The sequence below is a fragment of the Cupressus sempervirens genome, chromosome 2 (assembly GCF_028749045.1).
Source record: "Cupressus sempervirens isolate cs-2001-9-10 chromosome 2, ASM2874904v1, whole genome shotgun sequence".
NCBI lineage: Eukaryota > Viridiplantae > Streptophyta > Pinopsida > Cupressales > Cupressaceae > Cupressus > Cupressus sempervirens.
The window spans coordinates 614,074,498-614,146,586 of record NC_143119.1 but is presented as its reverse complement, the minus strand read 5'-3'; the positions used below and the strand labels follow the sequence as shown (position 1 = coordinate 614,146,586).

Here is a 72,089-nt window from a genome sequence, read left to right as displayed (position 1 = left end):
GTTTTTGCTGTACTTTCTTCTTCGTTCGGCCCTCTTTTATTTTCTTGGGTCGTTTGATATGTGAAGCATATGTCGTCATAGCAGCATACTGTAAGCCCTTATTTTGCATTGGATTGGGTGTGCGTGATCCCCAGTTTAATGCATTTCCATGAGGCAATCGATGCCATGAACACATTAATGCATTTTGGGGGCCAACAAGGGGAAAAAATTGAGTCGCATGCCTAGAACATCTATAATTATCATTTCTGTTACTTGACGAGATCATCCGCCATTGAAACAGATTGGCGGGACAATTGCTATGGAAGAATAGCTTAAAACACTTCTGCTCGACAAACAACAATGCACCCCTCATTTTTCCCCCTTCCCAATCAGTGGGATTAATCCTCACTCTGCATCTTATGAAGTACGAAGGCTAAAATTTCTCTGAGGTCAGAGCAGAGAAGTACATATATCAGATAACTTGGCATTTTTTTTAACCTCTGTGGAAGTATAAACTAGGGTTTAAGCGTTGTTTGAAGAGCATTGCATTTCACTGATCTGAAATGCTGGACGAGACTTCTTATTGAAGAAAATAAGCAAAATTAAAGAGATTGATATCGGTTAAGGCTGTGAAATGAGAGATCGTACGTACCCGCTTGGCCCGAATCGGGAACCCATATTGATCTCATGGCAACTGCTCATCCGTGGCTCTGCCCCCCGCTAAATCACCCTGGCTCCATACAGAGACCCGTCAAAAAAACATCCGCCAGTAAAAACGTCGAGAAAAACAATTAGCAATATAAACAAATATGAGTACATATTAACTTAGAGGACTAATGTAAGCCTATATTAAAAATAAAATCTTAGTTAAATATGTTGAAGTTTGGAAAAAGTTAATATTTATAAATAAATAATAATAAAAAGTTTCATTATAACTAAAAATAAATAAATAAATTCATGTTTGTTTTTTTTTTATCAGTAATAGGCTGGAGTCAAGGTTAATTATTATGTATTATTATTAATTATTATTTTATTAAGTACGGGTAGATTCGAATCCAAGACCTCTTCGATAAGAGGCTCATTGTGTTGTAGGCTCTTGCCTAAAAAATAACTCATTTTACAATTGATTATAATGCATTTTATGATATGGAAAGACAATATGGTGATAATATCTTTGAAGAAGCATGGAAGTATAAATTAGGGTTTACGTATTTTTTGAAGGGTGTTGCATTTTGCTTATTTGAAATGTTGGATGAGATTTTTATTAAGAAAAGATGCAAAATTAAAGAGATTGTCGTCAGATAAGGTTTTGAAATGAGAGGTCGTATGTCCTCCACTAGGAACTGATATTGATTCAAGGGCAACTACCCATTCATGGCTCAAGCTCCCTATGTCTATGGAACTATGTCTATGGGCTATGTACACTAGTATATCTATATTAAAAATAAAACCTTAGTGAAATATGTTGAAATTTGGAAGAACAAAAAAAAAAATTCTAATAGTTGTAAGATTTTGTGTTTGCAACGATGAGACAATAGATATTTACTAATATTTTTTAAAACTATAATTTAATGTGCATAAGTTAAATTAAAAATTAATTTTTAATACAAGTAAACTAAAATTTGATTTAATAAACTAAATAAATAATAGTTTATTAAATTAAATTTGTTTTAAATGGCTCTACTAAACAAACATGTGAATTATAGCGAACAAATTACACAAGCTTCATACTTTGGAAAATTGAAGTATGTGAAACTAGCAAGGCTTCCAATGATAAACAAATTTAATATTCTTAGTTCAATCACAAAGACACCAAATAAGGGAAAGAAGAATGATTTCAAGATTCAACTAGCACACAAGCCCTCTTAACCTCAAGGTTTCAGCATCCTCTATCATCGATAAGCAGAATAATCTCTTTCTCAAGACCGAATATGCAAGGACTGGTCGGTTTGAAGAGTATGCGAAAAGCTTTGTTGCACATGTGAAAGGAGAAAAAGTAAGCTTAATAAGGATCAAAGATTTGTGAATAAAAGTTGTTAGTTGAATTTACGATACAATGAAAAAAATAATGTTTCACAATAAGGAGAGCCACACAAGCAAGGTCATGAATTATTTTTGTAAAACTAAGTGCTCTGTACCAATAAATAACACATTTGAGGCACTAATTGGAGAAAATAACATTAAAGGTAGTTCAATCCAGTCATGGCATTTTTGGCAGCCATCGAATATAGAATGCTAAAGGAATCTCTTTCAGATTCTAGAGAATGGATGGACTATTCTTTGTAATCGCAAAAGGAATAGATTAAACATTAAGCCACGATACGACACACAGGATGATTTGGGTGGCAACCAAATTAGGAAGCAAAACAACATTCCTTAGGTTAGTACTTTCACACAAACAAATTTTTCAAAGGAAATCTGTTAGCAACAAGAAATGTGATCTTAAGAAAAATTCAAGAGAAAATAAATGTGCAGTGGACGGCTTAAACATCACACTAAGCTTGATTCGTAGATTAAAAGTGTTAAATAGTCAAAAAGTTGACTTATATTTTCAAGCTCAATTTAGGACTTCCTCATTCACTCACATGAAACATTCAACTACAAATAATAATTTGTTAGCAAGATCGTTCAAAATGATCAAGAGCAATTCAAGGCTTCAAATATTGAAATCGGATCAATGTTTTAATCAACTAAAATGGGAGGATTGCCTAAGTATCAGTCATGTGACCATTGATTGTCTATGGAATGAATGTCACAAATTTGGGTTGATAACATTCCATGGTGGTAGCTTCATTTCTGACTTTGACTTTGCCCTGTGGCTATGTTCTTTGTTCAAAGGCGAGGTAAGTACAATCAAACTCCAGCACAACTTTGTTTTTGTAGAATGCTCAAATCAAAAAGTTAAAGATAAATTTTTAAATAGTCTCACCATGTTTGTCAAGGGATTCACAATAACTTTTATTGAATGGACAGAACACATATATTTATTTAAATTTCCATTACCCTTAATCTATCAATGGATCAAATTTCGTAACTTTTCACTAGAACTCATGAATATATCCATTCTGGCAAAAGTTAGACATAAATTTGGAGGCTTAAGAGATTTAACATAAAACTTCAAAGCTTCTAACTTGATGAAACTTTTGGTAGATTTTCCTATGAACGAATCCCTTAGACTTATTAAGATTATTACTAATATTTATGTTCAGCACCCTAACTTCTTAATGGGTTGTGTTCAATAAATTAAAAAAAACTACGAATTCTAATCTCACATAAGCATTCTATAAACCTTCAAATGGTAACAATTTTCCAACTAATAAGGATATTCATTTCAAATTCTTAGATAATAGAGGCTTTGGTTTTCTTTTTATTCCCATGAACTCAAAAGAAGGGGAAACTCCAAAACCATATGTTCCCTTATGTGCTCGCCCCCTTCCTTCCCCCTCTCAGAAATCCAACCCTAAGCCTTGCTCTTTGACCTTCTTGTCCTTACGTAGTTATGCTTCTCCTTGTTCAAAGAAGTCCCTAAACATAGAGTTACCACCTATAGAGATAGGTAAATTGAATTATAATTTTAAAAAATTGGAGGAGGTAAAAAACTTATTTAGTCAGATTGAACATAAAATATTAGCTCTTAGCAACAAGATGAAAGACATTGCAACAATTCATGAGGAAGTACTTAATATATCAAAACAATAGGAACTAATTAAGAAAGACCTTGAAACAAATATTTAAAATACGGATGAACTACTAGGTCAAATCAAGAATAATCAAGAGAATTGTATAAAAGTAACTTTTGATGGCCACCATTACCAAGATAACTTTAATCACAAAAATGTAGAGATTATAAAGACTGCAATATCAAATTCCTTCCTTGATCAAGATTCTAATTTGATAAAAAAAATAACATAGTTATGTGTAATTTGATTAAGAATCAAGTTAGTTTTGCAATTAGTATCAAGTTAAACCCATAAATTTAGCCACAAAAACCACCAATAGATCCATTATCAACAGTAAGGAGAATTGTAATGTTAAAAAGTCAATAGACCCACAATTCAACTCAAAAGATCATATCTTGGCTTTAAAAACATGAATCCATTTATTATCGGTATAGAAAAATAGACTATACACTTGCATTTATTTGTGAATTATAAGTATATAAAATCCACATAAGCGAATAAAAAAGTTAATTCCATATAGAACAATAAAATCCAATGCAGTGGTATAAATCTCAAACACATCGACTCTGAATTCACTCATAAAATAATTAAATAATATCATAAAGCCTCACAATAACAATTTTAATTAGATAGGAGATTCATTATTTAGATACAAAAAATTATTTGACATCGACACTTTTAATGCAATCACCAAATTAAGATAAAAATGAAGGTAGGATCAAATACACCAATATATTATTAAGGATAGTAAGAATGTTTTTTATAAGGATTTTTATTGAAAGACTTCAGCCATCTCTGAAACCTAGATATGATATGTTCTTGATATCTTGCTAAGTATTTTCTTCGATAATTCAATTCTAATTTTATTCTATTTAGTTAATTATTAACAAAATTATGTAAAAGGTTTTCAAGTGTTTAATCTAATGATGATCTTGGTCAAAAGGTGTTGTTTGTACACCAAATATCTAAGACAACCAAATTCAAGGAAAAATACAATATCAAAGGGAAGCCATAATCATGGGAAATCTATAAAGAACGTATATCAAATTCATGATCAAATCAAGAACGCAATCTTGAATCTCATAACTATATAAATAAGGGATTACCCTTAAAACTATTTACGTACTCTGTAAATTGTTAAATTTCCCTACACAACAAAGGAATCATGTACAAACATTGACTAATTAATATAAAAATTGGCCTCAATTGTTTGCTGATAAATAAATAAATTTTTAGTTTATTAAATAAAAAATTATTTTACTTAAATTAAAATTAATTTTAGTTTAATGTATGCACATTAAATCTTTTTTTTTTAAATATTAGTAAATAACTATCGGCTCATTATTGCAAACACAAAAGCTTGCAACTAATAGTTTAATTTATCATATACTAATTGATTGTCATCTAAATAAATCTTCCCATAAAAAAAACTATTATAAAAAATTAATAGGAAAATAACATAAAATAATAATAACACTTATACAATGAAGAATAAAAAGTAAAATAAAAACTAAACTAATTTAAAGTCTATTGGCTAAAAGGTATGAATAAAATAATCATTCAAAAAATCTTCATCAAAAAATCTATTATGAAAAATTAATATATAAAAATTAGTATGAGAAATACTAAAAAATATATTTAAAACATAGTAACTCCTACAAATATTATATTGGCTAATTTTACTAATGTACTTAAAAGAGTACTTTTAAAATTGACAAAAATTAATTTTAAAAAAATGCTTTGCTCTGAAAAACATGGCGAAAAAAGTGAAGTTGCGTGCAAATTCAAATCACCCCAAATCAAGCTTTAATATGTTCTGACAGCAGAAGAAATCGCTCTCTCCTCTAAACACTAGCAACAAGTTTGAAGCCCTTTCATCGTGGAATTTTGACCAAAGTAACAACTGCAGTTTTGGCGAAATCAATTTCAAGACCCTAGTTAGGCAACATACCAAGTGAAATGAGGAAATCCTTGTGAAACAAAATTGTAAAAATGAAGAAAGATGGCAAGTGGTGCAAAACAAGAAAAAATGAATCCAATCACGGCAATATGAAAAAGAAAACCAAGCAAAACTTCATAGGCAAAAAAATTTCTTCAGCAAAACCAAGTACGCGTTGTCATCCAAGTAAAACCCTAACCCCAAGGTGTGCATAAAGTCTCCCTTGAAGAAGCTAGCAAAATGGCCCCCAATCATCTTTGAGTCTAACAGTGTCCCCCTAAGGCAGGTGCCAAAGAATATGCCTATAACAAAGCACACCTCTGATCCACCAAAAAGTAAATGTGACCACAATCCAAGGTTAGAAAATTCCTACAAAGAAAAAGCAGTGTATATTCTACCACACTGGAAGAATCATCAAGCAACAGTAAAGCAAAGAGCGGCAAGAAACACTGAGCAAAGATTCCCAACCATGAACAAAGATTGCAAAGAAATTATCATCAGCAATTCACATAGCGAAGGAAAATGGGAGGATTGCGAAGCAAAGGGCAAATACATGTACTGGAACAATCCGCCAAGAAAGAGAACTAAGCTAGTACACATCATAGCAAAGAAATGGGGTGATAAGGTAAGTAACTTCACCTCTTTTGTAGATAAATATTGGTTTATTCTATGTTGGAACTCAAAGGATAAAGAGGAAATTATGAAATTAGATAATTATTTTTACAAAGGACATCACATTAATTTTTCAGCATGGAAACCAAACTTTAACAAAAAAATAAAATCAATCAAATGGATGGAAACCATAGAAGTACCATCATAACTAATGGAGGAAAAGATTATTAAGAAAATTGGGGATTCATTGGGAACAGTCATAGGTTTTGAAAATAACATAGATAAAGAAAATGTAATTAGGGTTTTGGTAAAATCATATCTAAATAATACAGTTAGTATGAAAATAATTACTAACGATCCCATATATTACTTAACATTTAGAGAATACTCAGGAGATATAAACAAAATTAATGACTCAAACTTAATCAAATCGCATATTAAAAAGAACATTAAAGATAGCATAATCTTTAAAGGGAACAAATGCAAAAAGAAAGCATGGGAAGATGAGATTACTAAAGAGTTGAAAAACTATAAAGGAGGTCAGAATGCAGAAAATGAAGTAAACAATTCTGATAAAAGAGAGCTAGAAAATAGTAAAGTAACATTGCAAGTGGAAAAGGATAAGGATGAATTGATGGGAACAAACTAGATGGAAAATATAAACTATCGGCACTCTCTGAGCAAATTCAAAAGGTGTAAGGACTGCCAAACGGAAAAAGAGACTATTGAAGAAATGGATTTCAACATCGTTAAACTTAATAAGCTCTATCGTGAAATCCTTCTGATACAAAATGATCTAATAGACTAGAGCTTATTAGCAGAAGAAGTACATAAGGAACATAAAGGAAAAAGGATAAAAAATACAAAAACAGGGGAGTCATCAGGGAAAAAATGATGAGCAGAATGAGAATCAGAGGCATGATCAAGCAAAAGAACTAACTGAAGTTGCAGAAATGGAGCAAATGGACCAAAGACCAAATAAAGGAAATAATCAGACTACTAATAGCATACAAGATAGAGCCACTCAAAAGGAAAATGTAGAGCAAGAGTTTAATATACCTCTAGCAAACTTTGCCCAATGGAGTAACATAACTATCAGGAAAAAAGGGAAAAAGAAAAGTTACAAATTCTAGAAAACTCCAAGTTATGGAATGGATATGTTTGAATTTGATACAGAGGATACAAATTTAGCTTCAAAAAAGAGAGGAACATTGTCAGAGCTGTCAAAACTCTTGAACAGAGATCAAATCATGTGGAATGAACCAGAGAACAGCCCTAATGAAGATGATACCAGTAAAGAGGTCAAGGATTCAAGACCACACCAAATCTCTGATAGCACGAATTACCTAATCAATAAACTAATGATTAAAGAAATTTTCATAGAAGATCTTCACGAAAGAGAGGAGTTAGCAATCGTGAAAAAAGCAATCAAAGAAGAAAATCTTGAAAGAATAGGCATATTAGTGAATTAGGAAGGGATGAAGACTCCAAACTATGGGAAATCAAAATAGAAATGCAAAAGGAAATCGCTAAAAGAACTCAGAGAGGCAGTTGGGTAGGTAAAGGAACAAACCAAGATTCTCGATATACTACAAAGTGGGAAGGGGAAGTTCCTTCCCAAGGATCAATGAAAATCACAACCTAGAATGCTAGGGGTCTAAATGCTCCTAGCAAAAAATGCTTGCTCAAGCGTAACCTCACCTTATTCCTATCTAACATATCATTGTTACAAGAAACTAAATTAAACAAAAAAGAAGGGAAAAAATTAAGTCAAAAATTGGGAAAATGGAAATCAGAATTTTTTCAGTCACAAGGAGCATCAAGAGGACTTGGAATTATTTGGAAACCCCGACAAGTTAATATAGAAGTACTCACCTCTCGTACCAACTGGATGGGAGTGAGGGCAGTCAGCATAAAATCAAACCTGCAGTCAATCATAATAAATGTTCATGGGCTTACTCAAACAGCAGACAAACTAGCGGTATGGAATGAAATTAGCTCTTTTATCAACTCAATGCCCCAAGAGACTTTCATCTTAGGAGGAGACTTCAATGTGGTTTTAAGGAGGGAAGAAAAACATAGAGGATGCAATCCAGTAGTTAGAGCCATGGAAGACTTTAAAAATTGGGTTCAGAAGGACTCCCTTATAGACATCACCACTAGGAATGGAATGTACACTTGGAACAACAAAAGGAAAGGATTATTTTACATAACAAAACATTTGGACAAATTTCTTCTAAAAGGTGAGCTCGGTATGGGTAAGGTTGTAAATGTTGAAATCCTACCAACGGTAGGTTCAGATCACTTCCTAGTAAGATTGGAAATCAAAGAGCAACTCAAACCAAGCAGGAACCCCTTCAAATGTGAGAAAATGTGGTTTACGGACAAATCATTTCTGGATCAGATAAGAGGATGGTGGCAGGAGGAACAGTTCCAAGGTTCAAAAATGTTTTGCTTTGAATCCAAATTAAAAAGTATTAAAGAAAAAATATTAAAATGGAATAATACACATTTAAAAAATATATTCAAAGAAAAATTAGATATTGAAGGAAAAAGAAGTAATTTAAATATAGAAATCATTATGAATGGTATGAACAATGAAGCTTATCACCTAGAAAAAGAATACCAACTAAAACATGAAGAAATATTAGCTAAAGAAGAGATATTCTGGAGAAAAAAATCCAAAGAAAAGTGGTTACTAGAAGGTGACCATAATACAAAAAAAAATCATAATAGCATTGTTCATAATAGAAACCTTATTAACATTTCAAAAATCAAAAATTCGGAGGGGGAGTAAACTAAAAAACCTGAAGAAATAGTAGATATCTTTGTCAAGTATTTCAAAGATACCCTTAACAATTATGATGCATAATAGATTAGCGCAAGAGGAAATGCTTAAACATATTCCTAAACTAATTTCAACATAAGATAACAGATTCCTTATCAAACCTTTCACTCTTCATGAAGTTAAATCTGCTCTGTTCAGTATCAATCCAGATAAATCTCCCGGTCCAAACGATTTTCAAACTTTCTTCTTCCAGCAATGTTGGGACATATTAGGAGAAGAACTATAGAAAGCCTTGGAAGACACTCGAAATGGAGGTTCAATATTAATGAAAATTAATCATACCTTTATTACTCTTATCCCCAAAAAAAATGAAAGTGTAGTACTTAGGGATTTTAGACCAATTGCCTTGTGTAATACTATCTACAAGGTATTGTAAAAAATCCTAGCTAATTGTCTCAAGAGATTGCTCCCCAAGCTTATTTCGGAAGAACAAATGGGTTTTGTCCTTGGTAGATCTATATTAGATGGTATCTCCATAATTCAGGAAACTATTCATTCTGCAATTAAAAACAACAAAGCATGTATGTTAGTAAAACTAGACATCCAAAAAGAATACAATAAAGTAAACTGGAGTTTTTTTTGCAAAACATTGGAGGCCTTTGGTTTCTCTAAGCAATGGATTAACATTATCTTTCAATGTATTTCTACCTCGAAAATTTCCCTTCTCATCAACGACACCCCGAAAGGATTCTTTAATATCACTAGGGGTATTAGACAAGGAGACCCGATATCTCCATTTCTATTCATCATAATGGCAAAATCACTTGGGAGAGCAATCAAAGTTGCACAAGTAGAAAGTAAAATTAAAGGTGTTAAAGTCATCAAACAAGTGGAAAATACCACCCATCAATACTTTGTTGACAACACAATACTAGTAGGAGTCAACACTTTTGATGAGGCTAATCAAATACAACTCATCCTTGAAACTTACACCAAAGCATTAGGAAAAATGATAAATGCCGAAAAATTGGAAATCTTCTTCTTAAATACACCCATAGATAGAGAAAATCAAATTTGTAATAAACTAGGGTTTTTTTAAAGCACTTTGCCATTTAAGTACCTAGGAATTTATCTTGACAAAAACAACAAAACCAACCCAAGTTGGGAACATATTCTCATGAAAATCGATGGTCAAATAGAATCATGGAAAGGAAAATGGTTAACCAAGGCTGGGAGGACAACTAAGATCAAAGCAGTCCTATATGCAATCCCAACCTACCAACTCTCTTATTCACTTCTACCCAAAAATATTAACCTTAAGATGGAAAAGAAATTGTGTGATTTCTTATGGAATGGACTGGTGAACAAGAAAAAAACAATCTTAATCAGCTAGAGCAAAATTTGTAAACCTAAGGAATCTGGGGGCTTAGGAATCAAAAATCTAGAATGGTAGAACAAAGCTTTAGGTGCCAAAAAGTTTGGAGATTGTATCAAGAAAGGGATAGGAAGTGGGCTAGAATCCTTTTCAATAAATATATGAACCCCTCAAATAGTACATCTTTATTTAGAATCAAAGAACCCCTTAAAGGCTTTGCAAGATGGAACTTCCTTATTAAATGTCAAAACCTGATATCCAAATACCTCACTTGGGATATAGGGAAAGGCAATAAAGCTTTGTTTTGGGAGGATTCATGGAATGGATACCCCCCCCCCCTAAACTGTTTAAACCTAGCTCCAGAATCAATTACACATCTGAGGCAATATGGGGGACAAAAGTGAAAGATTATATAGAGGAAATTGAGTCAAACTCAGGTAAGATATGGAAATGGAAAACCATTTCTAACCGCAAACTTAACTAGATGGAAAGAGAGAAACTCGAAAACATTGTTAAAAGCCGATCAATTGCAACCAAAAATAGGGAGGACAAACTAATTTGGGCAGCTTCTAAAGATGGGAGTTATAAAGTCAAAGAGGGATATAAAATGATAACAAATTCATAGAGTTGGGAAGTTAATACCCTCCCAATCAATCTATGTTGGGACCCAGCAGGACTTCCTAAAGCAGGTATGTTTCTCTGGGTTGCCATACAAAGGAGAATTCTAGCAGCAGATAGAATTCAAAAAATGGGCTTTGAAGGTCCCTGAAGATGCAAATTATGCAAAGAACATGAAGAAAATGTAGAACATTTCCTATATGGTTGTAAATTTTCCCAAGAATGCTGGAGGTGGCTCCAATGCAAACTGAATTGGACTACCCCGCTTGCGGGCAAATGGATAGATCATCTACTAGGTTGGCATATAGACACTTCAAATAAAGTATATGGAAAACTGTAGAATATCTCCCCAGTAATCATATCATGGGAGATTTGGAAGGAAAGAAATCACCACATTTTCCAAAATCTTAGTCTTAATAAGCAAACTCTCATCGCTAAAATAGAAGTGGCTATAACAGAAGTCTTGAATAATGATCTTAGGAAGAGACCTAGAAAAGAAGGAACATTTTCGGATTGGGATGTAGAGATCAAAAAATTATGGCCACTTCTAATCAATCCACCCCTAGTTTATAAAAAGAAAAACAATTTAGCTAGGCAAATGTGTAAATGCAAACCCCCACCACCCGGATGGAAGAAATTAAACTTTGATGGGGCCTCAAGAGGAAATTCGGGCAAGGCAAGCATAAGATACATAATTAGGGATGAATCAAGTAATTGGTTAGCAAAAAGTTCCAAACCTCTGAAAATGGTGATGAATAATATAGCAGAACTTGAAGTAGTAGAAGAAGGAATCAAACTATGCATAAATCTAAATATCAAAAGGATTATGATAAAAGGGGATTCACTGATCATAATTAATGCTCTTAGAAAAGGAGAAACTCCAAACTAGATATTAAATTCAAAACTAGAAACTATCATCCAATATCTCACAAAATTTGAAGATGTAAGATTCTCGCATATTTTCAGAGAAGGCAATAAGGAAGCCAATAATCTAGCCAACTTAGGATCTGATGGAATTAGTTCTTTAACGTATAATCATTCCTCATAATCATTATAGTTGTTTGATTTAAACTTAGCCACTTTATTCCCCGCGTGTGAACTTATTAGGCATCAATTGGACCATGTACCTGAGTTTGAGGAAAATCTCTCTCCCATGTTAGTTTATTCCTTGGTATGATGAATTTGAGAGGAACTCACATATTCATTAGGGCGTCACTTCCATCATTTTGATTCTAGATCTTTCTCCCCCCTTTATTTATGTTTCAATATCAGGCTTGGCTATTAATATAGCTTAACTTGTGAATTAGTTTAGTTAGCCCGCGATCTGCAAATTAGGTCCTCTATGGATACCAATATTTTCCTTTTTCATGCTTTTGAAAATTGAACTATAGCATTCTACGACCTAATAAAGCAAGAATGATGGAATAGGCTCTTCTGGCCAATTGATGACATGAGTCAAGTTGCAGTCAGTTGAGCATTGGGAGAAGGGGTTTTTAATTATAAATATTCATGGAGGACTAACAGTGATATCATAGAGCTCTGGGTTGGATGTTTAGCTAGGGCTAGAGTGGATAATTGGGACATCATTAGGCTGACCTACAATATCTTTGACCGGTGTTGGTTGATAGGGTTGGAAATTGTAGTTGCCAACATTGACACAGGGCTTCAGATTTCTCTACCTGAGGCTTACATGGAACTTGAGCTAGATAGTCCAGAACTTGCATGAAGCCTTAGGCATCCATGTCTGGTTATAAGGGATAACATTCTATTTTATAGAGTGGCTGAAAATAGAATCAAGTATCAATTTCTTGCTTAGGTGGAGAGGTATCATTGAAGACCTGGGTAGAGACTAGCTCACGAATTATTTAATAGCTTATGATGCATACATCCACTCAGACGCTGATCTCACCAATTTGGAGAATGTGGAATTACCTGCCCAACTATTACAAGTCAAGCAGAGGAAGGATAGCCTATGAATTTCCATCAGGTTCAAAGGCCACAAATCTGCATGAGGCCTCAAAAATTATCATGGTCTTTAAAAAAAATAGTGATATCTGGAGTATTAGGGTCATTTTGGTAGTAAATCTGACCCAGTATTAAAGGATTATGTATATGTAATAGGTGTGGGTTTGAATTTTATTGATAGTTTAAATGTTTTAATACTATGCTCGAATAGCAAGTAGCATGACAATTTTAAAAATGTCCTCTTCGATTGTAATATGCATAAGATTTTGAAATTGTAAATAATGATACCAGTATTAATGAAGATAATCTATTAGCTAAATTCAAGTCTCAATATTGGGTTTCATTTGCAGTATTTGGATGCAAGATTCATCTCTGTTATTTATTTGAGTTTTTGTCATTTGGATTAATGGAACTCCTAATATTTATCTCTTGACAAGTGATCCTTGCATTGATTTTTGGTTTATCACATATAATAGTGATAAAGAAATCCACACCCATTACTAGTTACCTCGATGACTAATTTATGTTTACATTCTTTAGTGAACACTTATCTCCTAGTACCTTAAAAATATTTTGATATTTGCTATATCATGGAGTTTGCTCCCCCTGGATTCCAATTAAGGATATGATCATAGATTTTATTTTCTCTAACCTCTAACCCGCCTTGCTATTTATTATGTGATGTTTTTTTATCAGGACCTCAACAGTTATTATCTCAGAGTACTTCTAAGACATAGCGAAAGCCTTTTTTGTATCATTTTGGACTCTCAGTATGATGTAAAAACTAGGGTATGCCCCTTTTATCGATGTATAATATAGGACTTCAGTCCTGGGCAAGATTGGTGTTTTCTTGCCTCGTTCTTTCCTACCAGTGCTCGTCAGAACGGTGGATTGCTTGTACATTTAAATTTTATTAATAAAATATATCAAGCCTACGGTCATTTACAGATCAAAATAAAAAATAAAAATATTATATTGGCTAAATTTTAAAAAAAATATTTAAAGTGAAAAACTAAACTAATTTAAAATTTAAAACTTTGATCAATTTTTAAAATCAAAAGTTAAATAAACATGAAGGAAAATGTAAATTGAATGTCGAGTGCAAGCGAAGGGAGTGGAGGGAGCGATGGTTTTCAAAATTTGAATTCTCGAATGGGCGGGACACCTCTGGACTGTTGGGATCGAGCCCCTAGACTGGAACACAAGTTGCAGACAGGGGATGGTCAAGCAATTCCTGATACTAGGGACCAATCAAAGATCGTGGATTGGGACCCAGATGTCCCCCCCCCCCCCCCCCCCCAACGAAGTGGTCAAGATTCCTTCGGATCCCAAAGTGGATCAACAAGGCTCCACAAAATGGTCCTCCCTTTTTAGGATCAAACCGTCAGGTAAGTCTTCTTTCTCGCCTGTTAAAACTCTTTCTGTTTCGGAGAAAGGCTCCTGTGCCATTGCCATGCTTGACAAAATCGTGGATCATAGCATTCAATCCATGGCCTCAACTATAATTGGAAAGTTTCTGGGGCCTAGACCAAACATAGATGATGTTAGATCTTTTATCAAGAAGAAATGGGCTCTCAAAGACCACATTTCAGTCACAGCAATGGCGAAGGGATTTATGTCTTTCAATTTCTCATGCTTTGAAGATCTTCCCAGCATTCTGTGTGAATGAAAATGGGCTATTGGATGTTCCACTCTAGTGCTTCAAAAGTGGTCTTCCAATCGAAACTTAAATGACTCCTTATTTGTTCAAGCCCTTGTCTGGGTTAGATTACTCAAGCTACCTTTAGAATTTTGGAACGAGGATGTTTTTGTGGGGCTTGCGAGTACCTTTGTTGAACTCCTCTTAACGGAGCCTATCACTGCCTCCAAGCACCACCTCAACTTTGCCCACATCTACATCTGCATTAATGAAGGCACAGATATGCCAGAGACTGTGGCTTTTCATTCCAAGCTCGGAGTGCACATCCAAAAATTGATCTATGAAACCATTTCTTTTTCCTGTTTTCTTTGCCTGAAGGCTAGTCACAAGGCTCATCAATGTCCCAAGGAGAAAAAGCAGAAGACCAAGGCTCCTAATACCTCAGACAAAGCTAAGTTGACATCCTTCCCCTCTTACCCTTCATCCAAAGGGAGGAAGAAACTGATCTGGAGGTGCAAACTAGCCATGTCTCTAGATTCAAGGGAGAGCAAGGTAGACAAGCAGATTGCCCCTAGGTAGAATGTAACCAACAAGGGTGATCTTTCTTTGGAGTCAGCGGTTGTTGCTTCCCCAATGGAAGCCCTAGATGTAGAGGAAGTAGTTGTTCTGGAAGGGCCTGAGTAGATAACTTTGAGGTAGGTCTCACCCCCTAATACAGAGAGAGAAGCTCAGAGGAAGGAGTCCTCCCCCCTAGAGGCCTTCCCCTAGGCCCAAGGATTCCCCGCTTCAACCTTCGAGCTCGATCCTGGGCTAGGGGAAGGCTCATTCTAGTCCCATGGGTTTGGAGGCCAAACTCCTACAACTCATCAACAATTCCTCTCCTGACCAGGTCTCTCATTGGGAAGAATGGATTGACAGTTGCTCTCTTGACAGCCTAAACAATTGGTGCATGAAGAAAAAGAAAAAGAAGATTCAACTTCAAGATCACCCCCCTTTGTCCCCAGTGACTACTCGAAGCAAGGTTAAGGCTAATGTTGATTTTACTCCCAAACAACTAGGCAGGAAGAAAACCAACCAACTCTTGCAAGAAGAAACCAAAAGGAACCTAGTAGATGGGAGCCAGAGAACCATCAAGGAATTCTCAAGAAGTAAGAAATGAAGGTCATTTCTTGGAATATAAGGGGCCTTAATGGGGCCCATAAATAGGAATTAGTAAGAAATATGATCAGAGATCAAAGACCCAATTTTTTGTTGATCTAGGAGACCAAGATGAAAAGGGAATTGGTTAATAAGCTATCTTTCAGTAAACTCATGAATAATGTAGCCACTGATTCGAATGGAGCCTCTAGAGGGGTGTTGATTCTTTACAACAATAGCAAGTACCATTTATCCACCATTTTCAATGCAAATAATGCTCTCCTCTACAAAGTCTCCCTTCACCATAGTGATGATTCTTGGTTCATCCTAAACCTGTATGCACCTAACTCTAAAAGGGAAAGGAAAGCCTTCTGGGATAGTTCCATTGCAGTAATCAACAACATCAACACCAATAAAGGTATCATCATGGGGGATTTCAACTCCCTTATCAGTGATGACAACAAATGTGGAGGGCTAGCCCCAGATTAGGAAAGTAAGCTTGACCTCGCCAACTTATCCACAATCTTTCTTTTTTGGACGTGGATCTCCTAGGGGGTAGTTTTACTTGGTCTAACAAAAGATTTGGAGGGGAATGTATCCAGGTTTGTCTCAATAGAGCCCTCATCTCTCTTGAGTGGCTTCAGACTCACTCCTACAGACTATCCCTCCTCACTAAAGTTGGCTCAGATCACTCCCCTATTTCTCTTTCTGTTAGTCCCCTTGTTGTCAAAAGGACTTTTCCTTTTCGATTCGAGAAAATGTGGATAACCCACCCGACTTTGGAACCTAAGATTTCTTCATGGTGGAACATTGAGATCGAAGGCACTGCCATGTACAGGGTTGCCCAGAAATTGAAAAATGTTAAAAGAAACATTAAAATTTGGAATAAAACTGACTTCGGCCATATTTTCCAGGATAAAGATGAGAAGACTACTCAACTTAGCAATATCCAGGAAGAAATTCAGCATATCAATTACAATGATTAGAATAGGCTAGAAGAGAGGGCCATCCTCTCAAATCTCCATAACATCATTTCAAAGGAAGAACACTATTGGAAACAAAGATCTAGAGTTAATTGGTTAAAAGAAGGTGACCATAACTCAAGGTTCTTTCATCTGACCACCCTAAAACATCAAGCAAACAACAGGATCTCTTCCATTAAGAAAGACCAAGCTCATTTAACCAAGGATGATGAGATTGTAGATGAATCTGTTCCATTCTTCTCCTCCCTCCTTTCCAAGGATCCTTCTCTCTTAGATCCCAACCAAGCTGACATTTTGTCTACTATTCCATCCTTGTTGCAAGTGCACCACAATTTGATGTTGAAAGCTATCCCCTCCTTAGAGGAAATTTTTTGGGCTCTCAATTCTTTCCTAGGAGACAAAGCCCCAGGCCTAGATGGTTTCCCAAATTTCTTTTTCCAAGTCTTTTGGGAAGTGGTAAAAAAGGATGTTATTAAGGCAGTGCAAGAATTCTTTGGTGCCAAAAATCTTCTAAAAGAACTAAATGCCACCTTCTTGGTTCTCATCCCTAAGACTCCGAGAGCTGAATTAATGGATAATTTCAAGCCCATAGGCCTTTGCAACTCTTTGTACAAAATCATTTCTAAAGTTCTTACCTCAAGACTCCTCAGCATCCTCCCTTTGATTATTTCCCCTCAGCAGACTAGCTTTGTTCCTGGGAGATAGATTCTTGACTCCATTATCATGGTCCATGAGGTCATCTACTCTCTTGAGGATGGTAAGAAGAAAGTTTTTTTACTCAAACTAGATATGTCTAAAGCCTATGACAGGGTGGACTAGAATTTCCTTCTGGTGGTTCTACAGGCTTTTGGTTTTGACACTCAGGTTTGCAAGCTCATCTCTCAACTTGTTACTTCTCCTTCTTTATCTATTTTGGTTAATGGTTCCCCTTCTCTTTTCTTCTTTCCTTTGAGAGGACTGAGATAAGGTGACCCCATTTCCCATGTTCTTTTCATCATTATGGCTAAATGCTTGGGAAGACTCATCCAAAAGAAATGTCAGGACAGGAGTTTGCTTGGTCTTAAGCCCTCTTTAGGTCCCTCTAACTTCACTCACTAGAAATTTGTGGTGAAGCCACTGTCAGTGAGGCCAAATTTTTCAAGGGCCTCTTGAACACCTACACTAGGGGCTCAGGCCAGGTGATCAATTGGGAAAAGAGCTCGGTCTTCTTCATCAACACCCCCTTGGAGAGACAGAGGAAGATTGTCTGCATCTTGGGAAGTAGTATTGGGTCTTTTCCTGCCAACTATCTCGGCCTACCCTTGGGTACCAAACCCTCGAATTCTTTCTGGAATAGCATCCTAAATAGATTCAATAGGAAACTCGCAAGCTGGAAAGGTGCCACCCTAAGCCAGGCTGGCAAGTGCACTTTGGTTAAATCCATCTTTTAGAACCTCCCAACTTATGTCTTAAGCCTTTTTGGCATCCCAGTCAAGCATGCTGACAGGATGGAGAAGATTCAAAGGGACTTTCTCTGGTCAGGGTCCGATGACCATAAGAGATACCACCTCGTCGCCTTGGATCTTGTTTGTCTCCCCAAATGCTATGGTGGTCTTGGAATCAAAAAAATTAGACATCTCAACAATGCTCTCCTAGCTAAGTAGATATGGCACATTTTTCAAAGTTTAGGTGCCTAGAGAGATATCCTGACTGAGAAATACCTGAGAAGGTAGTACCTCAACTTCCTATTTGATGGGTCTGGGATTCTGCAAGGGTCCTACATTTAGAATGAGTTTTTGAAGACAAAGCCCTTGGCCAAATCTAAGGCTAGGTGGAAAGTTGGCAAAGAGGACAATATCCTTTTCTGGCATGACAACTGGACGTGTCAGGGACCTCTAATCAAACACCCTTGCTTTGGTAGATGGGTTGAACAAATTATAGAAAGATATGGTCTATATGTTAGAGATTAGAGATCTTGAAATGATTGGCATGACCTATCTGAGCTATCCTTAGACCTCAACTCTCTAATGATTTATCTGAAAGCCACCTTCCTTAACAATAGTAGGGATACTCTCATTTGGGGGGATTCTTTGAGTGGGCAGTTCTCTGTTGCCTCAGGATATTTCTCCATATGGGATGGGATGGAGAAGCCAATTTGGGCTAAAGCCAAGATTACTGGTCTCACTCCTAAAATCAACATTTTCTTCTAGCTTCTCCTACAAGACAAAATCCTTACCCTGGACAATTTAGCCAAGAAGGCCAAATTATCCCCAATAGATGTAGCCTCTGAAAACATGATCTGGAAATAGTTAATCATTTGTTCATTCACTGCCCTTTCTCTTCCAAGGTGTGGAAACTCCTAACCAGGGACCTCGATTTCAGTTGGTGCCCCCTAGTTAGTTTCCAAGACTTCTTCAGCTAATGGAGAAGCCACCACTATGGCATGAATTCCCATTTATTTAGCTTATGGATTCTCCTACACTTCATCTGGGGAATCTGGAAAGAGCACAACAATAGAATATTTAGAGAAAGGGAATCTCCAGAATTCATAATTACTGAGAAAATTGAAGGTCTCACCTTGGAGAACTATGTTATAACCAAGGGGGGAACATCAAGGAAGGAGGGAACTATAAAGCCAATAAGGAAGACAGGGACAAGAGGAGACAGGATGCCAGATGGTCCTTTCCCCCTGAGGACTAGCACAAAGCCAACTTTGATGGGGCAGCAAAAGGGAATCTGAGTCCCACTGAAAGTGGAGGCATTATTAGAAATAGTTTGGGCAGAGGAATTGGTGCTATATCCTTCCCTCTTGGTCACCAAACTAACCACTTCGCTAAAGCCAGTGCGGCCAACCATATTGTTAAACTAGCTTTGGCTTTTGAAATTGAGCATCTCTAACTTAAGGGCAATGCCTTAAACATCATCAACGATATCTTGGACTATTGCCAACATCATTGAGGATATCAAATCTGACCTAGGCAAGTTCAAAATGACTTACGTCAGCCATATTTTCAGGGAGGCCAACCTAGTTGCTGACTGGTTTACCAACTATGCAGTCACTAGAAATTTAGTGATGACATGGAGGAACGGCGACGAATTTCTAATTTTGGCGACTGAATTACTCTAGCTGGACCGAATCTAGGGCACAAATATTATCCCTTTTTAATTATGATAGTATTTTCCAAATCTCCCATCAGTAGAAGAGTAATAAGAAGTAATGCGGAGCCCTTTTCAAGATATAATTATGCATACAGAAGGCATGCTTTGAAGGCAAGCTCGAACAGAACCACTAAAAATAATAAAAATGTTTTCATTTTTTGCATCCCAACCAATTCTACACTCTGGAATACTACTAGTGGTTTCGAGTTTGCTGAGATGAAGACTACCATGGTGGGTGAAAGGATCAGAACAGAGCCTTCAGGGGAGTCAGAGAGTTGGAAGGAGAAGAAGAAGGTCTAGCGTAAGCTTGGAAAAGGTGGAATAACCAGGTTCATGGAGAAGCTATATGGCTTTGACGTTGGGGTTATGAAGGTCATGGTGGACTCTTGGAGCAATGAGAGAGTCAAAATTGATGGTGTAACCCACCAAATCACTGAGGGCTTAATCACAGAGGTGACAGAAATCTTGCTGAAAGGCATAAAATTTTATAGGGACAAAAAGATGTCGGCCAATGTTGTTAATGATTTTGTCAAGAATGAAAAGGAGAGAGACAAGCTCATCAAGATCGACACCTTCTACGATATTGAATCCATCAAGAAATTATGGAGGTATGTCCTCAGAATCCTCATTGAGTACATTAATCTTGATCCTAGGTTCGACAGGATAAGAACACACCATTTTGTTTTGCTAAACCACTTTAGACATGGTGTTAAAATTTCTTTTCCCTTCTATCATTACACTTCCATGTCTAAGGGTATTGAGGGTTTCAAGAAAAAATTTGTTACTAATCCCGCCCTCCACAAAGGCCTTCTCCTCCTGGTTTACGAGTTTTTGAAAGCCCATAGTAGAGGAAAATCCCTTGGTGACTTGGGTAGTGAATCAGAGGATATTGCCAGTTTGGACTTGGAGGATGTTCAAGTCGTTAAAACAGAGGATGCCAAAGCCACCTCTATTTCTTACAACACTAGTATGCCTAGTAGAAAGAGTCCTAGGAGCAACCCCCCCCTCCCCCCCCAAGCCTAAGCCTCAGGAGGAGAAAATTGACAATGGGGAAGAGGAGGAGACAAAAACTAATTCAAAGGAAGAGGAAAAGGAGCTGGGGAAGTACAATGTGAGTGAGGAGGAGAAGGGGAGGGATAGCAACAAGTAGGAGGTTGCCCCTATTTCCCCTCTGTGTAACCCCAGGAAAAGAAAGATCGACCAGGCCCTGATTTAGGAAGAAGCCCAGATTCTCAAAACCCATGGCCCTAACTCTCCCATATCCCCGCCTTAGGAGATGAATGAAATTATGGTGGAAAGAAGTGGGGAGGTGGAAAATAAGAATAGGAGGAGGGATTGGAGAAATTTCAACATGGATAGAGCTAGGATGGGTGTTGTCAGAGAACTAGTGAACATCCAGGTGTTGGAGGACCTTGACGGCAGAACCCACTATGACAAGTTAATTGACCCTACTATATTAGTCATCTGTGACAACACACGAGAAACTGACTTTAATTTCCTAAATAATGCAAATAATTTCTTGGTAGACAACTTTCGCTCTATCAAATGGTTGTTTCAAGAAATTGAGGCCCTTAAGGAAAAGAACAACCAAGACACCAGTCAGAATACCCGTAGGGTTCAGGAGACCATAGGAAATAACATTGCCCAGGTTTGTAACTAGAACATCCATGGTGGCCAGGACACTAGGGATGGATAAGAGGACAAACTCTCCTTGGTTGAACAAAAAGTCCAGAAGTTTGAATCCATCCACTAGGTGCTAACTAAACATATTGTGGACACCCTGCACACTCTGAATGAGAATATTGTCAACTTGGGTGACTCTGTAATGAGAGCTGGCTTAGGTAGGGATACTACACAAAAGAATGGGAAGGATTTTGAGCAAGTGGAGTTGGTTCAGACTGAAGCCAGGGACCAGGTGAACAAGGCAGACTAGGTGTAGACCCAAAATAGGAACCAGGAAGGAGCAGATAGTCAGAAGGACAACGAAGCTGCAGAAACTTTGCAAGACTTGGAGAAGGACAACCAATAGTCTACTTCACTTTTGGTTTTATTCTTTGTTTTGGTTTCTGGCCTTTGCCTCCTGGCCTCGGGCCTTTTTTTTATTTTGGCTTTTAGCAACAGTCTCATGTTAGCTAGACTTTTTATTTTCCTTTCTATTATGCTGTAAACTTTTAGGTTTCAGGATCCCTGTAAAACCTATTTTACTTAATCAAAAACAACTAATTAAATTTTCTAAATAATGATAATGGGCTAAAGCCTAGATTAATTATATCATGTTTTAAACTTGAGTAGTTTTGAACTGAAGACCTCCCACGTGAGAGGCTTACAAGTTGTTGTTGTGTTGTAAACTCTTGTGTATAAATAAAATCAAAATTTTATGTGACTAAATTAAATTATAAATAATTTATAATTAAAATGAAATCATATTAAAAAAAATCTTTTCAATAAGCAACCAATAATAACTAATTCAAACATATAAATAAAGTAACAACAAGAGTTAATAGTAGAGATATTAGCCAATTAAGCTTAATAAATATAAATACTTAAATAATGTATGACATATCTTATTATTTTTTAGTTATAATTTCCATGTTTAATAAATAAGAAGAAAAATACGAGTTAACATTTTTTCATCGATAAAAGGCCGAAGCCATATAATTATAATATTAAAAGAAAAAATTTATATGTACTTTGTTCAAACGAGCACTGGTAGGAAAAAATGGACAAGAAAATCTCCAGTCTTCCCTGAGGCTTTTATCCTATACAAAATTTTACAGAGTTAAAAGGGGCATACCCCAGTTTACAAAACTTAGGAAGATCCTACTTCTTAACTCAATTTGATTGAATGCTTGATTTAATGTAATTTCCTTGGTTGTATTTGCACTTAGAAAAACATTCCTTTCCATCATTTTCCAAATTACTTTTGAGGATATTTGGTGTCTTGATATAGTACTGCTTGGATTGGTAGTTCTTTTAATTTGGATTCCTTAGTCATAAGGAGTTTGTTGTTATCTCCATGTTCCTTGCATTCTGTCATAATCTTTAAGCTCATTTAAACCATTAGTCTTCTTAGGAAATCAAACGTGAATTGCAGATCATTCTCAATCCTAAAGTTTTACTCTTTTTTGGATCTTTAATCTTCAGTAAATAAGATTTTGGAGAATGACAATGAATATGGTAGTATGAGGCTTATTAAAGGATGTCTCATAATATCATAGTATCCTAGTAGAAGGGAGATGAAGTATTTGTGTCGGTCCTTCAATTACTCCTCTTCTCTCTATGATTTTTTAAACTTGTATATCCATATTTATCCAATTAGAGACTGTGCTATAGTTGGATGATTTAATAAATGCAGTTGAAAGGTTGGAATCGAGGGAGTAGAAGTATTACTTAGTCAAAAAGAGTTCAGAATATTTAGAATAAAGAATTGAGATACATATTTTAAAGAATTAGTTTGGGACATGATTTAGAATTGAGAGTCAAATTTCCTTCTTAAACCATTTTTATTGTGAAAGTTGCTATCTATAAGGGATAATCTTCATTAGAGGGTTTTGTTCCCATTATTAATATCCATCTTTATTTACTTGAACTATTAGTATTGTATTGCTACAATTTGTTTACTTACTTTCTAATTACACTCATGACATAATTCCCAACAATTGTGATGTAGGGACCTTTGAAAATGAGGTTAATTCATTGAGGGATGCCAATTTTTTTTCTTCCTTATATCAGATCTAGTATAAATTATGGTGCCCTAAATTGGGTAGTTTAATTAAGTATATTTATCAAAACTCCTTCTGCTTATTGAGCTTGACTATTATTATACTTATAGTTTTAAGATTTGGATTACCTAACGTCGTGATTGACTATTTTCCCATATGGGGTTTTTCTAGAAAGATGAATAAGAATTACAATAATTAATTGATTAGCTTATAGTGATATCTGGTTAAGGATCTAGCCAAGTTTTGGTGTTCTTTGATCAAAGCTTCTATTTACCATTTATAAATTAGAAAACAATTTAATTTTTGAAGCTCTATTCTGTATGGACAAAAAATTAGAAGCCAAATATACATATACCATGATTCAAAAGACATAGGTCTCATGTTATTTATCATTGTTCTAACTATTGCTTCTCTGGTTATTGAGTAGAATTCTCCATATGATTGAGTGCCACTTTTTTCTAATTGATTAGCATCAATACTATCTCAAATATTGATATAATCCTAGCAGTTTCAAACAAATAGAAGCCATAATATAGTGCTAAAAGTGGTACTTTATTGATATTGGAACTGTACATTACTATGGTTGTTTATGCATATGATGATTGAAGGAGAAAATTAAGGACGTGGGATTCATTCGTGATTCCCATTATATATGAATAAAGACCTAGTTCTATTACTATTATCAAAATAAGAAGGTGTACATACTAGAAAAAAATAAAAATAAAAATAAAAAATCCTCCAACCTGCCTAGGGGAGCATCTTCAAGTTTACATCATATAAATGTTTCTAAAAATTTACATTTTGTACTTAATGAAGATGGGATGAGAAGAGATGAACAAAAAATTGACCTCAAATGTAAAATGGCCAATCTAACAAAATCTTAACAAAATGACAACACAAATTGAGGCTAAATAGCCATGCGTGCTTGATGACATACATAGATTAAACTCTAGGGTTGCTAACAAAATGGACAAAAGAGGCCTTCAAGATTACTATTGGCACTACATTCCTAGTAGGTCTTCCTTGTGAAGGTATCATTCCATTCCCCTCCATTCAACACAAATGCAAGTGTTTGTGGTTGCTAATAGAAACATCCAATTATGGTGATTTGCTCCATCCTTTGCATGAAAGTCCTCTTATCCTTTATTATTAGGATAAAAAAGACTTCAATTAGATTATCTAATACATTGTACTCACTCCTTTTTTGGATGCATTAATCATCATCAATGTTTCCCAAGACTGAGTCTAACTTGCTTATGATCGACTCTTTAAAAACAACCCTACAAAAATCCCTGATGGCAAGTTTGTCCCTGTCCACATGCATCATGGTAGCAAAAAACATGGCTACAATGTCAGTATTATGCTTGGGTCTATCTACTAGGTCAAATAATTCTTCCCCCACAATGACCTTAATTGCCATATGAACCAAGTTACTCTCGATTTTGATAATCTTGTTAATCCTGAGTGTCGTAATCTCCTCCCAAAATACCATTTCACTTTGGCCTAGCTTCATTCTAATGGATGTATTCATACTAAATCAAATCACTATCCTATACAAAATATATTCTATAGCTGTCGACTCTACAAACCAGATATAATGCTTGAATTCTATACTGTAGAAACCCTTGAATAACTAAATTGTAATTATGAAAGATTTCCCTCCACTTTGAACCTCATGCCAAAAATTTGGTTAATCTTTCCTCACATTTTTTCTTGAGTGAAAAATGACTTTTGTTAGTCCTTCTCCTTATGCGTTGTTTGATTTGTAGAGATTTTGTATTAATTGGTACCAATTTCTAGTTATGAGCTATTTGTTCATATGTGTGGGATTGATTGCTTAGCTTGATAACCCACCATATGTTTTATTGATGGGGTTCATTAGTTAATATAGGGAGTTGGTGATTTTAATGAAAATTATTTAAGTCCTTGTCATAATTGAATATAGTGTTTTGGCTTGATAATGTTGAGTTTTGAGTTTCATCATACTAAAATCAAATCCTCACTAGATTTAGGTTTCTAGGAATATCAATTACCTAACAAACCACTATTGGGTTTTTTTTTGGTTTTTTAATCTATTTTTTACTTTATTTTTCTAATCACTTATACTTCTATTTTGATATATTGTATACTTTGCTAAATGTTCTCCATATTTTTGTGCAGGAAGTCTTTCCCATTTGCTCTTAAATTTGTTAATAAATCTGCTTCCTGATTGCCTTCCTATATATATGTTGATACCTAATTTCTTCAAATTTATCTGCTATATTTAACATATTTTCTATTTTGGAGTTCAATGTCCTATTAGGTGTGTGTCTCTCTTCCTTAATGCATTTAAATCCTATTAGGTGTGTCTCTCTCTTCCTTAATGCATTTAAAATTATTTGTGAATCTCCTTCTAGTATAATTTTCTTGATTCCTAGATATAGACTCAATTGGAGTCCTTCTGTTAGAGCTTCTAATTTTGTCAGGTTATTTGATGACTTACCTAATGGTTTGGTTCATTTGATGATCCAATTGTTTAAGGAGGATATATAGCATCCTATTCCTATTATACCCAAGTTATACATTGTAGATAATAGGTAATTTAATTAAATAAATAGAAAAAAAATAAAATTAAAAGTGGAGTGAGATGAAGATTGGCTGGAAAATGATATGTGACAAGGGCTAATAATTTTCCAACCAAAAGTTGATAATTTTTCAGCCAAAATTTTTTTTATGAGAACAAAGTTCCCACACATAGCTTATAGACTAAATTAATAATAAAAAGTTTTATTGTAACAAATAATTCATGTTACAATTGTTACAAAGAAAAAGAACTTTTAGCTAAACAAGAAAATATCCTAGCAAAAGAAGAAATATTTTGGACAAAAAAATCAATAGAAATCTGGTTGTTAGAAGGTGGTAAAAATACAAAATATTTTCGTAATAGTACTATTAATAGAAGAAATATTAATAGAATAATAAAAATCAAGGATAATACATGAAGGGTAATTGAAAACCCAAATGAGATAGCAGAACTTTTGTGATTATTACACAGATATCCTTAATAACTTTGAATTATCAAATTTAATAGCTCATAATATGATGTTAGGATCTATTCCAAAATTAATAAGTATAGAAGATAATCAAAATTTGAGTAAGAAATTTACTAAAGAAGAAATTAAAGAAGCCCTTTTCAAATGAATATTGATAAATCTTAGGGCCCTGATTTCTTTTAAGCCTTTGTCTTTCAAAAATGTTGGGATACCCTAGGAGACGGCCTCTAGAAGGCTATTGAGGCGGCTAGGAATTCTGGGTCACTTCTAACTAAAATTAATAATACATTTCTAACTTTAGTTCTAAAGAAAACTAAACATATGGATCGAGGTGATTTTAGACCCATATCCCTATGTAATACACTCTACAAAATAATTTCAAAATCACAAGCTAATGGACTTTAAAAAGTACCACAAAAGCTCATTTCAGAGGAACAAATTGGTTTTGTTCCTAATAGGTTGTTTCTCGACGATATTATCATAATCCAAGAATTAATTCATTCTATTTAAATTAATAAGGAATCGATTATGCTAATAAACCTACATATCCAAAAAGCCTATGATAAAAGTGGATTGGAGATTCTTATGTAAAACACTCGACGCTTTTGGATTCTCTCAACAGTAGGTCAACTTAATATATAACTGCATTTCGACACCAAAAAATTTCCTTCTCATAAATGACACCCCTGAAGGCTTTTTTAGCATTTCTATCAATATTTAGATAAGGGGATCCTATATCACCTTTTCTCTTCAATATTATGGAAGTTTTGGCAGAGCAATAATAACGGCTCAAATTGAAAGGAAAATTAGAGGAATCATAGTAACTGAGGAGGTACCTAAAATAACACATCAACGATTTGCAGATGATACAATTCTACTAGGAGAAAGAACTTTGGAAGAAGCTCAAAACTTTAAAAATAATAATAAATAATTATATTGAAGCATCGAGTCAAAACGTAAATACAAAAAAATTAAAAAATAATCTTTATTAATAACGAAGAGGAGATGGAGAGAGAAATTTGTAGAATAATAGAATTCAAAAAAGGGGCCTTTCCATGCAAATACCTTGGTATTCAGCTTGAAAAATGTATTAGGGAAACCAAAGTTTGGGATACAATTTTAGAAAAATTGGATTAAAAAATGGGAAGTTGGAAAGGGAAATGATTAATTAAAGTTGATAGAATGACTATGATCAAAGTAATACTACTGGTCATCCCCACATATCATATGTCATGTCTTCCCCTACCCAAAAGTGTAAAAATAAAATTAGACTCTAAACTTAAAAACTTCTTTTAGCAAGGAACCGAAGATAAGAAAAAATAAGCTTTGATAAAATGCGATAATATATGTAGGCCTAAAGATTTTGGAGGCTTGGACATAAAAATTTTGAGTTGGCAAAATGAGGCGCTAGGGGCAAAACATATTTGGAGAATGTTTAAAGAACATAATAGTAAATGGGCCAAAATTTTGTATCGTAAATATTTAGAAAACAATAATCCTCTATCTTTGTTCAGAACTAAAATCTTCCAAAAGGTTCAAGAATTTGGAACTATATGTTGAAATATCATCCAATAATTGCTAATAACTTAACTTGGGATATCAATTTAGGGCATGATGCTTTATTTTGGGAAGATTCTTGGGATGGGCTACCATCTCTAGACAGTGCAAATCTACTTATGAACATAAAAAACACTCTATCATCTCTATGGGGTAAGAATGTAAGTGATTATAAAATTAAAATTAATGATAATCAGTATGGAGGATGGTAATGGAAAACCCTAGCTAAAAGTCCACTTTCATCACAAGAAAAGTACATTTTTAATCAATTTTTAAAAAGTAGGCAAGAAAATCATAAAGAAAGGAAAGATAAATTAATTTGGGGAGCCTCGAAAGACGAAAATTATAAAGTCAAACCAGGGCATGAAAAATAAATTATTTCTCAACAATGGGATAAGATTGACATCCCTCTAAATCTATGTTGGGATCTTACCTATCTTCCAAAAGTAGGTATCTTTCTAACAATTGATAGATTAACAAAAATGGGTTTTGAAGGACCATCTAGATGTCCTCTTTGCGAAAAAGAATCTAAAATGTCTGAACACTTTCTTTATGACTTCCCCTTTGCTTGGAATCCTTGGTATTGGTTATGTAAGAAAAATAAATTGGCAAACTGGTTTCCCCGATAACCTTTTTAATTTTTTAAAAAGTTGGTTGAAACATGGTTGTTCTAATGTTTATAAATCTAAGAAAATATCCTCTTCCATACTCCTATGGGAAATATGGAAAGAAAGGAATAGAAGAATTTTATGTAATGAAAAGATGGATCTAAAATCCTTTTTTAATAAAGTGGAGGCTTGTATTATTGAGGTAGCTAAAAATAATTTCATAAACTCATATAATAAGGAAGGTATATTTTTCAAATTAGGATGCAAATATGTGTAAAAATTGGTTTAGACTAATTAACCCTTCAATGATATATAAAGAATAAAAAAAGATAGCTAGGAAAGAATGTAAATAGGAACTTCCTCCTACAGGATGGTCAAAGTTAAATTAGGATGGGGCCTCTAGAGGTAATCTAGGTCCAGCAGGCTTAGGATACATATTATTTGTTGAGATAATGGATCTTTCCTAATTAAACATGCCAAAACTTTAGGAGTAATGTCAAATAACTTAGCCAAATTAGAGGCCTTGATAGAAGGTTTGATTCTAAGTAGAGAGATAAGTATTTAAAAAATAGTTATCAAAGGAGACTCATAAATTATCCTAAATGTATTAAGACAAAGAAAGACCCCAAACTGGATCCTTAATTTGAAACCTGGATATACTTTAGCCATCATTGATCAATTCAAAGAAACAACCATAAAACAAGGCAATAGAGAAGGCAATAGAGAAGCAAATAATCTCAATAGCCAAGGAGCATATGGAGAAGAGATTTGAATAAGACAAGCTAATATGATAAGTATAAGTTAGACACTTGCTCTTGAAGCAAAACTAGTTTAGAACTCTTACAGACAAAATAAACATGTTAATTTATTTTGATAGGTTTTGTATGTCTTTGTATAAGCCATATGATTGATCAATTTAGTTAACGTCATGAAATTTTAATGTTAATAAGTCACCTATTTTGGGCTATTCTAATTTTTTCCTTATATACTATTTGATTTCAAAATCAAGTGAAGAGGAGATATGTTCTATTTTTTACATTCTAACAACTTGATCATAGCCAAGTTTAATTTTCAAGTTATATTCGCAAAAGAATTATCAAGAGCAAAGCTATAAAGTTGGAAATAAAAAATAGATGCTAACTAGTTAAATTTATTTGGGATATTTACGTAAGGGCTACACCAAGGATATTTATCAATCTGTAATCTTTGGTGCTCAACTGAGATTGTTTTCTTAATCTAAACACAATATGGAGCCTCGTGGCCTTTTATCTATCAAAAATAACATTGTAGATAATAGCCAATTAAATTAAATAAATAGAAAAAACAAAAATTAAAAGTGGAGTTAGATGAAATTTGAATGAAAAAATAATATATGACAAGGGCTGATAATTTTCTGACCAAAGGCTGACAATTTTTCGACCAAAAGAGTAATTTTATGGGAACAAAGTTCCCACACATAGCCTATCAACTAAATAAATAATAAAATATTTTATTGTAACAAATAATTCATGTTACAATTGATTATAATGCATTGTATGGAATGGAAAGATATTGTGGTCATAATATCTTTGAGGAATTGAAGACAATAAGCATGGAATTTGATTCAAACTTAAATCAAATTGTATTTTCAAGTCCAATTGTGGAAATAGATGATACTAATATTATGGATCACACAACTTTAATGGTCTCCAAACCACACAATGTTCAAAGAGAAATGGAATTAATGTTAGGATAAACCACAGACATAAATAAAAAACTACATGCAAATATAACCAATAACAGAAAATAATAGAACACACAGAAATGAACACAAGGCACCAAGATTTAACGTGGTTCACCCAATCCCTGGGCTACGCCCACCAAACAACAAGTCCGATCTTATTACAATCTAGTGATTACAACCTAATTACAATCTGTAATCCCTTACAGCTCAATACCGCCGCAAGAACCAATTTCGTATCAGAACATTATGAAAAATACCCAACCCTAAGCCCTTTTATACAAGTATTAAACCGCTTTAGGGTTATAACATGTCGGCCATATGTTGGCTACCATGTCGGCTACTACCCAAAAAAAAAAATTCGGGGCGATGCCTCGAACCCCACTATTTATGAAGTATGTACAGTACTTTCCTGATCAGTCACCACAATCTAACAATCTCCCACTTGGGGACTGATCAGGCTCCACACTAAACAATAATCTCCCACTTGGAGATGGATCTTGTAGCAATACCACTACCACATGGGGCTCCCACTGGATCAAACCATCCTGGACTCTACTATTCTTTTATTCATGTTCATTCTAAAAGACCAACCGAAGCTGAAGAGGAGTTTAGCTTCTCCCTTGTTACAACCTTTGTCAACATATCTGCTGGATTGTCATTGGTATGTATCTTCTCCAGCTTTAACTGTCCATCCTCCAAAACTGACCGAATGAAATGGTACCACAACTGTATGTGTTTGGTCTTAGAATGCAGAGCTGAATTCTTAGCAAGATGAATGACACTCTGACTATCTGTGAACAAATAATTATCCTTCTGAGGATGTCCCAATTCTTCCAAGAAGAACTGAAGCCATATCATCTCTTTGGCTGCCTCTGTAGCAACAACATACTCTGCCTCTGTAGTGGAGAGAGCATTAATCTTCTGTAACCTAGAAACCCAGCTCATGGCTACCCCACCAATAGTAAAGACATAACCTGTAGTACTCCGCCTGGTATCAATATCCCCAGCCAAATTTGAGTCAACATAGCCCTGTAAATCAGTAGTAGAGCCCCCAAAGTGTAAACACTTATTGGATGTTCCTCTCAAATATCTGAGAATCCACTTGACAACATTCCAATGCTCAAATCTTGGATGACTCATATACTTGCTAATGACTCCCACTGCATGTGCAATATCTGGCCTAGTGCATACCATAGCATACATCAAACTTCCTATAGCTGAAGCATAGGGTACCTTGGACATCTTATCCTCCTCTTCCTGTGTTTTGGGACACATCTCCTTAGTCAATTTCAAATGAACAGGTAAAGGTGTGCTAACAGCTTTAGCATTCTCCATAGAGAAACGTTGCAACACCTTCTCAACATAATCAGCTTGAGATAGTTTCAATGTTCTATTCTTCCTATCTCTACAAATCTTCATACCAAGGATTTTTTTTGCTGCCCCCAAATCCTTCATAGCAAATGCATGTGCTAATTAGCGTTTCAGCCCCTTAATATGATCCATGTTAGACCCAACTACAAGCATATCATCAACATATAAACATAAAATAATGTAGCTATCATCATCCAACCTCTTAAAATAAACACAGTAATCTAAATGACACCTATTATATCCATGCTCATGCATAAAATTGTCAAATTTTAGATACCATTGCCGAGGTGCTTGCTTCAAGCCATATAAACTTTTCTTCAATTTGCACACTTTCTCCTTACCTTTGACCTCAAAACCCTGTGGCTGAGCCATATATATTTCTTCATCCAAATCACCATGAAGAAAGGTTGTTTTAACATCCATCTGCTCTAAATGTAAAGCTTTAGTAGCCACAAGACTTAAAACAGTACGAATAGAACTCATTTTAACAACAGGAGAAAATATCTCATCAAAATCAATTCCCTTTTTCTGTGCAAATCTTTTTACAACTAACCTAGCCTTAAATCTTTTCGTACCTCCTTCCTCTTCTTTCAACCTATAAACCCATTTATTCTGTAAAGCCTTTTTACCTGCAGGCAACTTGCACAAATCCCATGTCTTATTTTTCAATAAAGAGTCCATTTCATCTTTCATTGCTGACTCCCACTGAATCTTAGTATCCACCTGCACAGCTTCATCATAACTTTCAGGTTCACCAGCATTAGTAAGTAAAATAGAATACAAAGAGGGAGAAAACCTTTGTGGAGGTCTAATTTGCCTTGTTGATTGTCTAACGTTCACTAGTGTGTGTGGTATTTGTTGTTGCAGTTGTTGCACATCATGAGGAATGGCTGGAACATCAGCTTTTGGAGTATCATCCAGCACTACATAATCATCTTCTTTCTTCTCATGTTGCTGCAACAGATCTTTGTACAACACTTTCTCATTGAATATGACATCCTGACTTCTAATAATTTTAAGATTTTCAAAATCCCAAAGCCTATAACCAAATTCATTAATGCCATATCCAACAAAGACACATTTCTTTGATTTAGCTTCTAGCTTGGTTCTATTTTCAGAGTCCATATGAGCAAAAGCTTCACAACCGAAGGTCTTGAGAAAAAAATAACTCACCTTCTTACCAGTCCATGCTTCCTCTGGAATACCACAGCCCAAAGGAGTAGAGGGACCTCTATTAATCAAATATACTGTAGTATTGACAGCCTCCACCCACATGTGTAAGGGCAACCCAGCATGCAACCTCATGCTCCTTGCGCGCTCCATTATAGTCCTCTTCATGCGTTCAGCCACTCCATTTTCCTGTGGAGTCCTTGGAATAGTTTTTTGTCTACGAATACCATTAGTGGAGCAATAATCTTCAAATTCATGACTGCAATACTCACCACCATTATCAAATCTGAGACATTTTAATTTCTTACCAGTCTCATTTTCAACCAAGCATTTCCATTTCTTAAAAGTTTGAAATACATCAAATTTCTGTCTAAGGAAATAAACCCATACTTTTCTAGTTGCGTCATCAATAAATGTAACATAATAATGAGAGCCACCAATGGAAGATACTTGGGCTGGTCCCCATACATCTGTATGCACAAGCTCTAATTTCTCCTTTTTGTTGTCCTTCCCTGTCTTTACAAAACTCACTCTCTTTTGTTTTCCATACACACAACTTTCACAAAAATCCATATTCACACATTTTAGACCTGGTAAAACATTCCTTGAATGAAGTACTTTCATACCTTTCTCACTCATGTGCCCAAGTCTATTGTGCCACAGCGCTGTATCAGAATCTACAGCAGCTATTTGTTCTCCCTGCTCAACTGTAGTAATTGTTCCTGAATATTCATTTTTCTCTGAAACAATCAAAGTAGAAGGAACAATATGACCTGTACAAAGATATAAGGTGCCTACTTTCACACCTTTTGCTACTACAAGGGAACCTTTTTAAACCTTCCAATTTTTATCATTAAAAGTAACTACACAACCCTCATCACCGAGTTGCCCTACTGAAATTAAATTTTTACTTAGTTTTGGAACATGTCTTACCTCATGTAGTAGCCAATGATTCCCATTCTGCAACTTAATCTTAATTTTTCCCTTTCCAACAATCTGACAGGGTTCATTATCCCCCAAATAAACAAGCCCAAAATCCCCTTGGACATAATCAATGAAATAACCTCTATGAGTTGTAGCATGAAATGAAGCACCAGAATCTAAAACCCATGAATCATCAACACTCTCTAAAGACAGAAGCAAAGCATCCTCTTCGGATTTGTTACTTACCACATTTGCCTCCTTGTCTCCATCTGATTTATCTCCTTCATTTTTCTTTCGATTCTAGCAATCTTTCTTTTTGTGTCCTAGTTTCCCATAGTACCAACAATCATTTGGTCCTCTTGATTGAGACCTCCTCCCCTTTGACTTTCCTCTTGATTTCCCACGATTTCCAGAGTTACTTCCTCTTTCAGTCATTATGTCCCTGCTTTGTGCATTTAAAGCACTTCCTGATGTAGATCCACCTGAGGATTTTCTACGAGTTTCCTCACTTAAAATAACATCGATCACATCATCATATTTTAGGGTACTAGATCCAGGAACATAATTAATCACCGCCATTACCAAGCCATTCCAGCTTTCAGGCAAAGAACACAAAATCAAGAGAGCCCTAATTTCTTCATCAAAATTGATACCCACAGAAGATAATTGACTAGTAATAGTATTAAACTCATTTAAATGATCTGCAATAGATCCACCTTCTGCCATTTTCATATTAAATAAACGCTTCATGAGAAATACCTTATTTGAAGCAAAGGGCTTTTCATACAGTGTCGCTAGGGTTTTCATCAAATCTTCTGTCGTCTTTGCTTTTGTAATATTAAATGCCACCGATGGTGCCAAGCATAACCGAATGCTTCCGAGTGCCTTTCTATCCAAAAGATCCCATTCAGCCTCTGACATAGTTCCTTGATTCTTGGCTTTTCCTTCCAACGGCTTCCATAAATCCTTCTGATATAAATAGTCTTCCATTTGCATCTTCCATAACTGGAAGTTTTGCCCATTAAACCTGTCAACCCTCAACTTACCCTCATCTGCCATCGCTCCCACTCAACTGTGAGACTCCCACTTAACCGTGAGACTTTCCTGCAGAGGATAACTGAAAGACAACCTTGCTCTGATACCACTTGTTAGGATAAACCACAGATAGAAATAAAAAACTACATGCAAATATAACCAATAATAGAAAATAATAGAACACACAGAAATGAACACAAGGCACCAAGATTTAACGTGGTTCACCTAATCCCTGGGCTACGTCCACCAAATAGCAAGTCCGATCTTATTACAATCCAGTGATTACAACCTGATTACAATCCGTAATCCCTTACAGCTCAATACCACCACAAGAACCAATTTCATATCAGAACATTATGAAAAATACCCAACCCTAAGCCCTTTTATACAAGTATTAAACCGCTTTAGGGTTATAACTTTCCTGATCAGTCACCACAATCTAACAATTAATCCAAGTATGGGTTAATAATCCATATGCAGATATTCCTAGATTGATTAATTGACATGCAATTGGTACATCACCAATCAACAAGAATATAATAGCACGTTCATGTAAGATGGTTTTTCCAATATTATTTGCATATGGTAGTAGGGTTTGGTTAGAATTACAAATAAAATGAGTACAACCAAATGAATATGTGAAGCATATGTTATGCTATAGGGATCAAAGCTTTGACAAACACCCAAGGTTTTGATACTATATGATGAATATGATAATGAGACATCATGCACATTATTTAGCAGTACTATTCATTAAAAGAAACCTTCATGAGTCTTCTATCGACATAAGTGAAATATGTGAACACGTGGAAAACTTTTCAAACCCACATCTAGTTGATAAATTAATGTGATTTGGAACAACATTAAGATATACAATATCATATTGAATGAAATATTGAACACAATTGTCTAGCATGATCCATCAAATCATAATATTGACAATATTCTTTATATTGAGTGCAATTGATGTGTATTGGCCAGATTTACATGCATTAATGTCAAGGACACCACCAGAAAATCCTCATGAAGCTTAGTTGTAAACAAAATATAATATTATCAACTATCATCATATAGTTGATAAGTAGGGGATATTTTTCCACAACAAATCAAATTTTGATATTTCTATCAAGATTTAACTCTTTAGTTTTTGTGTCAAACTCATTGACCCTTGTTTCATGAGTAGTGATTCACTTGAATACATCTCTAATGATATTAAATGGAACACTTATCTTTCATTGGATCTAGGTGATGCTCAAAGAGGTGAAGCACCGAGACTTCCCATAAAACCTTCACCAAGTTTTGTGTCTTATGAACCATTCATTAGAAAGTCCCTTAATCTCTTTGAATGATAAGTACGAGATATTTTTCACCTCTATGAACATCGCCTAGATCCAATGAGTGATAAGTTTTCCATTTATTATCATGAGATAGGGATTCATGTGAATCACTACTTGTAAAGCATGGGTCAATGAGTTTGACTCAAAATCTACATAGTTAAATCCTAGTAGCAATATCACGAGCATAGAGTCACTCACTATATGTTTTTAAAATATTTAATGTTTAGAAAAGAAATACTAGAAGAAGGTTTGAATGTTAAACAATTTTAACATAGATATGAATGGTGATATAGGAGATCCTCACATGTGTATTCTTTCTTATAGTTACATGGAGCACCAAACATGGATAATATAGAATGGTCTAATGAACAACAAATGAACATGGTTTAAAGATATTTTTATTCCATTATTCATGTCCAGAATCCAAAAGTTGATAATCATCAATGACACATATAGGTATAATCATATGTATATAATATATTTATGTTAATTCATATTAGTCAAAATACTTTAAAAAGTAATGATTACATTCATTTTTTATATCTTATATATTTCAAAATTTTGGTCAAAATTCATGTATTAAAAACAAGACAACTTGTTGAAACAAATATTTATCAAGATTATGAAGAAATATTGAACATCATTCAAAGACATACAATATGTAAAGAGTGCATGCTTAACAAAGAAAAAAGGAAGAATAATTTGCAGGTATTTTCTTTATGAATGCCTAATTTAATATATATAAGTTGAAGATGTTGTTAGAAGAAAATTCTAAATGAAATTCATTCGTATTGAATTGTAGGTATAATTTTCCTTGGGCATTAAATTTGAAGGAATCAAAATTAAATGAAGACATTGAAAATGGTAAACAAAAATTTGAGATGGCAAGAAATGATGACATGTTCAATTTCCACAATCGATGCATACTTCAATTATGAAGAGCTAGTATAGATTGGAAACTAGTTTAGTCAAATATGAAGTGATACAGTATATTATTAAATATACTACAAAAGCATAGAAGAGCTTCGAAAGCCATTATGAAATATTCATGCATATTGTAAATAAAGAGAATTTTGATGGTCTAGTGGTAAAGACACATAGGAAGTTTATGTTGTAAATACAATAGGGATGTAAACTTTGAGAGGGGAGGTGAATCAACACTTAAAACTTTCAACCTCAAAAACTATTCACAACACATCCATCTCACAATCTATGCAAATAAACTAAAATACCAAATTAAGCACATACATCCATAGGCATAAAAGTAAAATATTCAACATATGTGTGACACAAGATATTTGGTTACCTAGAAACCCTCCAAGGAGAAGGTAAAACTAGGGTGGGGATTACACTGACAAATCTTCACTACTGCAGTAATAAAGTGTATCCAATGAAGGTTACAATGTTTGATCATGAAACATGATCTACCCTATGAAAGGTCTTCCTTGTTAAAGGCTTACAAGATTTTTAGATCTTACCCTATTAAAGGATTTAAATACCCTGCTAAAAGTGTGCCTGGTAAGAGGATTTTAACTTACAATGAAGTAAGCACCCTATTAAAGAATTTACAATAGCTTATCAAGACTACTCTATTAAGAGATTTAACTAATTCACTTGTTAGAATGTCTCAGCAATGATCCTTCAGTTAGTACTATGTTGCTTGATGTCAGATCACCTCTATCCTAATGTATACTTGATCCTTTCTGATCAGATGTATCTTTGTTGTTCTCTGATTCATTTCCTATGTTCTCCTTTAACTTATTCTAAAATGTAACTCAAATCATAACACCTTAGTCACCATGAATTCTCTATATGTGCATGCAAAATCTCTTCAATTCTCCTTAAGCATTCCTTGGAAGTTTAAGGTTTTTCCTCCTTAAGAAGACCTAGGTGACTTAGTGTTAGGTATGAATCAATAGTAGTGATTCAACCATATTGCCACTTAAACCTTCTCTTTTTTTGATTAGATGCATGTAATGCATAGGGATTCACAAATAAGATTCGTCCTTATCATCAAAGATCATAAAACAATCCTTAAGTCGGTCCAAAAATGGTTTACATAGAAGTTTGTGCCAATACAAACATCTATGTCAAAACTGTGTAACTTGGCATTTGAAGTCCCTAATGCTCGACATTAATTACAACTTCAATTTTGTAACTTGGCCTCTCAATAACTCAGTATACATTGATCACTCGATATATAAATAGCTTGGCACATACCATCTACTCAGCACTTGAGTGACTCAGCACATACTAGTTACTCAGCTCATACTAAATATTTGTCGCTCGAGATATACTATCTAACAACCTTATGCTCAGCATGTATTACTTGTTCAACATGAACTAAGTAAATGACTTAAGTATACTATCACTCATATGGAAAAACCAATATGAGATTAACAGTCTATGATAGAAACTAATATAGAAAGAGATGTTGGAGCTCAAGAAATGTGTCACCTACTATTAGAGATTCCATTGGTTGAGATTAGTAGAAGATTTGACAATCTCAATGTTTCCTTCAAACCTATACTTGTACATGATGATAATAAAAATGAAGAATAGAAAAATAATTATTTTTTGGATGTGGAACAAGGGCATTGTTTATGGAATCTATGACATTCATAGATGCAATGAAATTATGAGGATATATAATCCTAGATAAAGAAGAGATTTAAAAAAAAAGGGATCTTGGGAAAAGCTAACCATTGTCAAAGTTTTCAAAGGTTCTTATCCATCTCTTTTTGGGAATAAAAAGTAAATTGATTTTTTCTTCTCTATATTATCGCTTTAAAACCAATTTCTAACATAGACAGAGAAATTGGAGATACTAGTGACTCCATAATATCAAATTGAAAGGCATTAAACTATAACTCTTGGTATGTTGAACATATAATAATAGTAGAAAATATTGAAAAATATTAGTGACTCAAAAAGTGAAAACAATGAAATATTACAAGGAAACACTACAAAGAATGAATGGGAAACTATATCTAGATAAGATTATGGTCAAATAATGCAAGTATCAAAAATAGATATGTTGGTAAGAAGATATATTTTGATATGTAAACAATTTTATCTAATGCAAATTAAAGTGATGAGTACATATCTCAAGTAATCAATTATGTTAATGTTATGTGGGATAATGGATGCCTTGAAAATGATTATATACCACAAGATGTCAACTTTGTGAGTTTGACTATCAAACATGAAAAGACATTGAACATAATTATGTCACACCATCACATGAATGAAAATGGTTTGACATTATATATAATAGTTCAAGGAATAACATAAATAGGAAAGTTATGTCTCATTCAAGCAATCAATGAAGGTCTTCACAATAATACAGTGCCCATTAAATCTCCTCTTCTCTTACTTGCACCAACTAGAAAAGCAATATTCAACATAAGAGTATCCACAATTTATTAAGTTAAGAATTCCAACAAAAAATTTCAATCAACTTGAAGGAACAAGGCTCAAAAAATTTTGTGAAGAAATGTCACGTGACACACACACACACACACACACACACACACACACACACACACACACACACACACACACACACACACACATATTGATGGATAAAATGAGTTTTAGTAGAGAAAACCACTAGAAACCATAGATTATTGATTTCGTCAAGCCTTCCCAAAAAATACAAACATAAATTCTAGAGGCATTTGTATAATTGCAATGAATCACGTTGAAACTCAAATATTGTAATAAATGATATGTATAAGCAATAATACTCTATTTTTAATACTTAATCATGTTTTTATAATTACAGGATTTTTTATGATTTTTGTTGGAGACGTGGGTAGTTGCCTTTTCTTAGAGGTAGGCCAACATAAGAATGAAATGGTTGAGCCAAGTCATTGTAGGAAGACTTCAAAATAGTGGTTATTTTTTGTAAAAAAAATATTTAGACATGATGGAGAATACATTCAATAAAATAAATTTCATCGACTATTGACAAACTTGAGAGAAGCACATCCTATAATTGATGATTAGATATTGCTAATGTCAAGAAAAAAAAGCTAACATCTCCACAACAATTAATGAACATTTTGATATTAATATTCATTTGCTCTCCAAAAATAGTATTGTTCAAAATCATTAACAGGAAATAAATATATTCTCTTTAAAAATATGTTGAACGCAATATTGCAACAAAAATTAGAATTATTAATTAGAGAAGTTCTCAAGATGGACTTGACATAGAACTATTAAATGAAAGTGTAAGTCAACTTCAAATCTATGAATAAAAGAGGATCTTGTAAATGTTATTTTAAGATATATTCAAAATAGTGTTGTAAACTATAGTTGGAACAATTTTTATATTGTTATTGATGTCAAACCTTCCTAGTAAGACATTTGCTAATAGTGTAGAGTGGCATATCTTTTGATTGGTGAAGAGGATTTGAAAAGAGAAGATAACAAGGTAAGCTAGTAAAGTTGTAATATCCCTTGCCCAAAATGACTAAATTTAGCTCAAGGAATATTGTCAAACACTTGTATGTTGCTTCTCGAAGCTAAGAAATTTAGAATGATATTATAATGCCTCTTACAATGAACTACTATGCAAGTGCAATTCTTTTGGTATTTTCAATGCATATACATGGAAACTAGATATGAAATGCACACCTATAGCCAACTGACATTTTGACAAACAATTGACATACAACTATTATGCTAATCATATATGCTATTAGATGGAAATTTCATCAAACAAATGGTATGCAACACGTATCTCCTTTATTGAATTCAGGGCTTACAATAATGACTACAGTAATACCAAAATCTGATTCTGAATTATCATAGCAAAATCATATGCTTAGAAACTACAATGATAACTACTAAGTTGCAAGAGGAACCTAATAATAGTGATGCCCAAGAATGGAAATGAATCAAACATAAATATTGTAGTGTGGTATCGTGCATGCATACTGTAGTAGCTAAAATCTATTCTCCTATTTAAACACAAATAGAATTCTAGAATGAAGCTCTCCCAAATACCAAATTCAGTGGATATTTCACCACCTCAAATGGTTGCAACACTAAAGAGTTAACATTCTCCAATGGCTGACTGAAATTAGAAACCTTAGTTTCTTCTCCCAAGTTCTTATCAAATATAATACACAATAATCAGATGCCAAACAATGAGGCTCTCAACCCTATTTATTCTTTTCCTTCACCCTTCTAGAAGGAAATAAAATATTATTTAATTGCATTCTCTAGAAGCTTCCCCCTTTCCAATAATTAATACACTCTCTAGAAGCTTCTCCCTTGCAATACAATAATTAATTATGCTTCTAGAAAATTAAATTAGTAGAAGCTTTCCCATTTCCAATAATTAATGCACTCTCTAGAAAATTAAATTAATTAAATATAAAGTCACCTTTTTTATTTTTGTTTATTTAATGACTTTATAAGAAATTAATTTAATCAATTTCTCCTTATTTCTCCTCTTAGCCTTCAGAGAATGTCAAGGATAAGAACTCCACTAAGATGCTAAAAAGATGGGGACATTACAGTCCACCCTCCCTGAAATTACTTGTCCTCAAGAAACTTCAAGTCCGAATGCTGCAAAATCTCCTCATTCTCCCATGTCACATCCTCTACTAGAAGGTCCTTCCATTTCACCAAATACTCCCTTATAGTGTGCTGCCTCAAGTTCCTTTCCCTGAAATAAATGATAGCCTCTGGCACCAATATCAATTTTCCCTTATCATCCAAGGGTGGAAGCACTATAAAAGGAACAATATGATGTCCTAGTGCCTTCTTGAGGCATGACACATGAAAAACATTGTACACCTTGCTCTCTATTGGAAAATATAACTCATAAGCCACCTCTCCCACTTTCCTAATAATCCTAAATGGACCATAGTATCATGGCTTAAGTTTCCCAGCACCACTCTTCTTGAGAGTGGATTAACGATAAGGCTACAACAGCAAATACACCATATCACCAACCTCAAAAGTATGCTCTGTCCTCTTCTGGTCTGCATACTACTTCTCCTGATTTTGTGCCTTGGTTATATTATCCTTGAGAGTCTTAACAATGTCTTGACTCTCCTATAACAAATCACCTATATTAGGCACTCTATTGTCACTCAAAAGAAGATCCATAAAATTGGGTACCTCATACCCATACAAGGCCATAAAGGGTGACATCTGAATAGACATGTGATAAATGGTATTGTAGCAGTACTTGCAGAGATAAATCCACTTTACCCATGCTTTCTATTGCCCTGGTATATAATTTTTGAGATATCCCTCCACCCATTTATTCACTATCTTCGTCTAACCATCTATTTGAGGGTGGTAATTGGTACTCAAAGTCATAGGACTGTAACTTGCTCACCCACTTCTACTGCCTATCATTGAGATCTCACTACCCCAAAAAATGTTTTATGCTATTATGGTTAGTTTTGATACAAAATTATCTACCTACAAAATATTGCCTAAATTTAGCCAAAGCATGCATGATGGCTAACATCTCCTTATCATATATGTTGAAGCTCCGCTTTGGCCCTTTCAATTTCCTGCTCTCATAAGCAATAAGGTGCTTCTCCTACATAAGCACCACTCCAATGCCCTCTCTAAAAGCATCACAGTGTATCTCAAAAGGTTTGCTAAAATCTAGTAACACTAACACTAGATAGAAAGTCATTAACTCCTTAAATTTCTCAAAATTGTCTTGTGCCTCAGGAGTCCACAAGAAAGCTCCCTTTCTCATCAAATCTGTCAAGGGTGTTGAATGCTTGGAATATCCATCCACAAACCTCCTCTAGAAACCACATAGTCCAAGAAATCCCCTCAACTGTGTAAGATTCACTTGTGAAGGCCACTCCACAATGGCACAAATATTTTCAGCATCCATGCGTACACCTTCTGTACTGATGATGTGACCCAAATACAAACTTTGTCATACCCAAATCACATTTTGACTCCTTTGCACACAAGGACTCTTTGCCCAATATATCTAACACTGTGTCAAGGTGAACCAAGTGCTCCTACCAAGATCTAATGTACACCAAGATATCATCGAAGAAGATAAGTACAAATTTCCTCAATTGAAGATGGAAAACCCTATTCATTATTTCCTAAAAAGTAGCAGGTGTGTTAGTTAACTCAAATGGCATAACTACAAACTCAAAATGGCCACAATGACATCTAAAGGTTGTCTTCTTGATGTCCTACTCTCTAACTCTGATCTAGTGATAACCTGATCTCAAATCTATCTTTGAGAAAAAGCAAGCTCCATGAAGCTCATCTATCAACTCATTGATCTTGGGAATGGGCTACATATTTTTAATTATCTTCCTATTAAGCACCTTGTAATAGATGCACATCCTCAATTTCCCATCCTTCTTTTTCACCAACAACACTAAAGAAGTGAGAAGAGAATTACTCAATCTAATGTGGCCCATAGCAAATAACTCCTTTATGATTTTTTTCAATTTCATCCTTCAACCTCTTTGGATGTGTGTAAGGTGTAATCATGATGGGCTTGGCCCCCTCCTCTAACTTAATGATGTGATCAATACCCTTGTTTAGTGGTCTACTTGGTGGAATGTCACTTAACACCTTAGAGTGTTTAACTCTAAGCTTTTGAATATCATGAGGATATTCAGTCTTCTACTATCCCTCCTATGATCACATTAACATGCACTCTACTGCCCACTCTACCTGATCATGTTGAATCAATCTAGCCATCTTCTAGAAAGATACCATTCTAAAATCACTATCCCTAATTGCCTTAAGAATCTATGTCTTCCCATTCACTTTAAACCTCATCTCCATCTCCTCGAAATTAAGAGTGAACTCACCAATATCGTACAACCAACTCATCCCAAGGACTATATATATATCTCCCATAGAAAAAACATAGAAATATGCCTTAAAGGCATAATTATTAACTTCCAATGGGAGCCCAATGATCTTATGATCATAATTGAGGACATAGTCGTCATCTAAGCTCACTCTAATTACCCCAAACTCCTTTGTTTGTATGCCATGCCTCTCCACCAACCTAGCATCAATGAAATTATGAATGGCACCGGTATCAACCAAAGTTATAACTCACTATCTAGTAAGTACTCCTCTCATTTGAAATAATCCTCCTTGCTTAATACCAGTGAGACGAGCTTCCCTAAGTTTCCCATCTCCTTCTCCATCTGTGTACTCCATTTTAGACATGTTTTCAACCTTGTCTTCCTTTTTTCACCATCTATTTCCTCTATATAAGATTGTTGGTCTAAATTATCTTATTCTAATTCCTCATAGTATGCCCACATAACTCTATTAGCTTTGCCCTTTGGTCTAAGAGGGCAGTCATGGTTTGCATCATAGGGTCCCTTACAATAGAAACATAATTTTTTCTTCCTCAAATCATTTAATGTTTCCCTATCAAAAGGTGCTGGAGTTTTATCTTTAGTATCATTTTCTAAATTAGTCCTCTCTAATTTTTTATAAATTGGTTTGCTATCCTTACTAGAAGATGCTCCTTTGGACTAAAATTTGTTTGTTGGGACTGCATGTTCCATACTTCTTGCCTTTTTCATAGCTTCCTGTAAAGAAATGAGATCAAATACCTTATCCAACCTCTCAATGGTTTGGATAGGCCTTCAATGAAAAGAACTATCAATCTATTCTCTAAAATGTTTGGCACCATGACTACCAACCACTGGAATTCACCAATGAAATACTCCAAGTTGCTTGTTTGTCTCAACTATGCTAATTCCGAAAATAAACCTTTGGATCTTTCTTGTCAAATCTTTCAACCAACCTATCCATGAAGTATTGGTACTCTATCACCTAATTATGTTGAAGTGTTACCATACCATGGTACCATTAATCATGTGCTACTCCCTCCAAATGAAAAGTGGCATATGTAACACCATCCAACATAACCAAAACCAAAAGATAACAATATAACAAAAGAATCCATACTTAACTAAAAGATCAAAAACCTCGAACAATTTTTTTTAACCAACAATTCTCAAATACATAATAACCTTACAAAATAGGTACAGCAAAGAACTCATAATAGCAATATAACAATTCAAATTAATGCATCAGAGTGTATTATATATCTACACTCTTTTTGAAGTACAACATCTTTTAAATGCATTCAAATTAACATTGGTTCTAAATGTTAAACAACTATTTTCTTCTAAGTCCATAACCAACCCTATCTCGAACCTGAAATCACAACAACACAATCACAAAATACCAAACAGGGCTTAGCAACACTAATTAAATTGATGAGATTTCCAGTAAACCTATATGTTAGATTTCATAACAATATTATATTGATATAAACCAAATAACAGATTTATTGAAAATACAATTTTCATTTCACAGTCAAATTATACAGCAAGTCCATAATTTCTTACATGTAGATATGCAGAAATAAACTCGCACAAAATATGACAAGGTAATGATCCAGTAGTTCATGGGTGTCAACATAAGGATCTACGTTTTGCTACTCGTAGAACTCATTATGTTAGGTGAAACCATAATGTTCTTATCTTATTAAATGATACCCAACCCATGAAAATTTTAAATATTACCACTTGATTAAATAACTATCATAAACTTTCCAATAAGGATCTAGACTAATGTCGGAGGGCATCCAACAAAATAATTCTATCACCACAAGTTACTCGCTTTATGACAGCCACCCAATCTAAAGGATCACACTTGCATAATCTAATACACACATAATTCTAAATATGTTATTTGGAAGAAAACATAGTTTAATTTTTCCAATTCCAACTAATACACTTATTTCATTTGCTTCAATTTAACAATTGAATCAGCAACAGAAATATCATATGAAACCAACTTTCAAGCTTTCAATGTAATCTTCTTATAAAAGTACCAATTGAAACCATATTAGTAACCTTTCATACAATCCACATTACATATTACCAAAAACAGCTTTGTCCCTTTTTATTTTCACAAGTAACCAAGCTTTTCAAACTATATATTAACTATATTTAAATTTAATAGTAAGGAATTGATTTTTTTTAATTCACTATATTTACATCACATTTTAAATAAAAAACAATATTAAAACTATCCACATATCCTATTACTTACAACATCAGAATATAAAAATTATAATCAATTTTCATTTCTGAAACAAACAATCATAATAATAATTCATAACGATAAATATATATATATTTCAATTCTAACAATTTAATTCATAAGGAAGAATACATATATGTTGATACATATAATTTTAATACACACACACCCACACACACACACACACACACACACACATAATGCCCTATTAATTCAAAGTCAGAATTAAATTAGATAATTAATCTTTTCCACCGTAAATCTAATTACGTGCTGTTACCAGATAATTACAATTTCTAATTCAAAAAAAAAAACAACACATTAACTATTTAATTCTGCAACACACATAGAACCCCAAATACCAATTTACTCATTTACATAAACTATTTAATAAAATGCATGCATCTAAATTCATACAAGTGACTCGATGTGAAACCACTAATGAAATTTCCAACAACCCAAAATAATCCTTGTTTAAAACCATTATACCTAAACTATAATCGTAGGTTGACTCATATTCACAACAATATGTATATAATTTTTGATAAGACAAGCTCAGATTTAAACACACCAAAAACCTATCAAGAAACAAAATAAATCTCTTTCCATTCATTATAAGGTTGGTTGTGCATTGCAAACTCAAAACCCCAAAATCTTGCTAAGATTTTACCATACTATTGACGCCTTGCTTTCTAGCAAACTAATAGATAAACTAACCGTGTTCTAGTTCATGGTTACAGTTTAATGTATGGGGACCGAACCCCAGTCTCATATCTGTGCCCTTGATTCACAGTCATAAGTTCATAGATCACTGCAAACTCATGGCTGTGGCCGAGTCGCATGCAACCAAAAATTAAATATAGACACAGAGACATGATACACATAGAGCTTGGCTCAATAGAAGCCAATAACCATTTATTGATTACACAATCCCATAATGAACTATAGCCACGTCTTTCATAAAATACAGCAAAACCCAAAAACAAATGACATTACCAAATTGAAATCCCCATACCCACACTCAAGCATGAGTATAAACAAAGCTTCAGCAACATACAATGCCGAACCCTGCTTATATCCATGCTTGGATGTCGATATCATTCACCATATCTAAATGAACTTAAACCAAAAAAAATGAATAGAGGATAAAGTTAAAGAAAAGCCTCCTGCCTATAAAAGTGCAGAGTGATACACAAGAAAAGCTACCTGGAGAGCCCTTTTCTTCAAACTCGTAGCCCAAGCCTCCAAACCCTTTTAAACCTTGTCACAGAGATCTCAATGAAACCCTTAAGAAAACGGAACTGAGAAAATGTAACCACGAAATGACAAAAACCATGAAATATGTGAAATTGCAAACATATATAGAGTTGGAGTGAATCAAAAATCTCCTTCATGGCTAACAATTTCCAAATATTCGTGCTGAGAAACCAATTCAACAGAGGTTTCATATTTTTCCTTCTGAAGTTCATAATGGCAGAACAAAATCAAGCTACAACTAACACCCAGAAAACAGAACGATAAGACAAGCGAAGTAATGCTCATAACTGCGAGCTTATCCCTTAATTTCCACTATCTTAGCCTTTTTCAACACTTGGCAACAGTGGTACCAGCTCGACATTCAAAGAACCTACCATCTTTAATTCCCATTAACATGGCCGCCAATGTCCAGTTTGACACAATGCCTAGTTCAAGTTATGCATTGATACACTTAGGCTATGCTTCCAGTTTAGGTTTAGAGTTTAAGTTCCATGCGATAGGTTAGTTTAGGCACTAACTTAGGTAGATATGCATGAGGATATTAATATTTATACTTAATATTAATATTAATATTAATATCAATATTAACATTAATATTGATACTAGTTAATATTAATCCCATTATCATAAAAATGTTGTTTAATAGATAAGTATATATATATATATATATAAACACACACATAAATACATATATATATATAAATATAAGCGCGCACACACACACACACACACACACACACACACACACACACACACACACACACACATATATATATATATATAGATATATAATTATTTCATAATAAATGCACTTATATTTATATGTATATATATATTTATACAATGCTATACTTATATATATATACTTAAATCCGGCAAATAAAATATTCAAGGTGCTGCTAAAACTTAATGCCACCTCAAATATAAGTCTGAAAGTACGAACCAGACAAATAGTAAAACTGAAACCATACTATCATTGCTTTATTATTTAAAGTTTGATTCCTGAATCTAAATTGATTCAGATAATAAGATTCTGAATAAAACACAATACTGAAAGTATTAAAACATCTGTTATGAGAATCAGATTTTAGTAACATCTGAATTCTCATTGTGTTTAACATAATGACACCAGAGTTTAAAATAACTTCAACAAGTACCAAACTATATAGAAATTAAAACTAATCTCAGGATCCAAGGTGTCAGATGTAGAACTGTTAGGGTCATGACAGCATATATGATAAGCTTCAATCTCTATCATTTGCCTCAGTGCCAAGAATGTGTTAAGCTTATGAATCCAAGCTTGAGTTATCATCTTACCACTCCCATCAAATATAGGCATAGTAAGTTTTCATGTAGCCCTCTTCAGCTCAGTATTTTGACCTCTAGGCCTCCTATCCTATCTAAGTGACCTGCAATGTTCTCTCCTCTGATTTACAAAGCGTTCAAAGTTTGTCCTCTCCCAAAATTGAGGAGTTAATAATTCCCATTCATCATTTGCAACCATAAGGATATCTGCAAATGTCTCATCCTCAACTTCCTCCACTGGTTCCTATATTGGTTCCTCTCTAAAAAAGGTAGGAAGTGTGGGCATGTCTATTGTTCTGGAAAGAGTTCTATGAGTTGTAGGTGATCCCACTACATTCTTGTTATCCCCTTGTTCTTGATTTCATCTTTCCTATGGGTTCATGCGCTCAACCATGGTGGTGAGTGCCTACAAAGCCTATGTCATTCACTCTTGTCTTGTAACTATTGCTCTAAAAAATTCTCTTGTTTCCTGATCCTCATTCTTATTGTCTCTTGGTGGGCTATGCTCGTGCCTGTCACCCATGGTGTTTAGTTGCCTATCAAAATCTTGTTCCCTATCAATAAAGCTTGCCTGATAGTGAAAAATTTGTGAGAGCCAACCCCAACTAGCTTGTGATTGTTAAACCCTCAAGATGGCAGGATTTAGCTCTGATACCAATGTAATATCCCCTACCCAAATTGACTGAATTTGGCTCAAGGAATATTGTCAAACACTTATATGTTGCTTCTCCAAGCTATGAAATTTAGAATGATATTATAATGCCTCTTACAATGAACTAATATGCAAGTGCAATTCTTTTGGTACTTTCAATGCATATACATGGAAACTAGATATGAAATGCATACCTATAGCCAATTGACATTTTGACAAACAATTGACATACAACTATTATGCTATTAAATGGACATTTTTTCAAACAAATGGTATGTAACATGTATCTCCTTTATTGAATTCATTCTTGTGGGCTTATAAATTACAATGATAACTACTAATAGTTGCAAGAGGACCCGATAATAGTGATGCTCAAGAATGGAAATGAATCAAACATAGATACTGTTGTTGGATACAATTGATTAATTGAGTGTTGTCTTTGATGTTACACAAATGTCATATCAGTCATCAGACAGAGTCTACCGAGCTCAGAAGGTAAGCATAGTAGTTTACAGAGTCTACCGAGCGTTGTTGTATATTGCACTGTAAAGATAGCTTCTACCGACCTAACTTGGTTAACGAAGGAAGTTCAGTACTTACCGAGCTCACTCGGTGATCAAAGGAAACTATGATAGAGTATTTACCGAGCTGGGAAGTTAAGCGAAGAAAAGTTAGTGTTTACCGAGCTGGCAAGGTAAGCGAAGAAAAGTTAGTGTTTACCGGGCTGGGAAGGTAAGCGAAGGAAAGTTAGTGTTTACCGAGTTCACTCGGTGTCTAAAGGATTTTTGCACAATTCGCAGTGCTTACCAAGCCTCACTTGGTTAACACTAAAGATCATTATGGTACAGTGTTTACCGAGCTGGGTTGGTTAGCGAAAGATTTTTGAAAAGTGTGGAATTAAGGCTAAAATTGATTTATGTGATGAATGTAGCCAACTCACGGTATAATTATTAATAATTTTAACTTGTATTTAAGGCTGACTTGATAATCAGAAAGGTATATATGAAGGATCAAGTTGCGAATTCAAGTGTGCATGTGTGGATAAGACGTATGTGCGAATTATGAAGGTGCAAGCGAATTTTTGAAGGATCAGATATCCTTGTGGAGCTACAAAGCTTTTATGTGATCAGAGAGGATCTAGTGAAGCAGAACAGAGATCTGTATCAGCAAAGATAAGTTGCATTATATTCAGATCATTCATTGTTACTTTCTAACAATTGTAGCCATGATTTCAAATCTCTTAACAGAGTGGGTTTAACAGCCTTATTGTAAATCCTCTAACAAGGTGACAGTTCAGTTGAATTGTTCTAAAGACCTCTAGCAAGGCCACTCCTAACAAGGTGATTAAATCCTCTAACAGGGTCACACCTAACAGGGTGTTTTGTAACCTTTAATAGGGTTGGCTCCTAACAAGGCTCACTTCAGAAGAGTGAAAAATAGTAACTAGTTACATTGGTGGTTTTTCCCATATTGGGTTTCCACGTTAAATTTGGTGTCTCTAGTGTTCATGATTGCTAAATTGTTTTGGTTATCAGTTCTTAATAATTATTAGTATTTGCCTTATCAAGTTTCAATAATCTGTAACTAAGATCAAGATTTTAGACATCTAAGGGACTGTGAAAATTTTTTGTGGTAACTGATTCACCCCCTCCCCCTCTCAGTTACTCCATTCTCATTTCCAACAACTATAACATGATATCATGCATGCATACTATAGCAGCCAAAATCTATTCTCCAATTTAAGCACAAATAGAACTCTAGAATGAAGCTCTCTCGAATACCAAATTCAATGGATTTTTTACCACCTCAAATGGTTGCAACACTCAAGAGTTGGCATTCTCTAATGGCTAACTGAAATTAGAAACCTTATTATCTTCTCCAAAGTTCTTATCAAATGCAATTCACAATAATCAAATGCTAAACAATGAGGTTCTCGCCCCTATTTATTCTTTTCCTTCACCCTTCTAGAAGGAAGTAAAATATTATTTAATTGCATTCTCTAGAAGCTTCCCCCTTTCCAATAATTAATGCACTCTCTAGAAGCTTCTCCCTTGCAATACAATAATTAATTGTGCTTCTAGAATTTTAAATTACTAGAAGCTTCCCCCTTTCCAATAATTAATGCACTCTCTAGAAAATTGAATTAATTAAATATAAAGTCGCCTTTAAAAAAAATAAAAATTTAATGACTTTATAAGAAATTAATTTAATAAATTTCTCCTTATTTCTCCACTTAGCCTTCGAAGAATGTCAAGGCTAAGAACTCCACTGAGATGCTAAAAAGATGGGGACATTACAAAAGTTTTTGAGTAAAGAGGATTAAGTATGATGGAATTACAATGGGCACTTGATCAATTAGTAGTTGACAAGATAATGTGTTGTTTGATCATTGTATTAAGTGAAGAAGACATATGAGTTGAAGTACATAAGAGATACTTGATGAAAGTCAAGAAGTTGAGTATAACACTAAGCTTGAATCAGTGATAGTTCATTAAGTCAATGAACATTTTGAATCAGAAGATTAACATAAGTAATAGTTGAGAAAATAGTATTAGTTGAGTGATGGTAATGGTTGAGCGAAATGATGAAGGAAAACTAAAATAGTGACCGACTGCAGTGAAGGTTGAGTGAGCCAATATAAACTAAGCAAGATAGATTAATGGAGATCGAGCTACCAAGTGATGACCAAGATAATGAGCATAGTGATGACCAAGAGATAGAAAATTAATATTTTGTGAAAGAATTAAGATTTGAGGTTGACACAATTAAATTTACAAATTGGTTGAAATGCATAAATTATAAGGATTGATGAACTCACATACTTAATGCATGAATTGAGTTTGTCAAGTGATCTAAGATGGTGATTTAATAAAAAGTTTATAGAAGTTTCAATAAAGGATAAGGACAAAATAATGGATAGATTCAATGAATCTGGTCGCACCCTAAGATCTACGATGATGCTTAAGCGATAAAAGGAAAAAGATACCTATTTAAGGAGGCACAAGAGATGTTTTATGTTGGTTGATTGGTTGTTGATTTGAAAATTTGTGAAGGACAAGTGAATAACAAAGTTGCCAAGGAAAAGTAAGAAGTTTTTGATGAGTGATTACTTGAAGAGTTGCCAAGCAGATTAGAGATGGATAATATGATGAAGTCTAGTTAATGAACTAGAAAGGAGTCGAATGGAAATCTAAATTTACAAATTGCATTGTATTTTATTAGATCAAACCTAGTTGCTACTTTCCAACCATTGTGATGGTAAAATCCTTTAATCAAGGTTGACCTAACAGTCATATTATAAATCCCTTAATCAAGGTGACATTCTAATGGAATGATCCAAAGACCTCTAAGAAGGCCACTCCTAAATGGGTGATTAAATCCTTTAATAGGGTCACACATAATAGTGCATTTTGTAACCTTTAACAAGGTTGGATTTTAACCAAGCTCACTTTAGAAGAGTGAAAAGTGGTAGCATGTTACTTGGTGGTTTTTCCTAAATTGGGTCTCCATGTTAAATAATGGTGTCATAATTGTCTAAATGCTGTGTTGATATTTCATGCTATTTACTGTTACACATTTATGTTATTCAACACTAAACAAAGAGTTAAGTGATGATATGTTAAGTTGGATTACTGATGAGTTGTTATATTGGCCAAGTAGATTTATGAGTTGGAATAAGTTGTTTGAATTTTTTAAAAGTTGAATTGGTACATTTGGAGCTACGAATGATTGATTCACTCACCCCCCCTCCCCTCTCAATTATTCTAATCATTTTAACAATTGGTATCAAAGTATTGGTGCTTGTAAGGAAATTTTGAAGGGACTTAAGCTAAAGATCAAGATGTACAAGAGAGAGGTACCCAGGCTAAACAAACTTACTAGCATGGAAACGTCTAATGAGATTGCATCTATCTAGAGTTGGAGATTTTACACTATACTGCTTGGGAGATGAATACATTGAAGTCCCTAGACTCATGCCAATTAAGAAAATAAAAGAGAAGCATGAGCACAATTGAATGATGATAGATCTTGCATCTTCCCTAAGTTATGTTGAATTTGACGATGTGAAGGATTGCACTACTACAAAGAAAATGTGGGATAAGCTGGTACAAATTCATAGAGGAGACACAAATGTGTTAAGGGCTAAAGTTGAAAGTTTGAGGGGTAAGTTTGATGACATAAAAATGAAAGAAGGAGAAATAATTGCACAATATTGTGGCTGAATCAAAGAATTAGTGAATGTAATTAGAGGTGCTAGAGCAAGCATATCTAAAGTGGTTGTAATTAACAAGGTATTGAGGACTTTACTGCCTATCTATACAATTAGAGTATCTGCAAGACAAGACCTAAGATGTACACCTGGTAATGATCTGACCTTGGATAGTCTATTTGAAAGACTCGCTGCATTTGAATTGTCAATTTTTTTTAACTATACACCTTCTAGTGTTGAATGTGCTTTAAAGTCTCTACTAACCCTTGATGGATCTAAAAGAAGAAAATTTTCAAAGAATAAGCCTTTGGATAGTGATAGTGAATTCGATGATGACCTTGATGATTTAGAAGCATCATTTGTAAGAAGGCTACCATGAGGAAAAGGCAACTACAAAAGTAAACTTCCTACAATATGTTTTACATGTAACAAAGTTGGTCATATTGCTGCAAGGTGTCCTAAAAAAGATGATAAGGACGAAAGGAAAGACAACAAATATTGAGGAAGGAAAGACAATAGAGACAACCAAGGTAATAGAGACTACAAAGGATAAGATAAGAAATCTTGTTACATTATTGAAGAAGATGGTTTTAATAGTGATTCTAATGACCATGATGAAGAAGTTGTTTATGTTGCAATAAAAGATGAATCTAACGAAGATGAAAAACTTGAGAAAAATACTCTAATTTCACATGTGAGAAAGAATGATAAATGGATAATTGATAGTGGTTGCTTACATCATATAATTGGTGATACATTTTTGAAAAGATAGAACACTATAATGGTAGTTCTGTTAAGTTTGGATATGATGCACCATGTTATATGAAAGATAAAGGATCAACTACATTGAATGAAAAGATCAGATGTGACAACACATATTGGGTTGATGGATTAAAATATAATTTGTAGAGTATGGAACAGTTAAATAGTTTATGCTACCAAGTTTTATTTCAAAACAAGAAGGCAAAAATCTACTAGTGGTGAATAGGTTGGAAGTAGAGAGCAAACAAGAGGTAACTTGTTCTATCTAGACCTATATGAAGATACTTGTCTATTTTCACAATTGAAGATGTTTGGTTATGGCATAAGAGGCTATGTCAAAAGCAATTTGATAATTTGTTAAGCATTAGTAAGATGGAAATAGTAATAAAATTGCCAAGATTGAGAAAACGTGATAAAGTAACATGCAAACAATGTCAAATGGGAAAAATGAAAAAGTCTAGTTTCAAGAGCAATACCTATTCTTCTCATGATATTTTGGAGTTGGTTCATAATAATTTATGTGGTCCTATTGGAGTGCAAAGATATTATGGTGACAAGTACTTTATTTTATTTGTTGATGATTTCTTTAGAATGATGACTGTGATGTTTCTTAAAGAAAAAGACTATGCTTTTCAAATGTTTAAGTGGTGTTTTTCTAGAGTTGAGAAGGAAAGAGGTAAGAGTATGGAATGCTTAAGATTAGATAGAGGAGGTAATTATTATATGAATATTTCAATACATTATGTAATGACAAATGAATTAAAAGATAAATGTGAGCACTGAGGCCTCCACCGCAAAATGGGATAGTTGAAAGAAGAAATAGATCAATCATGGACTGTGCAAGAACACTGATGATGGAGAAGAATTTTTCACAAAAGTATTGGAGAGAAGTTGTAAGTATTGCTATTTATACACTGAATGGAGTTCAAATGAAGAAAGGTACAAACAAAACTCCTTTTGAATTGTGGTATGGTTATGCACCTAATGTAAAATATTTCAAAGTTTTTGGAAGCAAGTGTTATATATTGAAAGATGCAAGGAAATGAAAACTTGATGCAAAGATGATGAAGGTATATAATTAGTATATTCCACTAAAATAAATGCATACTAGTGTTTAAATTATATAACTAACAAAATAGTGGAAAGTGCAAAAGTGAGAGTTGATGAATTTACAGAAAAGAATGAAGAAGAATGCAAGAAGGAATATGAAGATTACAAAAAAATTGTAAGCGTCTTTAAAGGAGAACATAGTACATTACCTGAACCTAAGAAAGAGATTGTCGAGCATCAACAAAGAAGCTCTATCAAACCTTAGTAGGTTGTCAAGCATCAGGTTGTAGGAGTTGAGTCATAGAGACAGGAGACAGAACACCAAATAGAGGAAGTTGAGTTACAATAGAAGATACCAAATGAAGTTGAGCAAGATAGACCAAGTAATTTACCACAAGGAGAAAGAAGATTTGAACTTTTCTTAGCAAAATATGTAAGAAGATACAACACAGTAGATCAAATCATTGGAGACAAATATTTAGGAGTCATGAAAAGAAACAAATTGAAGAATGATTCATGTTTACTATGTGAGTTTGGACCAAGAACAGTTAAAGATGCATAGGAGAATGAAGATTGGATTAAATAAATGAATGAGGAGATTGATCAAATGGAGAATAAAAATACATGGACATTGGTACCAAGGTCAAAGGACAAGAATATGATTGGAACAAAGTGGGTATTCAAAAACAAGTTGGATGAGAAAGTTGAAGTCAGAAGGGAAAAAGCAAGATTGGTTTGTAAGGGATATGCACAAGAGGAAGGAATTGACTATGGAGAGACATTATCCCTAGTTGCAAGGTTGGAAGGAGGAAGAATATTACTTGCATATGTTTCTTAAAAATGATTCAAGGTTTATCAAATGGATGTCAAATTTGCATTTTTGAATGGAATCTTGGAAGGAAACTACATTGAACAACTTGGAGGATTTGTTGATCCTTGCAAGAAGAACATGGTATGTAAGTTACACAAAGAATTTTATGGTTTAAAACATGCCTCTATAGCATGGTATGAAAGGTTACATACATATTTGGTGAAAATTGGTTTTGCAAGAACTAATGTTAATAGCAATCTGTATTCAAAGAGTGAATCTGAGAATAAGATATTGCTAGCTGAAATATTTGTTGATGATATCATATTTGGAGGACATGATGTATTGTGCAAATAATTTTCTAATGAGATGAATAAAGAATTCAAAATGTCAATGTTTGGAGAGTTAAAATTTTTTGTTGGTTTGCAAATCTATCAAATGAAAGGAGGTATATACATTACACGATCAAAGTATATCAAGGTGATACTAGAAACCTTTGGAATGGAAGATTCAAGACCAATTGGAGCACCTATGGCTACTGGACATAAACTTTCAAACAATGATGGATTTGCCAAAGTAAATTAGACATTATAGAGGTCAATAATTGGAAAATTACACCATGTTGTTCATAACAGACCTAACATTGCATTAGTTATTTGTATCATTGCAAGAGTTTCTGCTAATCTTAAGGAGAATCACATGATGGTAGTGAAAAGGCTATTGAGACATCTAAAAGTAATGAAAGATTATGGCTTATGGTATTGGAAGAATGACACGTTTGAGCTGAAAGTTTACATAGATTTTGATTGGGCCGGACACATTGATGACTGAAATAGTACAAGTGGAGGAACTTTCTTTATATGAAAGAGATTGATTTCGTGGACAAGCAAGAAGTAAAATTTTATCTCCCAATCTACAATAGATGTTAAATATATTGCAACAGCAGTTAATTGTTCAAAAATTGTGTGGATCAAGAAATTATTGGAAGGTATAAAGGAAGAGATAACTGAACCTATGGTGATATATTGTGATAACAAAGTGCTATAAAAATATCTAAGAATTGTGTGATGCACACAAAGACCAAGCATATTTTCATTAAGTATTATTATTTGAGGGAACTAGTCTAAGAAAAAGAAGTAAGACTAGAGTATGTGAATACTAAGGAAAAAATAGTTGATATATTCACAAAGGCATTACCTAAGGTTGCATTTGAGTATCTAAGAAGTAAATTAGATGTCATTCCCTTGTCTGAAGAAAACTAAGAAGATATGTACTATTGCATAAATTGTTATGATCAAAATATCTTATAGATTGGTGCAAGAGATCACACTTTAGGAGGTGCCTAAAGATGTGAAAAGAAAGACAAGAGCATGAGTTGATAAGGCTAAAAGTATAAGATGAAAGAGGGAGTGATATTTTACTGATCAATCAATATAGAAAGTGATGAAGCAAGATATGTGTACATGATATTGTATGGTGGATGATGTATTTGGAATTGTTGTTGAAGAGAGAGAAGTATAGCAGTTACCATCTAGTTATAAATCAAGAGGGAGAATATGAATATATGAAGATGTGTGGGGAAGAAGATATGTGTTCAATTACTATCATGGAGATATGCAAAATAGGGAGCTAATACAATTAGTACTAAAATGAAGAATCATAATTGGTATCATAGAGGGAGAAGTGTAAGGAAGTAATGAAGATAACATATAAAAGATTGCATGAATGAAAACCATAATGAAACCTAGGATATTAATGAAGATTTGATACAGAACATAGAGGGAGATGATAGTGAAAATCTAGAGGATACTTTTTCCATTGCATGGTAACTAAACATGTTACCATAAATGGCAAAGAGAGAGATTTTTAAAAACTACAATTGGAATGATTGATATGATATCATTGATGTTAAGCCTTACTAGTAAGACATTTTTTCTTTTGGTCAGTAATAGTTTTTCTTTATTAATATAAAATATTTAACATAAGTACATATATAGGTTATCTTAACTAGCCTTTCCACCCCTATTATAACTTAAGTTATCGTCAACTTCCCATACATCCTTTAACCCTACACAACTATTGCCCCTTTTCATGGGCTATACATAATTTACAATTCATATTCATTACAAGTCAAATTACACATAAAACCCTATATTAATTTCACCACCTGTCCCTCCTCCACTTATGTCTAACAGATTCAACCACTTACCTTCTCCACTTGTTAACCACTTTAGCCTTGGCTTCTTTTCATTGAACTTCCTACAAAGCTTTACCTTCTACATTCACCATCAAAACCCTGCTCCTCAAATTTTACCCTAAATCTATTGGTAGTCAATCTTCCTCTCAAAATAGGCATCCATCACCTTTCTTTACAATGTTTATCCTTCAAATCCTTTCTGCAAATTCAAAATTTTGCAACCTTGCACTAGCTTTAGTAGTGAAAAAAAAAACAAAAAACAAAAAACTTTCCATCTACAAGTTATTCTTCCACGTTTACTTGGAATCAAACCCTCACCATGTGACAAATTTTCCTATTTCCTGTACTCCTCTAGGGCTTTGGATGGGCAATTACAAACCCTATCACCTTCTGTCTATCCTTCTCCTTGAAGATGTGAATTTCCTCCACCTGTCGCAACCATACCAATTTAATCCTTGCTTTGTGTTCTTTGTCTACACTCGTTAGCCACCAAAAAAAACCATATTTTCTTTATCTTTTCCTTCCTCTTCATTTTCAAAACACTCACTATAATCAAACCCCTATCCCAACCATGCCCATTCCATCAAAGATTCTATCCCTACAATCAAGTCATTGAGGAATAACATTCTCATCACTCATTCCATCTCATCTTATGGAAATGCCAGTTCTAGACCACATGCCATCACCATAGCTACTATGTCAACATTGACTGGTAAGACATTTGTGATATTACTATCAGGATTTTTTAATAGTGTAGAGTGTCATATCTTTGATTGATGAGGAGGATTTGAAAAGAGAAGATAACAAGGTAAGCTACTAAATTTGTTGAGTAAAGAGGAGTAAGTATGATAGAATTACTATGGGCACTTGATCAATTAGTATTTAACAATATAATGTGTTATTTGATCATTGTATTGAGTGAAGAAGACAAATGAGTGGAACTAAATAAGAGATATTTGATGAAAGTCAAGAAGTTGAGTATAACACTAAGCTTGGCAGAGTGATAGTTCACTAGGTAAATGAAGAAGTTGAAGCATACCATTAAGGAACTTAAGTAATATATGAGAAAATAATGTTATTCAAGTGATGGTAATGGCCATGTGAAATGATGAAGGAAAACTAAAGTAGTGATTGAGCATAGTAAAGGCCAAGCGAGCTAGTGTAAGTTGAACGAGGTAGATCAATAGAGATTGAGTTACTCATTAATGACCGAGATGAAGAACATATAGATGACTAAGTGTAATCAAATTGATAATTTGTGAAAGAATCAATATTTGAGGCTAACACAGTTGAATTTATGAATTGATCAAAATAGATAAATGATAAGGATTGATGAGCTCATGTACTTAATGCATAGATTGAGTTTGTTAAGTGAACTAAGGTGAGGATTTAATAAGAAGTTTCCAAAATTTTCAAAAAAGGAGAAGAAGGACAAAATAATGGATAGATTCAATATATATGATCAATCCCTAAGATCTACAGTGATGTTTTAGTGGCAAAAGATCAAAGCTACCTATTTAAGGAGGCACAAGAGATATTTTATGTTGGTTGATTTTCAAATTTGTGAAGGACAATTGAAGATCAAAGTTGCAGAGCAAAAGTAAGAAGTTTTTGAAGAGTGGTTTCTTTAAGAGTTGCCAAGAAGATCAAAGATGGAGAATAAAATGAAGTCCATTCAATGAACCAGAAATGAGGTGAATGGAGATCTAAAATTGCAAAGTGAGTTGTATTTTATCATATTAAACCTAGGTGTTACTTTCTAACCATTTTGGTAGTAAAATCCTTTAATCAAGGTTGACCTAATAGTCATATTATAAATTGTTTAATCAAGGTGACATTCTAATGGAATGATCCAAAGACCTCTAACAAGGCCACTCCTAACAAAAATATTAAATCCTTTAATAGGGTCACATCTAATAGTGTGTTTTGTAACCTTTAACAGGGTTGGCTCTTAAACATGCTCACTTCAAAAGAGTGAAAAGTGGTAGCATGTTACTTGGTGGTTTTTTCCTAATTGGGTTTCCATGTGAAACCCTTGGGCCCTAATTGTGTGGATGTCTTTTGATGTTTCATGCTATTTACTATTATACATATTTCTTTTATTTGACATATACTAAATAGAGAATTAAGTGATGATTTGTTAAGTTGGATTACTGATAAGTTGTTATATTGGCTGAATGGATTTATGAGTTTGAATAAGTTCTTTGAAGTTGTTAAATGTTGTACCAGACTTGAGGATAACTAATTCGCCCCACACACTCTCTGTTATTTTAATCATTCTAACAAATACAATTTACAAACTTGGAAACATTCTAGTGCAAGAGCACCTAGGTAAGGCTATCTAACAACCTAGAGTTCCTAGTTGAGTTTTGGCTTACAGTGGCCTTAGCCAAGAAATAGTGGAATAAAGAGGGATAAAGAGTCCTAAAGTATGACTTATCCATTAGGAGGTCTAATTGGGTCTTCGTTACTACTTAGTCATCCAAATTTGCTTAGTGTAGTCAAATTATTACCAGTGTTATTAAGAATGGAAATTGTGCATCTAGAGGGATATATTAGTCAACTAAGGGATGAAATGATGTTTTCACATCATAAGTTACATATCTAGGCACTTGGTGGATTTTCATGGGATTTGGACCAAGTTTGGTCTAACTAGGACAAAAATTCTAAAGTTGCTTGATAAAAATTATCATGACATTTTTTCTTGCAAAAAGAGCAACTTCAATCATATGGTTGTGTAACCACCTCTAAGTAGTTGGATCAAAGGTCATAGACCTATACAAGGCCTCCCTAGATATTTCACAATGGTTGGATGTAGTTTTGAAGGAATAACAACTTATGAATGAGCAAGTTTTCTTAGTATTTTGATGTATTTCCTTGTTAATGATGTTTCTATGGATTGAACTTAGTACTATGACTTGTGAATGAGGTATCCCATGTAATTAATAGATTATATGTGTGTTTATTGAGTGTGTTTAGTTCATTTTCATTTCTTTTGTAAATTCTTTAGTTTTCTGCACTATTGTTGGTCTGAACCAAGTAGCTTGTGTAAATGTGGTCATAACTCAGCATTCCTTTGTGGCATCTGTATGAGATCTTGAAATTGGTAAGATGAATCATTTTACCATATGTGTGGAGAATTTTGGAACTTGGAAAGGTTGTTTTCTATTTTTGCAGTGATGCCCTAGGCAAGATAGTATTGCATGGCTAGAGAACATAGAGCACTGCAAGAGTCTTTTAGTGGATTGAATGCATTGGATGTTTCAATATGATAATTTGGAGAGGAAGAAAGAAGTGGGAAGAGGACCACACCCAAGGATATTTTTGGGTGATTATTTTTTTGAGGTAAAAAAGTAAACCTTGTGTAGACTATTCAAAGTCCATGAAACCCTAATTTTTAGGCTATAAAATAACACTCCATTATATGGTAAGTTTGAGGAGTGGATAACAATAAAATATTGAAGGGATCCATAAAGGGTATCAGGAAGTGAATCTTTTTTAGCATTTTTTTTTTTGATAAATTTGGAGTTATTGGTCAAATAGTAAGAAATTATGCCTAATTCCTTGTAGCCCAAATTAGGACACTTTGGTGCTAGATCTTGAAATCGATAAGGATTCCAATGCAATTAGGGTTGTTTGGTGTTGTAATAGGCCCAAAACCTTAGTAACAATCCTTCCTCTCCAAGGTTGATTTTTTTTTTCTCAAATTTGGTTGGTAGGTATAGGAGATGCAGGGAGACATCCAAGGGCAAGCTTATGGCTAAGTTGGTTCTAATGTTTATGTTGTAAAATTGAAGATAAGAGGTTTAAGTTAGGAAAACTCTTGAGGTAGGGTAGTGAATAACCCTAATAGGCTAGAGAAGTGGCCTAGAGAAGACCCTAAAGCGAGTAGGGTTGGTGACCAAGATTTGTCATTTCATCACATTCCACTACAACTATCAACATATGTAATAATTAAGTTTGACATTTACCTTGGACTACCATTTGATTATTAAAATTAATAAATAGTTCCTATTAGTGCAATACAGAGAAATTCCATAGTTCAAATACCATTTAGATTGGCTTGGACCATTCAATACACAAGTCAAAAAGTTGGGCACTTGCAAAAGCCACTATTGATATAGGACTAATTGAAAGAATGAGAATGGAATTTACTACCATATCTTTGGTAAAGTATTTAGAAGGACTAAGAATAATTTTATCCTTCACTTATGATCAATATGAAAAATTTAGGAAGCGAAAACAACTTACAAAAGGGAAAAATGAATAAAACATATTGAAAGCTTTAGGAATGAGTCAATGTATTGCCTTTTCAAAGATTTTTTTTTAAATATCAATTTCAAACTTATATACCTTATTTGATAATAAAAAAACCACTTTTACTTTGTAAAATCCATTTTTTTTCAATCTTGTTCATAAATAATGTTTACATTGTAACATGCCAAACAAGGTGTAATAAAAATTATTACTAAAAAATATTGTACCTGCATTCCACTAAAAATGGGAATTGTCATTTACTAGTCATTTGTTTTGGAAAAGGTGGTGAACTTCCTCTTTAAATAGTGATCACCCTATCAATGATAGGCTAGAAAAATTCATCTATATTGGCAACAAATTATACCCTACTAATATCAAAGATGGGAAGGATAGAGTTTGATAATCAGGGAATACACTATATCATGGATTTGATTTGTTAGTGTAAATAATAATTATTTACACTTTACTTAAGTTTACTTAGGTTAATGCATTATTTTATTATTTATTAGTTAGACACATAGGAGTATGCATACTCATATGAGTTATCATGTTGACAACACAAGAGTTAGCAACTCTATTTTAGCACATGGTGTCTACAACACTGGAGTTTGCATAATCAATTGAGTTGTCATGTTGACAACATAGTTGTTCATACTCTTAATTTAGCACATGGTGTCTATAACACTGGAGTTTGCATAATCAACTGAGTTTTCATGTTGAAAACACAATTGTTTACACTCTTAATTAAGCACATGATGTCTACAACATAATTTTACGTGACACACCTATGTAATCTTATCTTCTCATCATCGCACTAACTCTATGCTCAATGGAGGATAATCCACTTCTGGTGGACATGTGCTTAGTTGGTGAGCTTATCTCTTTGCTCACTCCTAGACATTCTAGAAGCATTCTAGAGGCCTTTATATACAGGATGTCCTAGTGTTTTTGTATAGCAGTTACATTATTCATTTTGGATTTATTTTTTCTCTCACACCGTTGAGATTTTCCAAGCTCTACCTTTCCTTCTCTGGATTCTCTTCAGCATGTTATTTGCATGCAGGTGTTCTTGGCGATCTGTGAAGTTAGTTTTCACAACTTCTACATGGTATCTGAGTGTCCTTGCTGCTTCTTGGTTTGGAGATTTTGAAGCCACTATTCAAAGATAGAAACCCCAACTTTTTTGAGGTTTTTTCTTCAATTGGGAGGAAGTCCATTTTTTGGCCATAACTTGAGCATACGAAGGTCTTTTTTCGATTTGAAAGAAGCACCAGAAAGCTAGTTCTAAAAAAGAGATGATGATGTAGGCTTCATTTTGTTCAGAGGCCATTTAAGCTCCTATTTTTTGTGTTGAAGTTGAGGCTTTTGTTTCCTCCTTCTCTATAGCTGGCATCCATTTTTTTTCTCAATTTTTGTGCTTCCAGTAGTTGTTTCTTTGGTTTATGACAGATATATTTATACATTTTGGGGGGGTGCATTTTCCTTTCTATAATTTACTTCAGAATTGACCTTTCTACTTTCATCTTCTTCTCTCAATGTCAAACCCCTCTATGACCCGACTGTCGCCACACAACTACCACAATTGGAAAGCACACATGACTCAAATTCTTATGTCACGTGGCTTATTATCATGTTTGGATGAGAACCAACCTATCCTACAATGCCCTTTTGAGGTTCTTCAGCATAGGAACAAAATGGATGAAGCCATGGGCTTGATTGCAATGAATATTTCAAATGGGTTATCGTTTCGACTACAACCAGGGTTATGTGGGACAACTTTTCCACCTTGTTTGGCATAATGAATTAGTTCATGGTTCTACAAATAGATGTAGAGTTCACCTCCTTGGTTCTTGAATCATTCACCAGCATTGAGGACTTCTTGATGAAATTCAAATTGCTTCAATCTATTTTAAAGGTTTCTGGAAAGACAAAGTCAGATGATGAGTGTATCTTTTTTATACTCTCAAAGCTTTGATGTCCTCATCAGATTTTCACTTCTATCTTCTACTTCACTATGGATGCCTTGGGTAATAGACATCAAATGCCTTCTTTTGAGATAGTCTGTGATAGGTTAACTCATGAGAAGTCCAAGCTCACTCAGATGGATTCACTTATAGGTTCACAGTCATAGGCATTGCTTACCAAGGATACATAGGAGCAGAAGCTAAAGTAGATATTAGATTCCTCTTCTCAGCACTCTACTAGTCCATCATCTTCTTCTAAGAAGAAGGTGAAAAAGAAGACTTAGATTCCTACTTGTTCCTATTATCAAAAGGGACCTCATGATGAGTCACATTGTTTTCAAAAGAGATTTGATGGCTATGAGAAATAGATTACAGATTTGCAAGCTATTCTTCAGAAGAACACTATTTCCTCTCCATCCTCTTCTACCTCGGAGGGGCCTACCTTTCAGTATTCTTCCATATCTTCAACATCTACACCAAATTTTGGACATGGTCATGCATTACGGGTATCCATTGCATCCCCTTCCTAGGTCCCTTGGATACTGGATTCAGGTGCTTCTCACCATATGACATCTTCTCAAGGTATCTTCTCCACTATTGAGGCTTCTCCCATTCCTCATATTCTCATGGGGAATAAAACTACCCTACCAATCTGCGGGAAAGGTTCAGTTGGCATTTAGGATGGTATATTCAATGATGTATTGTATGTTCCATCTCTATCTGCAAACCTTTTCTCAATTTATCAGATTACACACAATGGATCAAGGAAGACAGTTGAGTTCACTGTAGATTCAATCTTCATTCAAGATAGTGCAACATGATGCCTTATTGTTGCAGGGATAGTAGATCATAACACCCATCTCTACACCTTCTCACACTTTGGTCCACCATCTCCACTATCAAGGCACAACTCTTCTCTTTCATGAGAGCATCATTTGGTGCAATCAGGACACTTGAACCTTTGTATTGTTCTTGAGATCATTTTTTTGACTACCACATCACATCCAATTGAGGTCTTTTCTCTTCAGTATGATTCTTCTTCCACTCTGCCTAACCCTCTAGCTCCATTCATCAAGCCTCCAAGTGCACTTATTGAGGATTCTACAGAGGACATTCATCTCCTCTTTCATGACAATGTTAGCACACTTGCCTTGGGGAATCCCTTTCAGGAACCTCATGTTTTCTCCTTTGAGCATTAGTTAGGCCTTCCAATTTCACCTCTTGTTCAGGGGTTTCATTATTTCATTCCCTTATTTCTTTTGCATTGGAGTTCCACTGGTTCACTCATTTCTACAGGGGTTCCATCATTCTAGGGGGCTTTGGTGTCTCTTCTCTCTCTCATGGGGGGCTAGTTGTACTTATGGTTTTGAGAAAGTCTCTTGAGCTATTTCTTTTTGTTGATTTTTCCATCTCTTTTTGGAGAGGAGTTTTTCCCACTAGGTTTTCTCCTTTGTCTCTGGTTTATAGAGATTTCATTGCATTTGTACATGGGTACCTAACATGACCTAGTAGCCGGGACCCATTATGCATTTCATCATAGCTTTTGTGAGCTTAAGTGCATTCCCATAAGTTGCACTTAAGGGGGGGTGTTAGTGTAAATAATTATTGTTTACACTTTATTTAAGTTTACTTAGGTTAATGCATTATTTTATTATTTATTAATTAGACACCTAGGAGTATGTGTACTCATATGAGTTGTCATGTTGACAGCATAAGAGTTAGCAACTCTATTTTAGCACATGGTGTCTACAACATTGGAGTTTGCATAATCAACTGAGTTGTCATGTTGACAAAAAAGTTGTTTACACTCTTAATTTAGCACGTGGTGTCTACAATAATGAAGTTTGCATAATCAACTCAGTTGTCATGTTGACAACACAGTTGTTCACACTCTTAATTAAGCACATGGTGTCTACAACATAATTTTACATGACACACCTATGTAAGCTTTTCTTCTCATCATCGCACTAACTCCTATGCTCAATGGAGGATAATCCACTTCTGGTGGATGTGTGCTTAGTTGGTGAGCTTATCTCTTCACTCACTCCTAGACATTCTAGAAGTATTCTAGAGGTCTTTATATACAGGCTTTCCTGGTGTTTTTGTACAGTAGTTACATTATTCATTTTGGAATATTTTTTCTCACACCGTTGAGATTTTCCAAGCACTACCTTTCCTTCTCTAGTTTCTCTTTGGTAGGTTATTTGTATGTAGGTGTTCTTGCAAATCTATGAAGTTGATTTTCATAACTTCTACATGATTTAGGTCATGCAGACCAAGGGCTTGATTCAGATCATACATTTGTAGACCAAGCATTTATAGATAATTAGGGACAAACTATATAAGATATATTGGAAAAATTAAATGATATCTACAAAATAATGTATATATTAGAGAAAATTGTTCTCTAACAACATAAATGGATTGACATCATCCAAAAAATATAAGTTTCTACTCAACTTATCAAATGGTATATGTTGTATAATGCAAATTCAAGATCTAGTAATTGTTAGGAATTGATAGACTAGCATAAGACATTGAATACATAGCTAAAAATAAATATAAAAATAGATCCAAGAAGATAAGTAATAATAGTGAATAGAGACCTTACCTAAACAATTTTATTCTACATCTTGCACCAATTTTTTTCTACATGAGACATCAATTAATTTCCTAGAATATTGGTTGATCGAGAGCCATAAGTTTGTAGGAGATTTATTAGTGTGCTTTGAGGTGAGAGCAATAAAATAGGTGGTATAAGGAGACAAGAAGAAGCATTTCTTACTCAAAATAAATGCCACAAAAGATGAACATCTTCATGAATAAGAAGAGCTATAGAAATGAATTTTAAAAATGTTTTTCTTTGCAAACTTTCATTCCCTCAAACTTGTAATCTTTGTGAAAAGGGAAAACTTCTTCACAAAAATGAAATATGTGGTGCCTTTGTTAATGGCACAAACTTTCACTACCTCTTCTACCAGCATAAGTGTCTTGGAGACTGACTGATAGACTCAATGATCAAAGGTTTTCCCATTGATGTCAACATATACACAAGACCAATAGAAAGGGACAACCAACAAAGAACATTGTAAACTTATGGGTCTATTATATAAGGATGATCATAAAAGAGAATATGTGTATGCCCAATAGAGGCAAGGGAAAAGGTAATCCAGTTAGATAAAACATGCTAAGTGTAGTTTGTGTCAGCATAAGGAGGAAGAGTGGAAGGAGATACAAATAGATCAATGAATTGAATGGGCTGGGTTAGCAAGATGTGCACGAAGCAAGGAACCTATGATTGTCTAGACATGTAGAGGGTAAAGAGTGCACTTAACATCACATTTAATGGTGGTGGGGGAATAGATTAAGGAACAATTAGAAGAATTTGAATTTTAATTCTTCCTAGTTAGAGAAAACCATCAAGAACAAATGACACTTGTGACTCTTATACAAACATGTTATTTTGACAAGAGTGGGGCAATATACAATGAGAAACCATGCTAATTATAGGGGTGAGAATTCAATATTTGAATTGATAGATTAACGCTTCTAAGAAAATATGAGAGAGTAGTATAAAAAGAGACACAATGGAAAGTGGAAAGGTTAGATTTCCAAGAGAATAACCAAAGAGCTAGAAGAGCCGAGATAAAGTGGAATCTCACAAAGTGAAGAAGAGTGATCAAAGAGAGATTATCTTTTAGGAGTGATTGTGCTAAAAAATTAAGAGAGTGTGCTTGAACAACACAAAGATTATTGTGTGCCCAAGTAAAGAGAGGAAAGAACACAAGTGATTAGAGATTGGAGTTGAAGAGCCAATAGAAGGAAAAGAATAGCTCCAAACTAGTCAAGAGAGCCAAAAAAGGATCTACACCAAGCTAAATTTAGTAGCCAAATTATTGCATCATTTCTCTATTATTTACTTACCTTTACAATACTAAATCCCTTTGAGAGTGGACCTTAACAAGTTATTTGTACAAATCCCTTAATAGGGTGACACATTAACTTGTGTTCTGAAGTCATTTAACTAGGTTGCTCTTAATAGAGCAAGAACTTAACAAGTCTCATCCAACTTCCCTAATAGGGTAGAACCTTATAGTGTCATTGTAATATTTTAATAGGAATAAAATCTTTACCAAGTGCACTTCAGAAGAGTGCAAACTTATGAGGATAAACTCACACACTATGGTTTTTATCCTAGCTCGGTTTCCATGCGATACATATTGTATTATGTATTTCTATTTTCATGTGATGTATTTTTGCTTAACCTTGGTTGGTTGAGTTATATCTTGTACTAACTTGAATAGAAAAGAGGAGTGTGATTTGAAGTCAATAGTGAGTATACTGATTCACCCCCCTACCCCTCTTAGTAGATTGACCTGTGATTGGGACCAACAATTGGGATCAAAGTTTAGGTCCTTAAGAGACAAGATTTTTACAGTTCACAGAAAAGATCAAGATGTTTAAAAGGGATATACTAATGTTCTCTAGGGAGAACTATAGCTCATACTATAGAAAGATGTGCTTACATATTAAGACTCTTGGAGATGCTTATTGGACCCATGTAGAGGTCAAACATGTTGAACCTACTAGCCAACTAAATGTAGACAAATTGAAAGAGAAGGAGATACACAACCACAATGGATGCTCTAGCAAGCAGCTTGTCATACTCTGAGTATAAAGATGTGGAGGAATTTGATAGAACATACAAAATGTGGGATAATTTGAAATTCATCCATGCTAGAGATAAGCATGTCATAAGCACAAAGCTGAGAGCTTGAGATGAAATTTTGATGACATGAGAATGCAAGAGGATGAAGAGATTGAAGCCCATGGAAAGTGAGTAAAATACATCATTCTATCCAACAGAGCATGCAATGGAGTAATTTTAGAAGATGAGTATATGAGCAAGATGCTTAGAAGCTTACTACCCAAGTATTCCATAAGGGTATCATCCATTCAAGAGCTGAGAATAATAGACAAGATGGAGGTGTCACTTTATGTCTTGATAGGAAAGTTCACTATGTTTAAACTTAGCAACTTTGACAATAGTTAGCCACCAAGGGTTGAAACTACATTCAAAGCCTATGTTGCACCAACTCTAACACTATCAAAAAGAGGAGAACCAAGTACATCTAGACATAGAAAGGAGATGGAAAGCGTGTATGTTGAAGACGTGGAAAAGGAAAAGGGAAGTACAAAGGTAAGCTTCCTTTTGAATTCTTTAACTAAAAAAAAGTAGAACATTATGCTTCTAGATGTCCAAAGCCTATCAAAAAGGAGATCAATGATTGGGGAGAAAACAAAAATTGGAAGGGTACCAACAAGAAGTGATCAAAAGAAAAAGAGAAGTGGTGCTACATCACTGAACGAGGTGTGACAGATAAAGAGTCAACTAATGATATGGAAGATGATAAGGATGAAGTATCCTTTGTTACCATCATAGAAGAAAGGGTGGAGAGAGTCTTCATGACAAGTACTAGTGTCCAAAAGAACTAGATAATAGATAGTGGTTGCTTACACCACATATTGGGTGACAAGAGAAAGTTCCACAAGGTCAATGCCTATGATGGAGGAATGGTGAAGTTTGACAATAATTCACCATGGTAGTGACAAGTAAAGTTAGTGTAGCCCTAAATAAATTGACCACTTGTAAAGATGTGTATCTAGTGGCAGGATTGAGATATAACCTATTGAGTGTGGATCAACTAATGGAAAAGGGCTATAAGTTTGAGTTCAACAAAGGGTCTTGCAAAATATTTGACAAGATAGGCAAGTTGCTTGCTATAGGAGAACAGAGTAGAGGTAACCTTTTCTACCTCAATATTTTTGGTAATACTTTTGTGCTAGCTAAAAATGATAATAGTTGGTTATGGAATAGAAGGTTTTGTCCAGTAAATTTTGAACGCATTGTCAAAGTAGGAAGGAAGAAATGTGTAAAGGGTTTACCCTATATTACTAAACTCAAAAATGTTATGTGTAAGGATTGTCAACTAGGAAAGCTGACAAGTTCAAGTTTCTCTAGCAAGTCACTCACTTCAAAACATGTATTAGATTTAGTTCATACTAACTTGTGAGGTCCCATGAGGAAAAAGAGTGTATCTGATGACATATTTTTTATGTTGTTCATTGATGATTATTCTAGAATGATGTGGACTATCTATTTGAAAGAAAAGTGATAAAGCTTTCACATTTCAATGTGTACATGGAAAAGGTGGAAAGAGAGATTAGTAGAGAATTGAAGTGCTTGAGATTAGACCGGGAAGGTGAATTCACCTCACAAGAATTTGAAAGCTACTAGGAGAAGCATGGAATCACAAGGAAAATGACAACTCCCAAGGCACCTCAATGAAATAGTGTTAGTGAAAGAAGAAATAAAACTATCATAGTGATCTGAATTATGATTCTAGATTACAACACCTAGTGTGAAACCTACGGTATTGTTAATTCTAATGTGAATAGCATAATTTCAGTACAACAGATTATGCAAGCCAAAAAGTGATCTGTTCAATTTGAAAATAGATTTTATACAAGTCTGATGGATCCCAAGGGTCATCACTATCCCTTAGAAATTAAAATGAAGATTCCACAACATAATTAAGTAAAAAATAAACTCTAACAACTATAAAAACTACAAAGTTCTACATTAAAAATTATGTCTACTTGTAGAAGTCATATCTTTCTACTAGTAGCTCAAAATCATGAACCATTAGAATTCATGGAAAGCTCTTCTGAAGCTTTACATTTAGTGTCCAAATTCTTACACATATCTACAACTTGTTCACCCTACCAAAGCCCAAAAATTCCCTGGAGACCTTCGAAAAATAAAAATACTAGAACATAGAAAATACTAGAAAAATAGATTTTGGTATTTTTCCCATTTCTTCTTTTGTCAGCTTCCTCTAGATCATCATTAACCATGTTTTGATCATTCCTCCCCCCTTGAGAGGTAATGGGCCCCATTGTATCCATGCTCTATAGTAGGTGCAGAAAGTGGATCTGAATTTGTTCATGTGTAAACCACTTCCCTTGATGAACAAACTAACCTACTTTCACCACATGATACAAGTAAATAGACTTCTAGTTCGTCAAGTTCTTCATAGAATTCTCCATAACTTGATCAATTTGGAGTAGATTAGCCAATTTTGGATTTAATTTTGTATGGTTTATCTCCTCAGCAACACTTGCAGTGTCTAGTAA

The 72,089-nt window shown here is 34.2% G+C and overlaps 1 protein-coding gene across 1 annotated transcript in view; it reads right to left on the bottom strand.

Moving 5' to 3' along the window:
• LOC149574880 (Ubiquitin carboxyl-terminal hydrolase family protein) overlaps positions 1-768 on the bottom strand; it is a 2,625-nt gene extending 1,857 nt beyond the window's left edge. Inside the window, exons 1-2 of the mRNA XM_089814730.1 lie at positions 632-768; positions 1-423 (exon numbers count right to left, since the gene is read on the bottom strand). The exon at positions 1-423 is cut by the window's left edge and continues 1,857 nt beyond it. Of these exons, the coding sequence (XP_089670856.1) occupies positions 1-352 (352 nt within the window). The 5' untranslated portion in view covers positions 353-423; positions 632-768. The remainder of the gene's footprint in view (positions 424-631) is intronic.
• Positions 769-72,089: the final 71,321 nt, after the last annotated feature.